Below are 68,788 nucleotides of genomic sequence, written 5' to 3'. Positions count from 1 at the left end.
GTGCCCTCGCCGGAGGAGGATAAAGAGAAACTGGCTCTTCCTTGGGAAGGAAGACAATACCCCTTTAACAGACTCCCACAGGGCTACAAACATTCACCCGCGATCGCTCATGCTGCGCTTGCTGAACTTTCACAGAGCGTCCCGCTTCCTCAGGATGTGGAACTCTGCCAAGAGATGATATTCTGACTGAAGGAACTTCTCCTGAGAGGGTGGTGTGTTGTGAAGCTCACTTATGACCTCACTGACAGTAAGGTGCTGGAGCTGCTTCTCCTCAGGAAGAAGGCAAACAGGGTTGAGAGGACCATGCTCATTTGCCAACAGCAGGGCACAGCTGGACCCTGTGCACCTGCTTTGCAGGAGGAAGAGATCCTGACTGGGAGGACAGATCAGCAGATCAGCTCACCGCAGTCTGCCTCAGGGAGATATTTTGGGGCGCTCTCCTTTCAGAGGCAAAGCCTGAAGGCAACTCAACTCATACCACACACCAGGTCTGCATGGCTTGGAGGCAATGCCTGCTGGCCCCAAGACAAAGGCTGTGAGGAGGAGAGCACTGCTCATGTGGGTCAACAGTTGGCTGAGGACTTGGTGTTGGTGATGGGGTTTGGGGCTCAGCCACCACGGGACCCTGTATGCAGATCAGTGTGTGCCTGGCAGAGATGGGATCCACTGCCCCAATGGGGCAAATGAATCTTTGACCTTGTAAGGGAGGCTTTGAAGTAAGGGTGAGAGGAGGAGGGCATCCAGCAGCGTGTGAGGGAGTGGCAGAGAGGATCGATGAGCAAAGCTCCGGGGTGATGTGACAGGAAGGGATTGAAAAATCAATAAAGGAGACCTTAATCAGGACACCTCCAGCACTTGTGTGTAACAAGGAAGCGCCTCCGTGTCACCGTGATGGAGAAGTCCCCAAAGCCTCTCCAGGAATCAATCCAGTTGGTGTGTTCAATCCAGTTGGTGTGCAGTCACAAGTGGTGTTCCCCAGGGCTCGGTGCTGGGGCCGGTACTCTTTAATATCTTTATCAATGATCTGGATGAGGGGATCGAATGCACCCTCAGTAAGTCCGCAGATGACACTAAGCTCGGCGAGCGTGTTGATCGGCTTGAGGGTAGGATGGCTCTACAGAGGGATCTGGACAGGCCGGACTGATGGGCCGAGGCCAATGGTATGAGGTTCAAAAAGGCCAAATGCCGGGTCCTGCACTCGGGTCACACCAACCCCAGGCAGTGCTACAGGCTTGGGGCAGTATGGCTGGAAAGCTGACTGGCAGAAAAGGGCCTGGGAGTCTTAAAAAGACATGTGGGTGTGGCGCTTAAGGACCTGATTCATTGGTGGACTTGGCAGTGTTAGGCAGTGTTGGGCGAAAAGGCTTCAAGTTATGCCAGGTGAGGGTTAGACTAGATATGAGGAAACATTTTTCACTGAAATGGTTATTAGACATTGGAATGCGCTGCCCAGGGAGGGGGTGGCTTCGCCATCCCTGGAGGTGTTTAAAAAAGGGGTAGACGTGGTACTTGGGGACATGATTTAGAAGTGGTTTTGTCAGGGTAGCTTAGTGGTTGGACTTGATGCTCTTCAAGGTCCCTTCCAACCTCAGCAATCCTATGGTTCTATGTGGTGGGACGGCTCCCAGGACTAGAGTGTGGCAAGGGAGGGTCTCACGGTGTGGGGGCTCAGGAGGGCAAAGAGCACCGGCACAGGAGCCTGTGGAGGAGCAGAGCCTGGGCTTTGTCCTCGGGAGCTTCCCCAGGACCTTGCTGGGTGAGCAGGGGCTGTGCTCTGCAGACCTTCCTCTCTCACGGGCAGACCTCCCCTGCAGGGATGGAGTGCCCACAGCGCAGGAAAGTCTTTCCAGGGGCTAGTGCCTCTGGCGTGGCGGGGGTGACTGCCTTGGGAGCAGCCCCTCTGTCCAGAAAGAACTCAAAACCCTCTACTCCTTCACCTTACTGCAACGGTTAGTGTCCCTGCTTCTTCTCATGCTGCAGGTGAACATTTCATTCCCTGCAGGGAAGAGGGACACCCCTTTGCCCATGGGTGTCGTGGGTTGACCCCGGAAGGCAGCTAAGCCCCACACCACTTGGGGGATGGAGGAGACAATGGGAAGGGTGAAAGTGAGACAACTCATAGCTCACGATAAAGACAGTTTAATAGATAAAGCCAAAGGTGCCTGTGCAAACAAAGCAAAAGAAGGGATTCATTCTCCACTTCCCATCGGCAGGCAGTCAGCCACCTGCAGGACAGCAGGGCTCCATCGTGCGTAGCGGTGACTTTGAAGACAAACGCCGTAACTCCAAACATCCCCCCTCCCTCCCGCTTTCCCCCGGTTTCCATTGCTGGGGCACAGGCTCATATGGTCCGGGATATCGCTTTGGTCAGTTGGGGTCAGCTGTCCCCGCCGTGTCCCCTCCCAACTCCTTGCCCACCCCCCACCTACTCCCTGGTGTTTGAGAAACAGAAAAGGTGCAGACATGCTTCGGTGACAACTAAAACAGGGGGGTGACACCAACAAATCCAAAACACACAACCACCCCGGCATCTAAGCAGAACATTAACTCTCTCCCAGCCAACACCAGTACAATGGGGGGGACACCTACCACGAACCCTCTGTACAGCAGCCACCTCCTGCTGTACCACCCCAGACACTCTCAGGAAGGGGCACTTGGGGATCTCTTGGGTCAAGAGAGACAAGAGGCAGCAGCATGCAGATGTGGTGAGCGAGCAGAGAGCACGCCCTCTGGGGACAACTTCCTCACCGCTTCAGAGGGAGAAGAGCCTCACGAAGGACCAGGGTGGGAAGAGCTACGGAGCAGAGGATGGCTTTCACCCACTGCTCCCTGGGTCACGGGCTCACTCCTTCTGGGTCCCTCTGCTCCGGACCGATGCCAAGCAAACCAGGTAGCGCCCACCACGGGGATTCCTGCTCTACTCACAACCTCCGCGCTCCTTCACGCTGCCGCAGTACGTGCCAGCCTAGGATATCAGCTAGTGGGCTTCAAGCTCTCTCGGGCGTGTTTCCCACAGCCCTGCTGAGGAGGTCTCTTGAAGAGGTGTGTTAGATCCCCAGGGACATGTTCTGAGCATGGCAAAATGCTCCCCGACCGCCCTCCGGGCATTATGGCCTTTCTGTGCCCCAGGCCACCCTGGCTGTAGACGTTCCCCGTGCCTTCAGGTCTACAGTGCAGTACAAGCGAACGTGGAGGTCACTTCCCTACTCTATAGCAAGCGTCTTGCAGGAAAGGCTTTCAAACTGTAACAGACTTCTACGTGGGTACTAAACACAGCGTCGTATTTGGCTACAACAGGAGTAAGAGTAAAGATATCAATCCTTGCATAAGGGGAAACACGAAATGTGTGACATTTGAAAATACACGGTCTCTGTTCATCCTCTTCCACTCGGCCTCCCACTCCTTCTGAGCTCTCTCATACTGCTCCCGCGCACCTGGTGACAGAGAAACAGAGGTGTTGCAAAGGCGGGAGCTGAGCCCCCAAGCTCCCAAGGACTACTCTTGTCCCCCCCACCAAGCTTGTCCCTCGACAGGCAGTGACATTTCTGCCCCCCAGAAGTTACTTTTCAGCTCCTTGTCCTTCTCTGCCAGGGAGATTTGGATGTTGATGATGATTTTTTCCAGAGCCTCTATGCGCGGGAGGAACTCCAGCAGGACAGCATAAGCCTGCAGGAGTACAGTAGAAGAGGAGTCGGGGGCAGAAAGAGCAGCAGGGGTGAAAAGGTTTCCTGGGGGAAGGGGATGGGACGTGGAGCCTCTCCCCTTGAAGGGGAGCTGCTCTTGTGCCTACCTTCACCCCCTTGCCAGGCAGCTCCCAATATTTCTCCAACAGTGCCTGCTGGTCTGCTTTGAACAGCTCATAACCCCCTGACACACTGTAGACACCAGCACTGATGTTTTTGTCTATGTCTTGGTAGAGGTTCCAGAGAGCAGCCTTGCAACTGAGACGGGACACCTCCTCGTTGGCCCTGCAGAACGTCGCCTTGATGGCCTCCACCTGGCTCTGTCCAGAAAGATGCAGAGCAAAGGCATCAGCCCAGGCTGAGCTGCGGCTGCTGCTCTCATTCTAGGCAAAAATCAAGCCCTGTTGCCAAAGAAATTGGGATCTCCATCTGTGGGGTAATCAGCTGGCAGGTGAGAGATGGGGAGGGCATTGTGCACCCATGGACATCTCTGCGCCAAGGTGCCCAGGAGCAGAGAGCATGCCAGGGACCACAGGCTTCACAAAACAGAGGGACAAGAATTAGTCAGCAGGAGAGGGGAAGCATGTCCCTGGGGGAATCAGGGTTGGGCTGGGGAGCACCTACTGTAAGATCTGCCTGGAAATGGCAGATGTCATCCTTGAATGCCTGTTTCTGGAACAGCTCCAGTGCCTCCCACTCGCACTGGCTGTGCAGATCCAGGAGCTCCTCAACGGTCTCCGTCGGCAGCTGCGCCCGCTGATCCATCAGATCCTGGTACAACTTCACAGCCTCTTCCACTGCCGCTGCATTTGCAATCTTGGCCAGGGCAAGCACCGCACTCTCCAGGCATGGCACTGACCCGCTCTGGATGGCCTCCACGTAGGCCTCTGCCAGTTTCCCCAGCACTGCCAAGGACGACCGAGGATGAGAGATCGGCAGCCCCAACACAACCCAGGCTCCCCTTCGGCCCCGGCTCCTGCCATATCCCTGCTGCCTCCCTGCCAGAGCCTGCCTCAACTTCTCTTCCAAACTCTTTCCCACCCGCCTCCAACACCCAGAACCTCCAAATCCAGAGGCAGGCACAGCAGCCAGCAGAATACCTCTCCCTTTCCCCACTGGCATCATTTCACTCTGCATTTGACCCCTCCCCAGACACAGTGCCAGGAGCTGCTGGCCACCCAATCCTCTGGACAGCTGTACTCACACGTCCCTGTTATGATGCTGCCACCGGGGATGGTCTTAGGTGAAGACTTCTCCCAGATGTGCCTGCAGAATTTCTCCACCTGCTGCTGGAATTCAGGATTGATCTCATGATCCTGAAGCTCCTCCAAGCGGACCAGGTCCCTCTTGTGGGCTGGCTGCTCAAAAACAAAGCACTTGCGATTTGGAAAGAACCTGCAGATGCATTCCCGGGGCTCATTGTAGCGCTGGATCTCTGGGCTGTTACCTGTGGGGTAAGGGGACACGGAGCAAGTTCACTGGGCTTGGGCTGCTCTTGACTTACCCTGAAATGCCGCTGAGTCTGGGGCTGGACGTCTCCAGCAGCACAGCACCATTCCCTTACCAGCCTTTAAATTCAGTGCCTTCTCCAAGTAGTCATCCTCAGAGATTTCCTTCCCATCCACCTCCATCTGCAGCGTGAAATCCCGGACAGTCCAGACAAACGTTGGGAAGAAGGAGACAAACTTTTCGGAATCCTTCCGTTTATCGTTACTCTGCTCGGGTGCTGCTTTCAACTTGACATGCTCGGACAGCTTCATCACATAGCTAGGGAGCTGGCTAAGGAAAGAGGGAGCTCTGCTCTGAAGGCAGGGGCATCGCCATCCTGCAAGCCCCCAGCACTTCCTGGGCAAGAGGGGAGACTCTGCGGGGACAGACAACTGCAGGGAACCACCGGAAGGAGGAGGGAGAAAAAGCCTCAGCCCTCAGCTCTACCACATGGCACTCCTGAGGACTCAAAGCACATCACTGGGCACCACCAGAAGGTTCTGCCACTGTTGGAGGAAGTAGCATTTGTCAAGCCCTTGCCCACCATACAGGCAGAGGAAGGCATCCCTGGTGCTGCTGTCCCACCAAGGATACTAAAGTTGCTCCATGGCCTGCTGGTCAATGGTGCCTCTGCTGTTGTAGATCAGGGTGCTGGAGAGCAGTAAGGTGAGCACAAAGATCCAGGTGTCGTTCTTGGTGTCGCCCTGGAACAAGAACCCATGGCTCTTGTTAACAACACTCCCAAAGTCTGAGCAGAACCCCAGAGCCCCAGACCCTGAGCACCCCTAACCAACATGCCATGGCAAGCCCAGTGTTTGGAGACATCCACCCCCATGCCACCCCCATATCTTTCTGCAGCCGCGTTATCCTCAACTCTTTACTCTCAGGGTGCCACCACACCTCTATCCAAGTGCTCCCTGAGCTCCTCGTTCCCGTTCTGCTGCTCTTTGCCAGAGAAGCAGAGGAATTTGGCACCTCGTCTACCCCAACCGCCTTCCCCGTGGCCGCCGGCTCTTCCCAGCACACAGGCTGAAGGCCTCCACCGGTGGTGGGAACACCTGCACTCTGGTCCCCGTGGCTGGGCCCTCAAGAGCTTCCCAAGTGCTGGGAATGCACAAAGGCAGCTTCCGCCTCTGCCACACCTTCTCCACGTCGCCCAGCCCTTCAGTGTCCAGCAGCACCAGAGTGTGTCCAGGCTGGCAGGGGTGAGGTACACACCACATCCAGACCCCTTTGGTGTGGGACTGCAGGCCGCAGCCCAGCGAGAAACCTGTGGGGAGGACGAACAGCTCTCCAGAGTGCTACATAGAGAGGGGGAAACCCAGGTACCTTGGCCAGCCGGGGCCGGGACCTCCCTCACCTTTCCTCTGACCAGCCAGCCTGTTCATGAGGTAGGACTTGCCAGTGCGGTACAGCCCTGTGATGCCCACCACCACCACAGGCTGGGTGATCTCCGACAGCACCTGCAGGGCCTCCTGATGCACCACCAGCCTCTTCGTCTGGCTGTTCTCTATGAGGCAGACAGGCTCCGGCATGTGCACTTCAGATGCCATTGCTGACGCAAACGCAGCCTGCGGAGGAGACGGCGAGACGGCATGCTTAACAAGGTGGGGGCACCCCACAGTCCAAACAGGGACAGTCCTTATCACCCTGCTTCATTTCTCCAAGCCAATCATGCTTTGCATCAAATTCCTTCCACCCCACCTCCTCTTTTGGCCCATCGCAAGCGATGCTGCCAAGACAACGACGACACTTAGGAGAGGTGCACAGCCCCTTCCCGTTGGCCACACAACAGGAATGGCTCAATTCCGCAAAGCCCACTGGGACCGTGGCAGTGCTCTGCATTGTGTCCTGAACCCCCCGTGGAAGTTTGCTGAGTGCCAAATTGTGCAGAAATGGGTGTGGGACAGAGCAATGGCCTCAGGCAGGGCTCTAGGGCAGAGGAATGGCTGCAGAGTCACAGCAGCACCAAGGGAAGGATAGGTTAGGGGATGAAAGTCAAGCTTCTGGGAGCTGCCTAGCAATGTCTCCATAAATTTCTCACACCCGACCCCGTCAAACCCCGTCTCACCCCCCGCTGTGCTTCTCACCGGGACATGAGTGCCTGCACAGTGTGCAGTTAATTTTCAGCAGTAAGAAGAGGCTTAGCTAAAACGCGAAGTTCCTGAACACAATTGGTCCTGTTTTACCTCAAAACGCACCCACCATGACAAGCCCCCGCACCTGTGGCTTCTGGATCTGGGAGCAAGAAAATTTACTCTATCCCAGCCAAAACCACCACAGAATAACAGAATCACAGAATAGTCACGGTTGGAAGGGACCTCTGGAGATTATCTAGTCCAACCCCCCTGCCAGAGCAGGGTCACCTACAACAGGTTGCACAGGACAGCGTCCAGGCGGGTTTTGAACGTCTCCAGAGTGGGAGACTCCACAACCTCTCTGGGCAGCCTGTTCCAGTGATCCACTACCCTCAAAGTGAACAACTTCCTCCTCATGTTAAGACGGAACTTCCTATGTTCAAGCTTGTGCCCATTACCCCTCGTCCTATTAATGGGCACCGCTGTGAAAAGACTCCTCCCGTACCTCTGGCATCCTCCCTTTAAGTATTTGAAAGCATTAATAAGATCCCCCCTCAGTCTTCTTTTCTCTAGACTAAAGAGACCCAAGTTCCTCAGCCTTTCCTCATATGAAAGATGTTCTAATCCCCTAATTATCTTCATAGCCCTTTGCTGGACCCTCTCCAGCAGATCCCTGTCTTTCGTGTACTGGGGAGCCCAGAACTGGACGCAGTACTCCAGATGCGGCCTCACCAGGGCAGAGTAGAGGGGGAGGATGACTTCCCTCCACCTGCTGGCCACACTTTTTTTGATGCACCCCAGGATGCCATTGGCCCTCTTGGCTGCCAGGGCACATTGCTGGCTCATGGTCATCCTGTTGTCCACCAGGACTCCCAGGTCCCTTTCCACAGAGCTGCTCTCCAGGAGGTCAGCCCCCAACCTGTACTGATGCATGGGGTTATTCCTCCCCAGATGCAGTGCACTACATTTACCCGTTTTGAATTTCATTAGGTTCCTCACTTCCTAAGCTTGCATGTGAGGATGATGTGGGAGACGGTGTCAAAAGCCTTGCCAAAGTCAAGGTAGACAACATCCACTGCCCTCCCCTCATCCACCCATCTAGTCACTTCATCATAGAATGCTATCAGATTAGTCAGACACAACTTCCCCTTAGTCCATCTAGCCCGCACTTCCTAAGCTTGCATGTGATAACCTTCTTTTCATCCAGGTGCTTTGAGATGATAAGAATGAACAAGAAGTCGGGAACGGTCACCGCCACGACAGCTGACCCCCAACCGACCATTTTGCTTTGTTTGCATACACAGCTTTTGCTTTGCCTATTAAAACATCCTTATCTCGACCTATGAGTTCTCTCCCTTCTGATTCTTTCCCCCATCCCACCCGGGGAGGGGCAGCCACCGGCTGCGTGGGGCTTAGTTGCTAGCTGGGGTTAAACCACGACAAGCCCCAACTATCACCAGCCCCTCCCGGGCTCCAGCAAACCCCACGCACAGACGTGGAGGCAGCACAAGGGCTCATCCCATGCCCAGACCCAGAAGCTGCCCCACATCCACCTCCCGCACCCCCCGCGACTCACTGTGGCAATGGCCAGCTCCACACACACTGCCCACTGCTGGGCTTTGAATCCTCTCTGAGGACCTCACAAGCACTGCCCTCTTCCAGGCAAAGCAAGGCGATCCCCAGGGGGGGACAAGAGGCTGCCCCTCATGTCACGGGCACTCCCCGCATAGTAGGGAGGAGAGGAAAGGTTCGGGCATAGCGCCCCAGCTTCGGCCAGTCCTAACGCGCGTGCAAAGCCACGGGGGGTTGAAAACCCACTCCCAGCCACCCATTCCTCTTGCTCCGTGCCAGAGCCCCAGCAGACCTTTGGATGTCCTCCTCCTCCCACCCGCTGGCGTCCCTGTCACTTGCTGGGGACCCCGTGGCTTCCCAGGGTCAGAAGGAGGCATTCCGCAGCCCCAGTGTGCAGGGCTGCTTGCCCGGGCTGGGGGGAGGCGTGAGGGGAAGGGACTCACTGCTCTCTTCGTCCCCTCTCCGGGACTGCCAGAGCTTTGCTGCAGCCTGGGTCCTGCCCTGACTTTTATCCTCTGCCCGTGGCCAGCGGCCCCTCTCCTGCTATTCCGGGAAATCAGTGAGTCATAGAGCGAAAGTGAAAGTCAGGCACTGGTAGGCAGGAGGAAAACCCCACCCAGAGAGACCGCCCATGGTTTGACGGCAGCCACAAGCTCAGCACAGGAACTCGGAGCAGACAAGGTAAAGACAGTTTAATAACTGAAGGACCAAGAATAAAAAACAAGCGACCCAAAAGCAAACCCTCACCACCTCCCAGCTGCCCAGACACGTTCAGAGCTTCATCGACTTTGGGAGATATCTACCCCCCTCTTCCTCTTTGATCCCACTTGATTGTTGACTAGCATGACATTGTCCAGTGTGGAAGAGGGGTGAGATGCTGGAACAGGTTGCCCAGAGGGGTTGTGGATGCCCCATGGAAGTGGTGGAGGACCCATCGTTGGAAGTGCTCAAGGTCAGGTTGGTTGGGGCTTTGAGCAACCTGATCTAGTGCCAGATGTCCCTGATGATGGCCAGGATGTTGGACTAGATGACAGCTTGTATCCGTCAAGTGGGTCCCTCACCTCCCCAGCCCTACTGCCCCAACCTGACCCCCACATGGCCTTATCTCCCCTTGGGGCACCAACCCATGGGCTTCCTCTTCTGCTCCACACACACCCCGCCCCGACGGCAGCTCTCTCACACACGCCCTGACAGTCCTGCCACGGCCCCTGCTGTTCTCCCACATGGGCATCCCCCACAAATACTGCTCCCCATGCCCCTCTTGGACATGCCACCCCCCAGGCCACGGCCTGCCAAGAAACACCCTGGTCAGCCCCTAAACCCCTGTGTCCCAACACGCACGCCACCGACCCCTGTGTTCCCCTCTTGCCGACACACACCGTGCTCCCCTCGCACTCATGTCCCTCACGCCGCCCTCTCAAGAGGTCATGCACCACTGACACACAGACATGTTCCTCAGCGCCCCTCCCCCCGCCCCGAGCAAGCCTCAGCCCCCATTCTCCCGTGGGCACCTTGTTCTCTCAGCAGCCCACCATGGACATGCCCTGCACCCCGTTTCCCTCACTGAGCGCTACCCCTGCCCTCTTCCCCTCCCCAGGGGATGCCATGGCCCCCTTGAAAATTACCCCCATCCCCCACAGACTCCCCCATTCCCCCTGTGCAGAAACACCAAATCGCTGTTCCCCTTCTGTCCCCGTCCTCCACATGCCCCCATGCCCGTTATCCCACACAGGGGCGTCAACCATCTCCCTAAAGTGTGGGCACCCCACATCCCTGTTGCCCCCCGCTCTGTCCTCCCAGGCCCAGATCCCATCCCTCTGACCCACCCCACGTGTCCCCTGGGCCATCTCGCTGCTCGCTGCAAACACCCAGCACTGACATGCTCATCCCACAGGCACCCCACACTCAGGGGTCCCCTCAGGTGCCTGGGGACCCTCGTCAACCCCCCTCATACCCCAGCCTGGACCCCAGGACCACCTCCTGGCTGGCTGGTCCAGCTTGAAGTTTGCTGGTGAGTGCCCACCGGGACTGAAGAAGACACAAATATTTACCCCTCCGGCCAGCAGCAGGGACTTGGGCTGTCACCCGTGGTCCCACTCCAGACACTGGCACTGAGCCCCTCACTCAACCCAATCCTTTTTGCCCCCTGCTCTCCCCTCCACTTGCCCACTGACCAGTTCCCCAAGTGTTTGACCGTCTCCCACACGATATCCTGGTCTCTAAATTGAAGAGACATGGATTCAACAAATGGACCACTCGGTGGATAAAGAACTGGCTGGACGGTCACACTCAGAGAGTTGCGGTCAATGGCTCGATGTCCAAGTGGAGAGCAGTGATGAGTGGCGATCCTCAGGGGTCGGTACTGGGACCTGTACTGTTCAACATCTTTGTCGGTGACACAGAGGGATGGGATGCCACCCAGAGGGACCTGGACAGGCTGCAGAGGTAGGCCCAAGCCAACGTCATGCAGTTCAACAAGGCCAAGTGCAAGGTCTTACATCTGGGTCGGGGCAATCCCAAGCACAAATTCAGGCTCAGCAGGGAATGGCTGGAGAGCAGCCCTGAGGAGAAGGACCTCGGGGTGCTGATTGACGAGAAGCTCAACATGAGCCAGCAGTGTGCGATCACAGCCCAGAAGGCCACCCATATCCTGGGCTGCATGAAAAGCAGTGTGGCCAGCCAGGTCAAAGGAGGTGATTCTTCCCCTCTACTCCACTCTGGTGAGACCCCACCTGGAGTACTGCCTCCAGCTCTGGAGTCCCTCCTCCAGCTCTGGAGTCCCCAACATAAGAAGGACATAGACCTGCTGGAGCATGTCCAGAGGAGAGCCACGAGGATGATCTGAGGTCTGGAGCACCTTTCCTATGAGGAGAGGCTGAGAGAGTTGGGGCTGTTCAGCCTGGAGAAGAGAAGGCTCCAGGGAGATCTTATTGCAGCCTTCCAGTCCCTGAAAGTGGCCTACAGGAGAGCTGGGGAAGGACTTTTTACTGGGGCATGTAGCGATAGGACGAGGGGGAATAGCTTCAAACTGCAAGAGGGCAGGTTGAGATTGAACATCAGGAAGAAGTTTTTCACTTTGAGGGTGGTGAGACACTGGCCCAGGTTGCCCAGAGAGGTTGTTGAGGGCCCTACCCTGGAGGTGTTCAAGGCCAGGCTGGATGTGGCCTTGGGCAACCTGGTCTAGTGGGAGGTGTCCCTGCCTATGGCAGGGGGTTGGAACTGATGATCATCAAGGTTCTTTCCAACCTAAACCATTCTATGATTCTATGATTCTAAGTTCTGAAGAAAATGTCCTCAGCAAAGTGACATTAAACAGCACTCCATTCCCCATCTCTGTCTTTGGGCCTTCTTGAAGGTGCAACCAACATTTGGTTTTTGTCAAAGGTCAGATGATTCCCTTCACCTCCACAGCCCTTCCAGGGTGGTACAGAATTGCTTCACGCTGACGTTGGCCTGCTCTCCCAGCACTCTTGCATGTAGCCCCTCCAGTACCGTGGTCTCTTCATGGAATCATAGAATGGTTTGGGTTGGAAGGGAGCTTTAAAGATCGTCCAGCCCAATCCTCTGCAATTGTCCAGGGACATCTTTCGCTAGATAGTGCTGCTCACATCCCTGTCCACCCAGATGAAGGGCACGGGGTGAGGGGGTGGGGGAGGGGTGGTTCACTTCCTTCCCATCCCGCTGGAGAAGGGGGAAAGGGAGTGAGTAAATGACTGAGTGGGCGTTTAGTCACTGGCCAGGTCAGCCCACCAACCCCCTGAAATGCCACTGGTGGGTTTGTGTGCGCAACTGACTCCCTCCATTGACTCTATGAGAGCTCAGTCAAGACACTCCCACAAAGACCCCTATTTGCTCTGCAGCCGAACTGAGGGAAAGGGAATCCCACCTCCTGTAGGTTGGTGGCATGAACTGGAGGGAGATGCATCACCTGAGAGCCTGCAAGCCTGCACCCAAAGTTAGACCTCTGCCTCGACTCATTTGCATCATGGCCTGAAATAAACAAACACCTCCTTTCGCTGCCCAGTATTTGGGGAGCACCCGGAGTTTTCAGAGGGAGTGCTTGTCACCTCTCTTAGTTGACCAAGCTCTGAAAGGACACGTTATACGTCTGGATGCCACCGTTCTCCCCACAGAATAAAGAGATGATGTCGGTGTTTACTTCAGCTTTCTTCCAAGAAGGTTCCCCAGGAGGGACCCTGCTGCTTTTTCAGTGCTGGAGACCAGGGAGATCTCAGGGGAGACTGTGGGGTAGAGCAGGTCACCCCTTCAGCTGCACTTGTGCTCCTGGGCTGGCACAAGCTCCTGGGACGGAGCGAGCTCATGGCAAGGCATGCACGGCCCCTGTAGAAAGACGGTTCAGTCCAGGAGCGGCTCCTCTGCAAAAAGCAGCAGGGCTGCAGGTGACAAGAGGGGATGGGCAACTGGAAGAGAAATAAAAGGCAGCCTGGAGAGGGAGCCGAGAGGGAGGGCTCATAGCGGGGGACACCTTCCCAGTCTGTGACGCAGTAAGTCTGGTTGCAGATCAGAGCTGCTGATGGTCCCAGAGAGCTCTTCCAAAGCCGCCCCATCTGACGGACATGGGATCTGTCAGGATGGTTCTCACAGCTTCTCCGGGGTGATGGAGAAGGGGGAACTAGCCACGGCACTGGGTAGGAAGGAGAAGGTCTGGGTGGAAGGAGCAAGCCCTGGCTGGGCAGGGTCATTACTCCATCTGGAGCGTGTTATGTGGGTCGAGGATGCTCACAGCTGTAGGTCACCACGAGGACATTTCAAAATGAGGTCGCCAGGAACCTGAAAGGTCTTTCCTGGTTCAGAGATGTTTTTATATTTTTGTTTGTGTGTTTGGTTTTTTGGTTTTATTTTTTTTTAATTTTTCTTGCATTGTAAATAGGGAGATGAAGCAGTTTTGGGGGTTTAGATTGGGGACTGAGACCCCTAAAATGTTACTCTGACAGATGAAGAGGTGTGTGAGGAACCTCAGGAAGTCCCTTCACCCTCCCCTGCTCCCCGCCCCCCTCCCCCACTCCAGCATACAGGCAGCACCATCATCTCCATGGCAGTTGACATCGTTCTCATGAAGGATCTTCTGAACTGCTCCTGAGCAGCTGCAAAGACAGAGATGCTCCAGAAGAGTGTCCAGCCCTGGGAGCTTTCTGGAGGGCAGAGCTGAGCACACAGAGGGTGGGGTGGGGTCTGTGAGCACTGACAGGCAAAAGGCACAGGTACAGAGAAAGAGCTCTGCTCCTCTGTTGTGGGAGATGGGATCCAGACGATTCCCTTCCAGCATCTCCAGTGCAGACGCCTGCCTCTAAGCACGCCCTCCTTGTCTCCTCTCCCACTCAACAGCGTCCTCTGCCCTCAAGGCCGTGGGGTCTAAGGCACGAGTCATCTCCTCTGCAGCCTGGTCTCCAGCAGAAGAGAGGTGCACCTCTCCCGCAACGTGCCCTTTTCCCGCTGCACAACAAAGGGGCTGAGAGCAACTGGCTGGCAATGTCACCATCGGGAAGGTGGAACGCACACCTAGGTAAGGGAAAGGCTTTCCTGAGAGCCCGCCTGGTGCTCTCTCTCCCTCCAAGCCTCCTGTGGTAGGAGGAGCACGGTGAGGATCCTGGTTTCTCCATCTCTCACTGCTGCTTTTGTCCCTGGTTTCATGAACGCTGGGGATAAAGGGCAGGGGGGATCCCCTGCAGTCCACCTTCTGGCCCTGAGGGTCCTTCCATGGAGACGCCTTTACGGCAGTGAGATGTCCAACCCCACTTCTAATGTCTGGAGCTGCGGCAATGCACTGTGTGAGGTTGGGGAATGAGCGCACTCTCTTTTAAGGGGATCCCACCTTCAGGACACCTGACTGTCCCCCGGCATGTCCTGGCAGGCTGTGGGCAGTGCTGCAAAACGGCACAGCTCTCCTGGAAAGTCCTCCTGGTAGGTGACAGTCCCTGGTTTGCACACCTGAGTCTGGAGCCTCTTCACATCCCCCCCTGCCACTCTCTCCCCAGCAGGGCTGAGAAAGAGACAGCTCTTGGGAGATCTGCCCCCCTGCAACTGCACTCCTCTGTTCTTAGCACAGTCCAGATTCATTTGCCGAGTGACCTCTGAGTGCAGTCGTCCTCCAGCTGAGAGAGGTGCAAGCACAGGGCAGCTGCGAGCAAGACCAACGAGTGCACCCGCTCTCTTGAGTCTGCACTAGGTTACGGGGAGCTTATTTGGTCTTGAGTGACTCACCAGGGTTTCCCCTGACAGCTAAGGAAAAGCCAAGAATTTCTACCATAGCAATGAACACAAGAGGCAGGCATCTGAGAAGTGAAGGAGTCTCTGCTTAGAGAGTCTCTACTCACCTGCTGCCCCTCATTCCCTGCAGAACAGGCAGTGAAACTGCTGAACCTTCACCTCGTGAAAAATGCATGCATTGGAGCTTGCATTTGTATACCAGCACTTCTTGGACTCTGTCATCCAGCCAGTGCTTGGAGGAACACTGCATGTGGTGCATTGATGTGAGGACAGGGATGAAGCCCTCTGCAACGGGCCATGTCACCTCTGCCTCCTGCCTTTCCTTGCCTCGACAGAGAGCTGCTAGTGACAGACTGAAATCTTTTAAAGAAGGAAGCGTATGAATCCTGTCCTCTTGCCTCCAAGAAGCAGCTGGGCATGATCCTTATTTCACCTCTCATGGTGGTCAATGGGAATATACCCGCTGGATAACAAAACAAAGTACTCCTCCATCAGCTCAGGGCGTCCGGTCCCTGGAACGGCAACCCAATGGCTTTTTGCCAGCTCTGGCTTAACACTGCTGCAGAGCAGCGTGATCTCCTTTGAACCCATGGGCAGAGGACCCTGATCCTCATGGCGCGCCTATTCAGCACAAACTGGAGGTCAAGCTGGAGACCTGCTGGAAGGTGCCCCAGAGAACTCGGAAGACAGTGTGGGAGTTTCTATGTCAAATGCAGTGGGTTTTGTTCAAACAAGTCTATCTGAGCTTGTCGTTTCCTCCTTGGACAGTCGCCCATCCCCAGAGGGACCAAATGTCCAACGGCAGCTCCATCACCCAGTTCCTCCTCCTGGCATTTGCAGAGAAGCGGGAGCTGCAGCTCTTGCACTTCTGGCTCTTCCTGGCCATCTACCTGGCTGCCCTCCTGGGCAACGGCCTCATCATCATGTCCGTAACCTGCGACCACCACCTCCACACCCCCATGTACTTCTTCCTGCTCAACCTCTCCATAATCGACCTGGGCTGCATCTCCACCACTGTCCCCAGATCCATGGCCAACTCCCTCTGGGACACCACCGTTATTTCCTACTATAGATGCGCTGCCCAGGTCTTTTGGTTTCTCTTCTTTGTTTCTTCAGAATATTATCTTCTGACTGTCATGGCCTATGACCGCTATGTAGCCATCTGCAAACCCCTGCACTACGGGACCCTCATGGACAGCCGAGCTTGCACCACAATGGCGGCAGCTGCCTGGGGCGGTGGTTTCCTCAACGCGGTGCTGCACACGGGAAACACATTTTCAATTCCATTCTGCCAAGGCAATGCTGTGGACCAGTTCTTCTGTGAAATCCCCCAGCTCCTCAAGCTCTCCTGCTCGCACTCCTATGTCAGGAAAGCTGGGTTTACTGTGGTTAGTCTTTGTGTAGCTTGTGGGTGTTTTGTGTTCCTTGTCCTGTCCTATGTGCAGATCTTTGTGGCCGTGCTGAGGATCCCCTCTGAGCAGGGACGCCACAAAGCCTTTTCCACGTGCCTGCCTCACCTGGCCGTGGTCTCCCTGTTTGCCAGCTCTGCCATGTTTGCCTACCTGAAGCCCCCCTCCATCTCGGCCCCAGCTCTGAATCTGCTGGTGGCTGTTGTGTACTCGGTGGTGCCTCCAGCAGTGAACCCCCTCATCTACAGCATGAGGAGCCAGGATCTCCAAAAGGCACTGAGGAGACTGATCTCCTGTCTGCCGCTGCAGCAGGAATAAGCTGTCTTTCTCTGCTCACAGCCCATTCCAAGTTTGTCTCAGGGCAGGCTTGGTGGTATGGGTCTTTTCTGCTGTGCTTCTCTTTGTAAACAAGTTTTTGGGATCACCATGCTTGTCCAGAGGCAAGAACCTGGTCTGTCTGACCCAGAAACCTTCTGTAAATGTGTGTAGCGCTGTGTCAGAGCTGGCCTTCCTAATAGCATCTCTCTAATAAAAGGGGTCTCCTCAGTCCAGTGCCTGAAGGCTGGGCTCTTCTTACTCTGCGTCACTGGCCAGGGGGCTGGAGAGCAGCGGCAGCAGTTGCTGAGGTGCCCCAGGACCAGGACGTCTGTGCTGGCCTGGGGAGAGGGGCTGGTCAGGCAGTCAAGGAAGAGGTTGTTATCCTAGGGGCAAAAGGGGTGAAACAGAGAGCGACTGGCCTCCGTTTCCTCATGCCATCGGTGGCCTCCAGGCTTGGGGCTGGTGGGGTGGGAAACACCCTCTCTCTTCTACCCCAGGAGCGGCTGTGCCCATGAGAGAGGCTCGGGCCTGGTGGGAGGGCTGCAGGCCTCCTTTCTAGGAAGGAAAACCTGGACTTGGCAACTGAAAACTAAGACGACCCCTTCTTTGCCTGTGTGGGCCAGTTCTCTAAGGAAGGCAGGTGGGAGTTCCAGGAGAGAAATGGCAGGGTCGGGGAGGGAAGGAGCAAGGCTGTCCCTACAGTCTCAGACCTCAAGGGAGAGCTTCACCTGCCAAACCCAAACTCCTCAGGAGGCCCGCCGGATCAGCATCAAGTGGGGAATGCTGCTGTCAGCTCTTCTCTACGCTGCAAAGTAGCGTATACACACGTGGAAATAAAAAGTCAGCAAGGAAGTGCCTTCAAGGCACCATGATGGAGAAATTGCAGAAACCCTCTGTGGGTGCTCAGCCTGCTGAAGTGCCTGGACACCAGCGCACAACACGGTTGCGTGGGGCATCAACACGGTGCGTCAGAGATCTGTGGGTGGTTGCAGGGCTACAGTCTTACTGGGATCACGGAGACATGGTGGGATGGCTCCCATGACTGGAGTGTGGCAACAGAGGGACAGAAGCTCTTTCCGAAGGACGGGCTGGGAAGATGAGGAGGGGGAGTTGCCCTTCATGTGAGAGAGCAGCTGAAGTGCCTACACGTCTGCCTGGGTATGCGTGAGGAGCCAACTGAGACCTTACAAGTGAGGATTCAAGGGAGGACTAGCTGATCTCCAGGCACCCTTTCCAACCCCAGCTATTTGGTGATTCTGTGAGGGTGTAATGCCTGGCAGTGCTTCTGAGAACTTTTGTGCCGACCCCTGTTGGGAACCAACAGGGGCCACTGTGGCTTGGGGGTCCTGGCAGGTGGTGCCAGTGGCTGTAGCCCCCAGGAGACCCCAAGCCCTGTGAGCAACACTGAGTCCTCTGCTGACCACTGGGAGCGGCTCTGGCTTCTGAAGGTTTCTGGCAGAGCTGGGGGTTGGGGTGCCCACCCTACGCTTCCAACTCATGGTGCCTCATGGGTTCCCCGAATCCTCACAGTGACTGGGGGAACAGCTGTGCCTGGCTGGTGTTTGAGGGTAATTTGGGGATGTCCTTGCAGTACGGCTCATGTTCACATCCTCCTCCCTGGACCAGCACGGCCCTGATGCCCCACATGCAGCCCCACAGCCCACCTGTGCAGGCACCACATGGTGCAGGGTGCATCGAGGGGTGGAGAAACATCTCCCTGGCATGGTCTGCACACCAGATCTTGGTGCCCAAGAGTCTGCAGACAGCCGCACTTTGGGGTCTGACAAGGTGTGGGACTGTGTGAGCCTGGGAAGGGGTGGCTCTTCCCCCAGTACAGATGGAGCTGGTCACATTTCAAAGATCAGCCCTCCCCTGGACTGGCCAGGACTGGGGTCGACTTTTGGGGGTAAGAGCCAGAACACGGGGTGGGGGAGGCTGTCCCAAGAACATGTGCTAGGTGTAGGGACTGTGTGAGTGGCAGCAGCAAACTCACAGGGCTGCCGGGTCATGCTTCCACCAGTGCAAGGCCTGACACAGCGTGCCAGCCTCCATCTCAATGTCACTCTTCCTGAGGGATGATGGCATAAAGGGATGGGGAGTGGGAGACAGCAGTCCTTCTTCAGCCATTTCACAGGCCTAGGGGAGCACCAGAACTTCTGGCTCTGCACTGTGATCATGCTTCAGGCAACACCCGGTCTGGAAACAGTTTTGAAGGAGATGAACATGGGCATTTTCTCCAATGCAAACTCTAGCCCAGGCCAGATCCCATCCCATCTCAAATCTCCCTCATGCTTCTGGTCATTCCTGGCCCTCTCCTTGTGCTCCTCACTGTCCCATGGCAGCTGGGTGGGGATCACTGCTACTAAACCCCCTTCCCTGGCGATCTGTGGATGTGGCAGATGCTTGAAGGGACTATGGTGCATTTGCAAGGAGAGCAGACGTCCCGTCATGACTGAGGGTGCCACGAACGTCTCTCCTGCCTCCCTTCCTTGTGCCTGCTGGGTCCCCGTTTCCTCCTCTGGGACAGCAGAGTCCTTGTTTCCCTGCAGATGCCTGGGTTTAGCATTTCTCCTTTGCGTGACTGCACCTTGGGCAATCTTTTACTTTGTGGGGCTCCAGGCACTGCCCACCCCAAGCACCCATTTTCTGTGGAGATCCCTGGGGTCTCCAGGCAGCCCCAGACTCCCCTCCTTAAGGACATCATCTGTGTGTCACACGTGCAACAGCCCTGGCTATGTCCCTCAGTGACTGAGGGGCCGCTCACCATATTCCCTGTCACCAGACTCCAACGGGTAAATGTTAACTCCAGCCCTCAGTCTCTGGAGGGCACCAACAGCACATTGAGGTCTTTGCTGCTGAATCCATGGAGCAACAGGCCCCTTTGGGGAACATTGCTCACGTGCGTTCTTGTCACCAGCTTTGGATGAAGAGCCCAGACTTCAGGCAGTGCACTGAGGAAATGCCATTTTATTACATAGAGGTTACGGGAGACGCAGCTGTGATGCAGCGTTAGAAAGATTTTTTCATACAAGAGCCAGGTGACACAGAGAAGGTTCATTCACCCTTAGCAGAGCAGTGAAGCCAAACATTTATGTTCTACAGATAATGACAATGATAAATAAAGCAGGCGCCTGCAATGTGATACCATGGGAGTCATTGGTGCAGTGAGAAGGGAAGTTCATAAGCACTGAAAAATATCCACGAAATCACTTTCCTCATAGTATCCTTGAGCTCCTGGTTCCTCATGCTGTAGATGAGGGGGTTCACTGTGGGAGGCACCACCGAGTAGAGAAGAGCCATCAGCAGATTCAGGGACTTGGAGGAGATGGAGGGGGGCTTCAGGTAGGTGAACGTGCCAGTGCTGACATACAGGGAGACCACGGCCAGGTGAGGGAGGCACGTGGAAAAGGCTTTGTGCTGTCCCTGCCTGGAGGGGATCCTCAGCACAATTGTGAAGATCTGCATATAGGACAGCACAATGAAAATAACACAGCCAAAAGCTAAAAGAGCACTAAATATGAGAACCCCAAATTGCCTGAGTAAGGAGCCTGAGCAGGAGAGGTTGAGGATCTCAGGTATTTCACAGAAGAACTGATCTATGGCATTGCCTTGGCAGAGAGGTAGTGAAAATGTATTGGCCGTGTGCAGCATGGCATAGAGGAAACCACTGCCCCAGGCGGCTGCTGCCATGTGGACACAAGCTCTGCTGCCCAGGAGGGTCCCGTAGTGCAGGGGTTTGCAGATGGCAACGTAGCGGTCATAGGCCATGACGGTGAGAAGAAAATACTCCACTGACATCAAAAAGAGAAAGAAAAAGACTTGGGCAGCACATCCCAAGAAAGAAATGTCCCTGGTGTCCCAGAGGGAATTGGCCATGGACTTGGGGAGAGTGGTGGAGATGGAGCCCAGGTCGAGGAGGGAGAGGTTGAGGAGGAAGAAGTACATGGGGGTGTGGAGACGGTGGTTGCAGGCTATGGCGGTGATGATGAGGCCGTTGCCCAGGAGGGATGCCATGTAAATGCCCAGAAAGAGCGAGAGGTGTAAGAGCTGCCACTCCCGTGTGTTTGCAAACTGCAGTAGGAAGAACTCAGTGATGGAGCTGCCATTGGACATTTGGTATTGGACTTTCGCTGCCTGAGGGCATCAGGGCCTGCTAAAGAGGAAAAAAAAACGTGAGAAGTTTTGAGAGACTTTTTAAAGAAAAAACCCCAAAATCTTCAGATGAAATTGGAGCAATGGTATGTAGTTTCCATGAAGACATGTCCAGGGAAGGTCCCCCCGAGTCAGTGTCAAAAGAAAAGCTGACCTGTACCCCCACCGCAACCACAGAGAGCAAGAGCACCATGTACATGTGGAGAAACAAGGAAGAATATCCCAATGCTCCCACCAGAGGAAGCAAAGTGAGAAAGAGAGATGGGCATCAGACGAAGCCTTCTCCTTACCCACCTCCGCTCACCACCTCACAGGCAGTGACCCTTCAGGGCAGGTGCTTTCAGACTGTGTCGTTGTGTACCACATTGCATGACTGGAGCTGTCCCTGCCTGAAGTTTCTTGTCTGTCCCCACATCTGCTCCCTGTCTGTGCTCACAGAGCCCATCCCGTGCGCTGTGTGCTCAGCTCTGCCCTGCAGACACCTGGTAGCTGGGCACTGCCCAGGGGCACCTCTGTGTGTGCAGGGCCTGAGGTGCAGCTCAGAAAGGTCCTAATGAGAGCTGGGGTCTCAGTGCCTTCTCCAGAAGAGAGAAATGAATCCTGTCGCCCACTGCCCACCCAGCCAACCAAGAGGAGAAACCTCAAAGAACAAACAGCTCCCCTTTAATGGAAGTGCTGCCTTGCTGTCCTTCTTCTAAAGCACCCTCTGCCAAAGTCCTGGGCGTGATGTGGAGCTGTGAGCAGCCCTGACCCACGTAGCGCCATCCCAACAGCAGAAAGACCCTGCCCTGCCCGGGGTCGCTCCTTCACCCACAGCTTCTCCCCGCAGCACTGGGGGAGCTCCCCGGGCAGGCAGAGTGCTGACCCTGGCAGGCAGCAGATTCCCTGCCCCGGCACACAGCCCCCGGGGGTGCAGGGACCCTGCTCGGAAGGACAGCCCTGGGATGGCCCTGGCTGCACACGGGCATTCACAGCCCTGCAGCCATCCTTGGAAGAAGGCAGCTGTGATGCCCTGTCCCTCTGAGGGTGCAGCAGGGAAGCCTGCTCTGCAGCATGTCCTTCTAGCCATGAAAGAAACCCGGAGAGCCATCCTGCCAGATCCTGTCTGCTCTGGGATGTGCCAGCTCGAGGAGACCCCCCCTCCAGGACACTCATGTACGTTGCCGTGCAGGCAGAGACTTACTGTGTTAAGGGCTGTGGAGACGCCTCCTCCAGTGAGCTCTCACCATCCTCCCGTTTCACACTGCCCGTAACATCTCTCCTGCATCCATCCTCTCCGCTCGCTGCCTGCAGGCAGTGCTGCGCTGTGCAGAGGAGCTGCTCCTGGGCAGAGCTGTCTCTCTGCAGCACTGCCCACTTGCCAGGAGCTCCCTCCACCCCAGCAGCCCAGCCCAGCTCAGCAGCAGAGGACCGGCCCACGGTGTCGCTTTCTCGGTCCCCTCTGGGCTCTCTCCAGGCGTCCCTGGGGCTCCAGCGCTGACAGAGCCTGAGAGGCAGCATCATCATCCCCGGAGAAGGTACTTGGGAGTCAACAAAATAATCACCAATGATCCCTCTCTAAACTGTGGAGAAGGACTGGTTCCTGCAGCAGAAATTGTCCCACAGAGCGTGGTTGTCTGCGAGAGGTGTCAATGTTCCCCCCTGGCCACGGCCGTTCCTGTCCCATAAGATAAAGGACACCGAGACAGGGACAGGGAGGGGTTGGCTTCCCCTGTGCCGGGCAGGGTTTCAGCTGAGGCACTGCAGGCATCTCCTCCCCAGCTGGAAGGAGCAGGACTCAGCTCCCCCCACGCACCCCACCCAGCCACAGGAGCTGGGATTCTTCTTGCTTCAGCTCAGGGCTGCACAACAGCCTTGCCTGCAGGTGAGCCCCTGCTCTGAGCCCCTGCTCTTGATTCTGTGGGCACTCAGGTGCTCACCCACAGACCCTTGGGGGTGACTGAGTGGCCAGGGGTGGCCCATGACATGGGCCAGCGTTTGCAAGCTCTAATGGCAATTCTGATGGAGAATTCTAACATCCTTCCTGACCATCAGCTGAGGTCCAGAGGTCCTGAATGCACCTTGTCACATAAATCTCTGGAGCATGGTGAGCTCGTGAGCTGACCAAACACACGAGTGCATCAGAAGGATGTACGGGTCTCTCTCTATCCCCTGCATTCACTAGAGCCCCAGGCACTGCAATGCTAAGACACATCCACATGCCTGCGCTGAAGACACTTTATTTATTGTCATTTATTTAGTGGCATTAAAAAAATCCTTCAGGGGCAGGCCAGGTGCCCTCAGTGCGAAACACAACTCCACTCAGCAGACAAACCCAGCACAAGACCTCCAGGAGAGCCGTGCCCCGTTGAAGCTGTGTTGGGGCAGACACCCCAGGGCCTCCAAAAGCGGTCCGGTGCCTGTGTGTCATCGCCCAAACACCAACACCATGGCACAGACACAAGGTCCATCCCTTGGTGGTGCTGTAGGACTGGGAGGCAGGTGAGACCAGGGTGCCCAGCCCTGTACTTGTGTTCTCCACCCTTGACCCTTCTCCTCTCTCTGAACCTCTGCTCACCTGCTGGGTGATATGGAGAAGGGAAGATGATGACGATGATGTCCTGAGTGTGGATGGACCAAAAGCTGTCCACCCCCAAACACTTTCTCTGCAGCACCCTGTCCTTCCAGGACTTTGTCTTGAGGGCCCCACAGCCTGCAGAGTTTCTGCAGAGTCACCAAATGCCTCTCTGGACTAGGTGTCCTTGCCCAGCCTTGTTCCTCTGGCCTTGGAGACTGCAGGGCAGGCTGTGGGCGCCTCATTGCCTTCTTACACTACCCTTTGCCAAACACCCCAGCATGTGAAGCAGGGTGGGCTCCTGGGTCCCTGTTACCATGGTTGTCTTCAACGAATCTCTTCTCAGCCCCGGTGCCAGGGCTGAGATGCTGCAGCCCAAACGTGAATGGCCAGGAGGAGCTGGAGCCTCACAGCACTGGGACGGTTTTGATTGAAAGGAGGTGTGGTGGGATAGTTTGCTCAGCTGGGGAGCGATAGAGGCTCTGCAGGAGAGAGTGGCAGGGAAGGGGAGGATGGGGGGTGCCCCCAGTGAAGGGGCAGCTCAGATGTATGCAGCTCTTCCGGGATGGTTAGCTTCTGTTGCTGAGGTCTAGAGGAGCCAGGAAGGGTGACATCATGTTGGCAGTCATGAACCGGTCAATGAAGGCGAAGAAGCGGACAAGTCTTCTGTCAGCGACCTAAGGAAGGCTGCAGGTCAATGAGCCCGTTCCTGTAGGGGGCTGTGATTGTCCTGGCATTCACAGACCAGGTAAAACAAGGTGCCAACAGTCTGGAGCATCTTGGGACTATGTCTTACCACAGCTGCCAGGTGGGCCACCAGGGGCCCTGGATGGTCAGATGCATCTGGAACTGGCGAACAATGAAGTCCTGCTCAGGAATGTGACAATCAGGATGAAGACGTCCTCACTCACACACAAAAACATAGACACACATTGGAACTGGGAATAAAGAGAGTAGAAATGATTTAGGGGCAAATCTGCCTGAGAGGTGCTGCCATTAAACGATAATGATAAGCTAGAAAGGAGAGAAAAGTACTGTTCTAAAACCTTTATCTCAGAATATAACACTGAGAAATTATAATTATCTGGTCAAGGAAAAATGAATGAACGGAATAACATTAAAGACATAATTTTACCATCATGGAGAGGAAGAAGAAATTATTGTAGAGCATGTTATTCTTACTGCTTTTAGTGAAAGTAGAAATAATGGCAAGCTGAGCCTGGCTGGCAGCTAAGCCCCCACCCATCTGCTCGCTCACTCCCCCTGAGCAGGATGGGGGAGAGTATCGAAAGAGCAAAGTGGGAAAAAGTCATCCATTCACTTTCCTTAGAGTGGATTGGGTTGGAAGGGACCTTAACCTGGAACATCTACCCTTCATTTTCTGTCCCTGACCAACAGACCTCCCCTCCCATGGCATTTCTGGCAGCAGTGCCGTCTCATTCCCTGCCCACTGCAGACCATCCACCTGCAATACAAGTGTGGGCACCAAAGGAACTCCTCCTGGAGACTTGCCCAAGCACTTAGACCTCTAAGAGCACAGCGGTGCCTCGGGGAGATCCTGCCCTCACCAAGAGCCACTTCCTCTACTGGTGTTTGTAGGATGCACGAAGGGTGACTGGAGAAACATGGTCATGACATGAGGACGAGCTGGAAAGCCCTGAGAGCTTTTTAACTTCTCAGTTCGTGACTAGGTAGTGACTGAAAGTGTGTAGGGGTGCAAGAGAGGGCAGAGGGAACTTGACAAGAAGCATAGTGATGGTTGACGGCTTCAGCAATCCTTCCAACCATGCATAAGCCCAGAAAGAGACAGCCATTGATGTCTGTGGGTGGTGAGGAGTAGGTCTGTGCTGGGAATGTGGCTGAAGGCCCCTGCACAAGGGAGAGGTTTCCATCATTGTGCGTGCCTCAAGCTGGGAGAGGGGAATGCCCACTGCTGGGGGTGGCTATGCAGTGCTCAACATGCCTCACGAGCTGACCTGCCTCTCTTCCTCTCCTTCACTCCGCACCCTTGCATGGACCTCGGGAAGCCTTTCGCTTCTCTAGAGGCTGCTTCATTCTTTCAGGATCTGCAGGTCAGGAATTCGGCACCAGATGGGTCTTTAACGCGCAAAATGCCTGAACAATCCAAGTGGCCCTGCATGATTCTCCTGAATTCCTCAAGCCTTGTGTGCCTGATTTGAGAGATTCCAGGAGTGTTGCCAAACTGAGAAGATTTCACTAAGAAGTAACAATACAACGAGATTTCTTCTTTCACCAGTTTCCTTTACTTGTCTGCTTACAGAACAAGTGATATCAGCCTTCCCCAACTCCTATGGATCCGGAGTGTCTCCTGATGAAGGCCGAGTATGTGGGAAAAGAAAGATCCGTTTTGTACAACACTGTGTGGGCAAACTCTGTCCCCCCACCTCCCAAACACCCTGCCATTTCCGTCATCAGCCACCTGACGATCATGCTTTTTCCAATCTAAGCTTTTTCCACCAAAGTCCGTGGCTGCATATTTCAGCTCATTTGCACCAGTTCCCACCAGCTGTGCACAGTCCCGGGAGGATGTTTCTTACCTGCCAAGAGAAAACAGAATGGGAAAGAAAGGCACAGTTCAATCACAAATGAAACCCATTCGCCAGCTGCATCTCAAGGCGAGGTTGCCTCCCCTGAAGTCCACTTTCCAGACTGGGTACCTTCAGTGGAGAACCTTCACTGAGATACATAGGAAAGGAGAGGTGGGAACGTAATTAAGGATTTGGCTAAAGGGACCCTCAGGCAGAGTGCAGAAAGTTGAGATGGGTCAGTTTAAGCCGCACATGTGGAAAGCTGTGGCTGAGTAGTGAGAGTCGATGCAGAGGAAGACCAGTATTTCTTCTGCTCAACAAATTTTCCGGGCTAGAAGTTTCCCTGTGGGCACCATGTCACCCCCATTACTTGTGGGGATTTACAGCTGTGGGGCTTTATTTATCAGAGACCCCATCCCTGGGTCAGTGACCTGAGACACCGCAGCTGTGAGCTGCAACTGCCCTGGGCAGAACTTGTCCTGGGACCAAACCTCTCTCTCCCTGCTTGGTAATGGCACTAAGCAGCCATCTGTCAGACAGATGTGGGCCTCAAAGGAGCTGCACCCACCCGAGCCTTGCACAAGGACCTGGATGGACCAAGGAGGACAGATGTGCCTGAGGGAGGCGTCCCCTCGCATAGAAGTCTTTCTTAAATTGGTATTTGGGGACCCAAAAATGGTCTCTGCATCAACAGATTGGGAAGTTTCTGGAAGGGTGGAGGGAAATCCCTGCTGGGAAACGTGGCTGCTGCCTGGTGCAGGTCCAGGGAATCACTGTCCAGGGATGCACATGGTTATCAGGAAGCTGTCCCGAACCACGTACTAACCGCGAGAGCAAGGAGTACTTTTCACCCAGGGATCCAAACGTTTCTTTTTTGCTCTTCCCAGGAAGTTCTCAATCCAGAACATTGGCTTTCCTCATTACTCTCAAGCAGTGCCTCTGCTCATAGTGAGATGCTCTGCTCCCTTCATCACCTTCCTGGCCCTTTGTTGGACTCTCTCCAGGATGCCTGTGCCTCTTCTGTACTGAGGAGCCCAGAAATGGACTCCAGCTGTGGCCTCACCAGTGCTGAATAAAGGGGAAGGCTCACTTCCTTCCACCTGCGGGTGATGCTTTGACCAATGCAGACCAGGGCACCATTCTACTCCTTTCCTGCAAGGGCATACTGCTGGTTCACCTTCAACTTGGTGTCCAACAGGACACCCAGGGCCTTTTCTGCCAAGCTGCTTTCGAGCTGGGAGGCAGGTACAAACAAGGGATTCCTGTGCATTGCCGCCATTGTGCAGGTATGATTGTGGGAAAGGCAAAGCTCCCCTGGAGTCGGTTGCAAGGGCTGTCAAGGGTGAAACAAAGAGCTTTGATTGCTTGTTAGAGACCAAGGCTGAGCAAGGGAAATGCAGGGCTGCTGCTGAAGGGGAGGGAGATTTCACACCAGCAGACAGAGGGGCAGCTGAGGGACTCAAATGGCCTTTGTCTTTCCTGGAAAGGTCTCCAGGGCTCTGTGCTCAAAGAGAGGGCTGAAGGAGGAGAGCCCATCCTGGCAGGAACCTCATGGAACGCCTCAAGGACAAATGCCAGTTTCTGCCCCTGCAGGGGACAAACCCTGGCAATGGCACATGGTGGAGGCGGCCTGGCTGGTGAGCAGCTCTGTGGAGAAGGTCTTGGTGGTCAGTGATCTGGAGAGGAGGCAGCCATGTGCCCCAAAGCAAGGGAGGCCACCAGTGTCCTGGGCTGTCTGACCAGAAGCATGGCCAGGAGAGCGAGGAAAGGGACTGTGCAGGTAACTGCATCCAGATTTCTCATCCCCAGTACAGGTAGAATGTTGGTGGTAAGCTGGAGTGTGTTTAGCAAAGGGTGCTCAAGATGGTCAGGGCCTGGAGCACTTGACTTATGAGAAAAGTCTGAGGGAGCGGGGCTTGTCCAGCCTGGAGAAGGGAAGGCCGAGGGGCACCTCAGTGCAGCCTACCAGTACCTACGAGGAGGTTACGGAGAATACAGAGCCAGGCTCTCCACCGGGGTGCATGTTGAGAGGGCAAAAAGCAGTGAGCGTAAGGTGATAGAGAAGAGCTTCAGCCTGGAGAAAAGAAAACACTTTTTCTCCATGGACTCAGTGCACCGTTGGAACAGGTCACCCAGAGAGGCTGTGCCGTCTGTGTCCCTGGGGGGTTTCAAACTACGACTGGATCAAGCCTTGAAGAACATGGTCTGACCCTCTTTGTGAACTCTTTTGACTGTTCTTTGTGAACTCTTTGACTCCTCCTCCTCCTCCTCCTCGCTCTTCACTGCAACTGCAGCCTGGGAGGCACTGCCTCAGACCTCTGTGTGTTACTCCCGAAACTCATTGCAGTCAGCTTGAACCACCTCCACGTGCCTTGTCTGGCTGCGCACGGAGATGTTGGGAGAAAACCTGGGCTTTCCCGGGCTGGGATTTCTCCACCCCTGCAGTCTGCTTCTCTGCCCCTTCACTTTCTTTCCTACTTGAAGTTGAGACATGTGTGTTTTGGGAATGAGGGGAATGGACCCCAGACAGGACTCCTCAATACAGGCCTTGTATTCATGGTGAGGACCCCCTGCCCAGCCTCCACCTGCAGCTCCCGAGGGGCTCTAATCTTCTCTCCAACACCTGCCCGTCCCAGACAAACACCTCAGGTCCAGTTGGGCCTCCAAGAAAGGCACTGGATGTTTATGGTCAGCCCACTGAGGTCTGCCTGGAAAGGTGCACATTTTTTTTCAACATGATTCATCAGTCAAAAAAACTGAGTACTTTTAATGAAATCACCATGTTTTCCCACCATGTCAGAAAGGGAATGTCCCGGAAGTGCATTATTCATAGGAGAAGTATTGATCTTCCCCTCTACTTGCATGGCAGCTACTCTGTCTACTCCACTGTGAGTTTCTTCTCCCTCACCTTTCATGTGTTCCCACCTCTCCTGATTAAGTGACCTCCCCTGAGGGCATCTTTTCAGCAGTCTATCTCGACACATACCCTTCCCATGGCTCTCCAGGTTTCTCCCTCCCCTGGCTCGTTGGTCACTCAGATGCCTCCAAACTCTGTGGTTGCTGCTTTGAGCTTCAGGGAATTAGAAAATTGCCCCATCTCTGAGAAATGTAATGAACTCTTGACACATATCCTTAATTATGTTTCTATCTATCCTTTCCTAACTCTATCTAAAACAGTTCTTGTGCAGATATCCCTTGTGGAAGGTGGCCCTCGTGAGGTGCAGCTTGGATATGGCGTGTGGAAAAGGAGAGTGTTTTGAAGGTTATCGAATTGCATCATGTGTGGCTTTTGTTTTTTGTGAATGAGGAGAAGTGCTCCTGTGGCAGTTCTCTGAGGAAAGCAGGAGGGAATTGGTGGCAAGGTGCTGTAACATCCAGCTGCAGCCTTCAGTGGAGAAGTCTGCTGTAAGGAGAAGTGATGCAAGGCCCAGGGGTCCGATGAGAGAAATGGAGGGGTTGGGGAGGTGAGGAGCAAGGATGTTTATCGAGTGTCTGGCGTCAAGGGACTGCTTCTCCTACCTGCCCATATCAGCTTAGGTGACCCTCTGGGTCAATACCAGTTCTATAATGCTGTTATCACTGAAAAGGAAAAAAAAAAAATTACTTTATAAAGTATATCTACTTTTTCATTAAGTAGTCATTGAAAACTTCCCCTTTAACTACCCTCCGAAAACTTCTCCAATTAGCTTCTGAAGACTTGAAGAACATTATAGGAAGAGACCAGGCACACGAGGGCTCTCTGCCTTGGAATGAGCCCCATGGTGGTTTTGGTGCTGAGTCCATGGACCTGCAGTGTTGAGAGGAGATTGCACAATCTGCTCAAGGAGTCAGAAGGAAACGCTGAAGTTTCCTGGAGTATTAATGAGCCCCACTGAGGGCCAATTCCAAGACAACCTCCCCACGGACACGTTAGAGCAGAAAATTGGAGGCAGTGATGACAGGCAGGCACAGGCCAAGCAGCGGTGGCTCTGGTGCTGAGTAAAGCCTTGGTGTGTTTTATCACGCCAAATGCCAAGCCCTGACCCCAGCCCCTCAGAAGAGAGATCCTGTCCATCCCACACGGCTCAGGGCTCTTCCTGGGATGTGTGGGGTGTGATGCCAGGATGCCAAGGACAACAGTTCAACACCTCCCAGCCTCCCCACAGTGTGCAAGGTGGCAACATGGCCTCAGTGCCATGAACCCTGGAGAAATAATTGCAGCATCCTTTCTAGCCCCCGGAGTGGCGTCAGCTAAAGCGCTTGCTACGCTTAAGAAGCTTGAGTGTTGGCTGGCCAAGCGATCTAATGCTACATCTTCAGCTTTAAGTAGTTTACTACTAGATGTAGACTCAGTTAGACATGCCAGACTGCAGAATCGAGCTGCAATAGATTTTTTGTTGCTGGCTCAAGGTCATGGCTGTCAAGATTTTGATGGGCTGTGCTGCATGAACTTATCAGACCATTCTCAATCTATTCATGTACGCCTACAAGAGTTAATGAAACGAACGAAAAAGTTAAAGAAAGAGGAAGGGTTCTTCTCTTTTGATCACCTTTTGCAAAACTGGGGACTCTCGGGATGGCTGGTTTCAATGGTCAAAGCAGGATTAATAATATTGTTGATAGTTGTAGTTGTGCTAGTGATGGTGCCATGTCTCATCTCCCTGCTGCAAAGGGCCCTGCAGCAGGTGATGGGGGCGGCATTTGTAGCACAAATACAAAAAGGGGGAATTGTGGGAAACTTTGGCTGGTCCGAGGGATCAGAATGCGAGCTTAAAATTGACCTTGAGCAGATATGCGTGTACCCTTGAAGAGACTGGGGAGTCCTGAGAAGAGCCAAGTAAAAAGAAAAGGGTTGGCAAACATCCTGGCTTTGACCAGAGCATGAACAGCGCGTGATCAACAATTGTATTAGGTGGCTGGCGTGTGATGTGAGAGCGTATTGGGCAAAAGTAGAATGGTAGAATATATGCATAGATAAGCACACGGGTAAAAGAATATAAAAAAGCACTGCTTGTTAAATAAAGAAATTGGATTGCTGCAACTTGATGTTCAGTATCGTGTCCGTCCCAAAAATGACACCAAACTTGTTCTCACCCCGGCATGTCCCTACATTTACTGACATCTCTCCATCCTCACTGGCTGTTCCTTCAAACACAAAATCATCCGTTCGGGAGGGGCAAAAGAGGAAAAAAGAAAATACAAGGTGAAGGCAAGGAAAAGGTCATGGCTGATCCTGGGCCGCATTAGACAGTGTTGCCCGCAGGTGGTGGGAGGTGATCCTTCCTCCTCATTCAGGGATGCCGAGAAGCTGGGTATGCGACCCAGACAGCAAAATGTTAAAGTCCCCAAGGGTAAAGGGAGGAAGTGGTATTTGCCATACCACGAAAATTTGTTTATGTTCTCCGGAAGAGAAGCACATGTCATCTACTGGCTTAGCAGTTAAAAAGCACAATGAAAATATTTAGGGGTTTGATGTGCTGATTGGATGAAACTGGTGCCTGGCAGACTGTGGCGCGTGGTCCTTCGGGACAAGCACCGAGACCAACCCCGGTAGGAATTGGGAGGCTACAGTGCGTGCACTCTGCACAGCCCAGAAATCAGCAGTGTACTGCAGGATCCGATTGCTGCTGCAGCAGGAAATGGAATTTCGCATGTCATAAAAGACTCAGGAAAAAGGCACATTATTGCCCCACCCCCTGTACAATTCACCCCTCTGGCCAGTCTGAAACCGGGTGGGAGATGGCACCTGAGAGTTGATTATCAGCATAATAATATGTTATCGTGTATTGCTGTGCCGACACATCTCCGCTAATGGCTGCGTCCCCGCTAGTGCAGCTCTAACAGCCACGCTCCAGGCAGCCGCACACCCCTGGATGGCCGTGCTCCATGTCGGAGATATGTTCTTTACGGTGCCCTCGCCGGAGGAGGATAAAGAGAAACTGGCTCTTCCTTGGGAAGGAAGACAATACCCCTTTGACAGACTCCCACAGGGCTACAAACATTCACCCGCGATCGCTCATGCTGCGCTTGCTGAACTTTCACAGAGCGTTCTGCTTCCTCAGGATGTGGAACTCTGCCAAGAGATGATATTCTGACTGAAGGAACTTCTCCTGAGAGGGTGGTGTGTTGTGAAGCTCACTTATGACCTCACTGACAGTAAAGCCACAGCTTTTGTTTGAACAGTAGGCAATGCTTGTGTACCCACCATACACCCAATCAGTGCACTGCGATTAAATTGTACTCTGTCTGTCAGAACATAGAGTGTGGGCCTGAGAAAATGGGAACTAATGGCCGACCATTGCTGTTAATGCATGTGTTGTATGGCAACAGCAAGGATTTCTTGGGGAAATAACAGCATTAAGGCCCAAGACATCCGTCTTGACACCGAACAAAATGTTTGTCATTTTGAAATACATCCTGATGAAACCCCTGAAACTGTCCTTGTGCACGTTGGAAATGGATGTGCTTGTGCAAGAACCCTTTGTGATTCTGTAGTTACAGACGCCACCACTGTAGGTATACCCAGTCCCTGAAATATCTGTCTTGGTCGTTTTGCTGTAGTTCAAGGCTGGGTGTCCCAACAGAAGACATGGACCTGCTGGAGGGGATCCAGAGGAGGCCACAAAGATGCTGCGAGGGCTGGAGCCCCTCTGCTGGGAGGACAGGCTGGGAGAGTTGGGGGTGTTCAGCGTGGAGAAGAGAAGGCTCCGGGGAGACCTCAGAGCCCCTTCCAGTGCCTAAAGGGTCTCCAGGAGAGCTGGGGAGGGCCTCTGGGTCAGGGAGGGGAGCCATGGGACGAGGGGGAAGGGTTTGACACTGAAAGAGAGGGGCTTTAGGTGAGATATTAGAAAGAAATTCTTGCCTGTGAGGGTGGTGAGACACTTTGAGCAAACTGGGCTGGTGGAAGGTGCGGGGATTGGAACTAGATGGTCTTTAAGGTGCCTTCCAACCCAAACCATTCTACCATTCTATGATTCCTTGTCCAAACTAGCAGTAGTCTGGTTCAGGCTCCAAAGGATGTAGAGGTCTAAGTCTTAACCCGGCCAAGAACAAAGTAAGCTGTGGGTACAAGGCCTATCATGCATACTTTTCCCATCGCAAGTCATTTGACTACAAGCCCCCTCTTTAGGCATGGACTCAGAGAATCACTGAAGTTGGGAAAGACCCTTAAGACCATCGAGTCCAACCGTTAACCTGGCCCTGGCAATCCCCCCACTAAACCATGTCCCCAAGTGCCACGTCTACTCGTCTTTTAAACACCCTCAGGCTATTTCCTCTTGTCCTATCGCTTGTCACTTGGGAGAAGACACCAACCCCCACCTCACCAACACCTCCTTGCAGGCAGTTGTAGAGAAGGCCTCCTTTTCTCCAGGCTAAACAACCCCAGTTCCCTCAGCCACTCCTCACAAGATGTGTTCTCCGGACCCTTCACCAGCCCTTCTCTGGACACACTCCAGCACCTCAATGACTTTCTTGTTATAAGGGGCCCAAAACTGAATACAGGATTTGAGGTGGGGCCTCACCACTGCCGAGTACAGGGGCACAATCAGTGCCCCAGTCCCAATGGCAACACTATTCCTGACCCAAGCCAGGGTGCTACTGGCGTTCTTGGCCACTGCGCACAGTTCTGGCTCATATTCAGCCGGCTGTTTACCTACACCCCCAGGCCCTTTGCTGCTGGGCAGCTTTCCAGCCACTCTGCCCCATGCCTGTAGCACTGCCTGGGGTTGGTGTGACCCAAGGGGAGGACCTGGCATGACAGCTTGAGTGATCCTTTTTTGATCTCTTCCTGCTGAGCAGCTGCCTGCATGGCCATGCTCTTCCCTGGAGCTGGGACACCTCTCAAGGTTGCTCCTTGTGGCAGAAACCTCTCACCAACTGCAGATCCTTGGTAAGGGACCGGTGTTGCTCATAATCTTGCATTATAGCACACCAAGGTTTTGTATTGCAAACTTTGATTCTGAATTGGTAGTTTTGAATCATTATGTCCTTCGTGCAGTAGGTAATCGAGGGAACCTTGCCACTGAAGTCATTCTTTATAACATCATATTTCAACAAAACCATTTTTGCTGATACCTTTAGTAGTGGTTCTTTAAGATGTCTTAATCTGCTGTCCACCACAAATTGGCATCATGGACAGGACGTTAAATCTGATCTGATCAGGGTGACCAAGTAGGTCAGGGGAGTGATGCTTATAAAGCACAAGAAGAGGCTGAGAGACGTGGGTTTGCTCAGACTTAAGGAGCAAAAGGGAGACTTCGATGCCATCTTCACTCAGTGGGAGGTGACGAGAAGGAGCACGTGGAGCAGCGTGGCTGTAGAGACATGCACAGAGCCCTTACACTTCTCTGTGTGATCCAGAGCAAACTTTGCTGTTCTTAGTGAGATTCATCTCACCTGTCTCTGGCAACCACAGCACTGATGTCCCTGCCCACTGGCCCACCTCTGCTGCCTTTGCAGGTGCTGGAGCTGCTTCTCCTCAGGAAGAAGGCAAACAGGGTTGAGAGGACCATGCTCATTTGGCAACAGCGGGGCACAGCTGGACCCTGTGCACCTGCTTTGCAGGAGGAAGAGATCCTGACTGGGAGGACAATCAGCAGATCAGCTCACCGCAGTCTGCCTCAGGGAGACATTTTGGGGCGCTCTCCTTTCAGAGGCAAAGCCTGAAGGCAACTCAACTCATACCACACACCAGGTCTGCATGGCTTGGAGGCAATGCCTGCTGGCCCCAGGGCCAAGGCTGTGAGGAGGAGAGCACTGCTCATGTGGGTCAACAGTTGGCTGAGGACTTGGTGTTGGTGATGGGGTTAGGGGCTCACCCACCACGGGACCCTGTATGCAGATCAGTGTGTGCCTGGCAGAGATGGGATCCACCGCCCCAATAGGGCAAATGAATCTTTGACCTTGTAAGGGAGGCTTTGAAGTAAGGGTGAGAGGGAGAGGGCATCCAGCAGCGTGTGAGTGAGTGGCAGAGAGGGTCGATGAGCAAAGCTCCAGGGTGATGTGACAGGAAGGGATTGAAAAAACAATAAAGGAGACCTTAATCAGGTCACCTCCAACACTTGTGTGTAACAAGGAAGCGCCTCCGTGTCACCGTGATGGAGAAATCCCCAAAGCCTCTCCAGGAACTCAGCATGCTGGGGTGCCTCTCTACAGTCTCTGCACATTAATGCACGTGGCACGGGGAATTAACGTGAGGAGGGAGAGATCTGTGTGCAGTTGCCGGGCTACGATCTGGTTGGGAAGGAAAGATGGCCATGCCCAGAGGGTGGTGGTGAATGGAGTTCAATCCAGTTGTTGTGCAGTCATAAGTGGTGTTCTCCAGGGCTCAGTGCTGGGGCCGGTTCTCTTTACTATCTTCATCAATGACCCGGAGGAGGGGATCGAATGCACCCTCAGTAAGTTCGCAGATGACACTAAGCTCGGCGGGCGTGTTGATCTGCTTGAGGGTAGGATGGGTCTACAGAGGGATCTGGACAGGCCGGACCGATGGGCCGAGGCCAATGGTATGAGGTTCAAGAAGGCCAAGTGCCGGGTCCTGCACTCGGGTCACACCAACCCCAGGCAGTGCTACAGGCTTGGGGCAGTATGGCTGGAACGCTGCCGGGGAGAAGAGGGCCTGGGGGTCTTTAAAAGGTGTGTAGGTGTGGCGCTTAAGGACCTGATTCATTGGTGGACTTGGCAGTGTTAGGCAGTGTTGGGCGAAAAGGATTCAAGTTATGCCAGGTGAGGGTTAGACTAGATATGAGGAAAAATTTTTCACTGAAATGGTTATTAGACATTGGAAGGGGCTGCCCAGGGAGGGGGTGGATTCGCCATCCCTGGAGGTGTTTAAAAGAGGGGTAGACGTGGTACTTGGGGATATGGTTTAGAAGCGGTTTTGCCAGGGTAGCTTAGTGGTTGGACTTGATGCTCTTCAAGGTCCCTTCCAACCTCAGCAATCCTATGGTTCTATGTGGTGGGACGGCTCCCAGGACTAGAGTGTGGCAAGGGAGGGTCTCACGGTGTGGGGGCTCAGGAGGGCAAAGAGCACCGGCACAGGAGCCTGTGGAGGAGCAGAGCCTGGGCTTTGTCCTCGGGAGCTTTCCCAGGACCTTGCTGGGTGAGCAGGGGCTGTGCTCTGCAGACCTTCCTCTCTCACGGGCAGACGTCCCCTGCAGGGATGGAGTGCCCACAGCGCAGGAAAGTCTTTCCAGGGGCTAGTGTCTCTGGCGTGGCGGGGGTGACTGCCTTTGGAGCAGCCCCTCTGTCCAGAAAGAACTCAAAACCCTCTACTCCTTCACCTTACTGCAACGGTTAGTGTCCCTGCTTCTTCTCATGCTGCAGGTGAACATTTCATTGCCTGCAGGGAAGAGGGACACCCCTTTGCCCATGGGTGTCGTGGGTTGACCCCGGAAGGCAGCTAAGCCCCACACCACTTGGGGGATGGAGGAGACAATGGGAAGGGTGAAAGTGAGACAACTCATAGCTCACGATAAAGACAGTTTAATAGATAAAGCCAAAGGTGCCTGTGCAAACAAAGCAAAAGAAGGGATTCATTCTCCACTTCCCATCGGCAGGCAGTCAGCCACCTGCAGGAAAGCAGGGCTCCATCGTGCGTAGCGGTGGCTTTGAAGACAAACGCCATAACTCCAAACATCCCCCCTCCCTCCCGCTTTGCCCCGGTTTCCATTGCTGGGGCACAGGCTCATATGGTCCGGGATATCGCTTTGGTCAGTTGGGGTCAGCTGTCCCCGCTGTGTCCCCTCCCAACTCCTTGCCCACCCCCCGCCTACTCCCTGGTGGATGAGAAACAGAAAAGGTGCAGACACGCTTCGGTGACAGCTAAAACAGGGGGGTGACACCAACAAATCCAAAACACACAACCACCCCGGCATCTAAGGAGAACATTAACTCTCTCCCAGCCAACCCCAGTACGATGTGGGGGACACCTCCCACGAACCCTCTGTACAACAGCCATCTCCTGCTATACCACCTCAGACACCCTCGGGAAGGGGCACTTGGGGATCTCTTGGGCTCAAGAGAGACAAGAGGCAGCAGCATGCAGCTGGGGTGAGCGAGCAGAGAGCACGACAGCCCTCTGGGGACAACTTCCTCACCGCTTCAGAGGGAGAAGAGCCTCACGAAGGACCAGGGTGGGAAGAGCTACAGAGCAGAGGATGGCTTTCACTCACTGCTCCCTGGGTCACGGGCTCACTCCTTCTGGGTTCCTCTGCCCAGGACTGATGCCAAGCAAACCAGGTAGCGCCCACCACGGGGATTCCTGCTCTACTCACAACCTCCGCGCTCTTTCACGCTGCCGCAGTACGTGCCAGCCTAGGATATCAGCTAGTGGGCTTCAAGCTCTCTCGGGCGTGTTTCCCACAGCCCTGCTGAGGAGGTCTCTCGAAGAGGTGTGTTAGATCCCCAGGGACATGTTCTGAGCATGGCAAAATGCTCCCCGACCGCCCTCCTGGCATTATGGCCTTTCTGTGCCCCAGGCCACCCTGGCTGTAGACGTTCCCCGTGCCTTCAGGTCTACAGTGCAGTACAAGCGAACGTGGAGGTCACTTCCCTACTCTACAGCAAGCGTCTTGCAGGAAAGGCTATCAAACTTTAACAGACTTCTACGTGGGGACTAAACACACCGTCGTATTTGGCTACAACAGGAGTAAGAGTAAAGATATCAATCCTTGCATAAGGGGAAACACGAAATGTGTGACATTTGAAAATACACGGTCTCTGTTCATCCTCTTCCACTCGTCCTCCCACTCCTTCTGAGCTCTCTCATACTGCTCCCGCTCACCTGGTGACAGAGAAACAGAGGTGTTGCAAAGGCGGGAGCTGAGCCCCCAAGCTCCCAAGGACTACTCTTGTCCCCCCCACCAAGCTTGGCCCTCGACAGGCAGTGACATTTCTGCCCCCCAGATTTTACTTTTCAGCTCCTTGTCCTTCTCTGCCAGGGAGATTTGGGTGTTGATGATGATTTTTTCCAGAGCCTCTATGCGCGGGAGGAACTCCAGCAGGACAGCATAAGCCTGCAGGAGTACAGTAGAAGAGGAGTCGGGGGCAGAAAGAGCAGCAGGGGGGAAATGGTTTCCTGGGGGAAGGGGATGGGACGTGGAGCCTCTCCCCTTGAAGGGGAGCTGCTCTTGTGCCTACCTTCACCCCCTTGCCAGGCAGCTCCCAATATTTCTCCAACAGTGCCTTCTGGTCTCCTTTGAACAGCTCATAACCCCCTGACACACTGTAGACACCAGCACTGATGTTTTTGTCTATGTCTTGGTAGAGGTTCCAGAGAGCAGCCTTGCAATTGCGACGGGACACCTCCTCGTTGGCCCTGCAGAACGTCGCCTTGATGGCCTCCACCTGGCGCTGTCCAGAAAGATGCAGAGCAAAGGCATCAGCCCAGGCTGAGCTGCGGCTGCTGCTCTCATTCTAGGCAAAAATCAAGCCCTGTTGCCAAAGAAATTGGGATCTCCATCTGTGGGGTAATCAGCTGGCAGGTGAGAGATGGGGAGGGCATTGTGCACCCATGGACATCTCTGCGCCAAGGTGCCCAGGAGCAGAGAGCATGCCAGGGACCACAGGCTTCACAAAACAGAGGGACAAGAATTAGTCAGCAGGAGAGGGGAAGCATGTCCCTGGGGGAATCCCAGCTGGGCTGGGGAGCACCTACTGTAAGATCTGCCTGGAAATGGCAGATGTCATCCTCGAATGCCTGTTTCTGGAACAGCTCCAGTGCCTCCCACTCGCACTGGCTGTGCAGATCCAGGAGCTCCTCAACGGTCTCCGTCGGCAGCTGCGCCCGCTGATGCATCAGATCATGGTACAACTTCACAGCCTCTTCCACTGCCGCTGCATTTGCAATCTTGGCCAGGGCAAGCATTGCACTCTCCAGGCATGGCACTGCCCCGCTCTGGATGGCCTCCACGTAGGCCTCTGCCAGTTTCCCCAGCACTGCCAAGGAGGACCGAGGATGAGAGATCGGCAGCCCCAACACAACCCAGGCTCCCCTTCGGCCCCGGCTCCTGCCATATCCCTGCTGCCTCCCTGCCAGAGCCTGCCTCAACTTCTCTTCCAAACTCTTTCCCACCCGCCTCCAACACCCAGAACCTCCAAATCCAGAGGCAGGCACAGCAGCCAGCAGAATACCTCTCCCTTTCCCCACCGGCATCATTTCACTATGCATTTGACCCCTCCCCAGACACAGTGCCAGGAGCTGCTGGCCACCCAATCCTCTGGACAGCCGTACTCACACGTCCCTGTTATGATGCTGCCACCGGGGATGGTCTTAGGTGAAGACTTCTCCCAGATGTGCCTGCAGAATTTCTCCGCCTGCTGCTGGAATTCAGGATTGATCTCATGATCCTGAAGCTCCTCCAAGTGGACCAGGTCCCTCTTGTGGGCTGGCTGCTCAAAAACAAAGCACTTGCGATTTGGAAAGAACCTGCAGATGCATTCCCGGGGCTCATTGTAGCGCTGGATCTCTGGGCTGTTACCTGTGGGGTAAGGGGACACGGAGCAAGTTCACCGGGCTTGGGCTGCTCTTGACTTACCCTGAAATGCCGCTGAGTCTGGGGCTGGACGTCTCCAGCAGCACAGCACCATTCCCTTACCAGCCTTCAAATTCAGTGCCTTCTCCAAGTAGTCATCCTCAGAGATTTCCTTCCCATCCACCTCCATCTGCAGCGTGAAATCCCGGACAGTCCAGACAAACGTTGGGAAGAAGGAGACAAACTTTTCAGAATCCTTCCCTTTATTGTTACTCTGCTCGAGTGCTGCTTTCAACTTGACATGCTCGGACAGCTTCATCACATAGCTAGGGAGCTGGCTAAGGAAAGAGGGAGCTCTGCTCTGAAGGCAGGGGCATCGCCATCCTGCAAGCGCCCAGCACTTCATGGGCAAGAGGGGAGACTCTGCGGGGACAGACAACTGCAGGGAACCACCGGAAGGAGAAGGGAGAAAAAGCCTCAGCCCTCAGCTCTACCACATGGCACTCCTGAGGACTCAAAGCACATCACTGGGCACCACCAGAAGGTTCTGCCACTGTTGGAGGAAGTAGCATTTGTCAAGCCCTTTCCCACCATACAGGCAGAGGAGGGCATCCCTGGTGCTGCTGTCCCACCAAGGATACTAAAGTTGCTCCATGGCCTGCTGGTCAATGGTGCCTCTGCTGTTGTAGATCAGGGTGCTGGAGAGCAGTACGGTGAGCACAAAGATCCAGGTGTCGTTCTTGGTGTCGCCCTGGAACAAGAACCCATGCCTCTTGTTAACAACACTCCCAAAGTCTGAGCAGAACCCCAGAGCCCCAGACCCTGAGCACCCCTAACCAACATGCCATGGCAAGCCCAGTGTTTGGAGACATCCACCCCCATGCCACCCCCATATCTTTCTGCAGCCGCGTTATCCTCAACTCTTTACTCTCAGGGTGCCACCACACCTCTATCCAAGTGCTCCCTGAGCTCCTCGTTCCCGTTCTGCTGCTCTTTGCCAGAGAAGCAGAGGAATTTGGCACCTCGTCTACCCCAACCGCCTTCCCCGTGGCCGCCGGCTCTTCCCAGCACACAGGCTGAAGGCCTCCACCGGTGGTGGGAACACCTGCACTCTGGTCCCCGTGGCTGGGCCCTCAAGAGCTTCCCCAAGTGCTGGGAATGCACAAAGGCAGCTTCCGCCTCTGCCACACCTTCTCCACGTCGCCCAGCCCTTCAGTGTCCAGCAGCACCAGAGTGTGTCCAGGCTGGCAGGGGTGAGGTACACACCACATCCAGACCCCTTTGGTGTGGGACTGCAGGCCGCAGCCCAGCGAGAAACCTGTGGGGAGGACGTACGGCTCTCCAGAGTGCTACATAGAGAGGGGGAAACCCAGGTACCTTGGCCAGCCGGGGCCGGGACCTCCCTCACCTTTCCTCTGACCAGCCAGCCTGTTCATGAGGTAGGACTTGCCAGTGCGGTACAGCCCTGTGATGCCCACCACCACCACAGGCTGGGTGATCTCCGACAGCACCTGCAGGGCCTCCTGATGCACCACCAGCCTCTTCGTCTGGCTGTTCTCTATGAGGCAGACAGGCTCCGGCATGTGCACTTCAGATGCCATTGCTGACGCAAACGCAGCCTGCGGAGGAGACGGCGAGACGGCATGCTTAACAAGGTGGGGGCACCCCACAGTCCAAACAGGGACAGTCCTTATCACCCTGCTTCATTTCTCCAAGCCAATCATGCTTTGCATCAAATTCCTTCCACCACACCTCCTCTTTTGGCCCATCGCAAGCGATGCTGCCAAGACAACGACGACACTTAGGAGAGGTGCACAGCCCCTTCCCGTTGGCCACACAACAGGAATGGCTCAATTCCGCAAAGCCCACTGGGACCGTGGGAGTGTTCTGCATTGTGTCCTGAACCCCCCGTGGAAGTTTGCTGAGTGCCGAATTGTGCAGAAATGGGTGTGGGACAGAGCAATGGCCTCAGGCAGGGCTCTAGGGCAGAGGAATGGCTGCAGAGTCACAGCAGCACCAAGGGAAGGATAGGTTAGGGGATGAAAGTCAAGCTTCTGGGAGCTGCCTAGCAATGTCTCCATAAATTTCTCACACCCGACCCCGTTAAACCTCGTCTCACCCCCCGCTGTGCTTCTCACAGGGACATGAGTTTCTGCACAATGTGCAGTTAATTTTCAGCAGTAAGAAGAGGCTTAGCTAAAACGTGAAGTTCCTGAACACAATTGGTCCTGTTTTACCTCAAAACGCAACCACCATGACAAGCCCCCGCACCTGTGGCTTCTGGATCTGGGAGCAAGAAAATTTACTCTATCCCAGCCAAAACCAGCACAGAATCACAGAATCACAGAATCACAGAATCGTCAGGGTTGGAAGGGACCTCTGGAGATTATCTAGTCCTACCCCCCTGCCAGAGCAGGGTCACCTACAACAGGTTGCACAGGACAGCGTCCAGGCGGGTTTTGAACGTCTCCAGAGTGGGAGACTCCACAACCTCTCTGGGCAGCCTGTTCCAGTGATCCACTACCCTCAAAGTGAACAACTTCCTCCTCATGTTAAGACGGAACTTCCTATGTTCAAGCTTGTGCCCATTACCCCTCGTCCTATCAATGGGAACCGCTGAGAAAAGACTCCTCCCATCCCTCTGGCATCCTCCCTTTAAGTATTTGAAAGCATTAATAAGATCCCCCCTCAGTCTTCTTTTCTCTTGACTAAAGAGACCCAAGTTCCTCAGCCTTTCCTCATATGAAAGATGTTCTAATCCCCTAATTATCTTCATAGCCCTTTGCTGGAGCCTCTCCAGCAGATCCCTGTCTTTCGTGTACTGGGGAGCCCAGAACTGGACGCAGTACTCCAGATGCGGCCTCACCAGGGCAGAGTAGAGGGGGAGGATGACTTCCCTCCACCTGCTGGCCACACTCTTTTTGATGCACCCCAGGATGCCATTGGCCCTCTTGGCCGCCAGGGCACATTGCTGGCTCATGGTCATCCTGTTGTCCACCAGGACTCCCAGGTCCCTTTCCAAAGAGCTGCTCTCCAGGAGGTCAGCCCCCAACCTGTACTGATGCATGGGGTTATTCCTCCCCAGATGCAGTACCCTACATTTACCCTTGTTGAATTTCATTAGGTTCCTCCCTGCCCAACTCTCCAGCCTCTCCAGGTCACGCTGCAAAGCCGCACAGCCTTCTGGCGGGTCAGCCACTCCTCCCAGTTTAGTGTCATCAGCAAACTTGCTGATAGTACACTCTATCCCTTCATCCAGATCATCGATGAATACATTGAACAGGACTGGACCCAGTACTGACCATTGAGGGACACCACTTGCTACTGACCTCCAACTAGACTCTGCACCACTAACCACAACCCTCTGAGCTCTATCTGTCAGCCAGTTCTCAATCCACCCCACTGTCCATTCATCTAGCCCGCACTTCCTAAGCTTGCATGTGATAACCTTCTTTACATCCAGGTGCTTTGAGATGATAAGAATGAACAAGAAGTCGGGAACGGTCACCGCCACGACAGCTGACCCCCAACCGACCATTTTGCTTTGTTTGCACACACAGCTTTTGCTTTGCCTATTAAAACATCTTGATCTCGACCTATGAGTTCTCTCCCTTCTGATTCTCTGCCCCATCCCACCCGGGGAGGGGCAGCCACCGGCTGTGTGGGGCTTAGTTGCTAGCTGGGGTTAAACCACGACAAGCCCCAGCTATCACCAGCCCCTCCCGGGCTCCAGCAAACCCCACGCACAGACGTGGAGGCAGCACAAGGGCTCAGCCCATGCCCAGTCCCAGAAGCTGCCCCACGGCAACCTCCCGCACCCCCCGCGACTCACTGTGGCAATGGCCAGCTCCACACACACTGCCCACTGCTGGGCTTTGAATCCTCTCTGAGGACCTCACAAGCACTGCCCTCTTCCAGGCAAAGCAAGGCGATCCCCAGGGGGGGACAAGAGGCTGCCCCTCATGTCAAGGGCACTCCCCGCATAGTAGGGAGGAGAGGAAAGGTTCGGGCATAGCGCCCCAGCTTCGGCCAGTCCTAACGCGCGTGCAAAGCCACAGGGGGGTGAACACCCGCTCCCAGCCACCCATTCCTCTTGCTCAGTGCCAGAGCCTACGGAGACGTTTGGGCCACCTCCTCCTCCCACCCACTTGGGTCCCTGTCACTTGCTGGGGACCCCGTGGCTTCCCGGGTCAGAAGGAGGCATTCCGCAGCCCCAGTGTGCAGGGCTGCTTGCCCGGGCTGGGGGGAGGCGTGAGGGGAAGGGACTCACCGCTGCCTTCGTCCCCTGTCCAAGGCTGCAACAGCTTTGCTGCAGCCTGGGTCCTGCCCTGACTTTTATCCTCTGCACTTGGCCAGCGGCCCCTCCTATGCTATTCCGGGAAATCAGAGTGAGTCATAGAGCAGAAGTGAAAGTCAGGCACTGGTAGGCAGGAGGAAAACCCCACCCAGAGAGACCGCCCATGGTTTGACAGGGCCCACAAGCTCAGCACAGGAACTCGGAGCAGACAATGTAAAGACAGTTTAATAACTGAAGGACCAAGAACAAAAAACAAGCGACCCAAAAGCAAACCCTCACCACCTCCCAACCGCATGTTATCCCACACCGGGGCGTGAACCATTCCCCTAATGTCTGCGCACCCCACATCGCTTTTCCCCCCGGCTTGTGGCGGAGTGAAAGACACGAACTCCGATATGCAGGATTGAAATCAGCTTTATTAAGCAAGCGTGCTCTTTTTATACTTTTCTACCAAGACCAGTAATTTTCTACTTTGCTTGTTTACACCATCGCATACTCTAAAAGATCATGTTCCCCCCGTAAAGGGAATCACTCTTCCCTGTGAGCAGCTCTCCTTATCTAGGGAGTAGCTTCACACAACTTCATCATCTGCCACAACAGTGCTGCAGCTGCTTATTCCTCCCTATTCGTTCTACCACACTTAACCCTTCTTTTGCCTCAGTCCCCACTTCTCCCCCTTTTTCCTTTTGTTGAACAATTAGCACTGTGTTGATTGAGTTTTTCAACATTCTCTGCAAATATTGTAAAAGGCACAGTAAAAAGCACGGTTCTGCAAAGCAGCATGTCCAACCGAGTCTACATCCATTAATAAGCTAGACAGAGACAGCGACGTGGCATTGCTCTGTTTGGGAAGCCAGCACTCAAATTTATTCAACGTGGCTAAAGCTTGCGAAGCAGCATAGAGGCCGTAATTATCTCCCCTTTACTCCAAAACCCCACGTTATCATTGCATTCGCTCTGAAAGGCGTGGGCCGATCGTTTGGGGCGTCGATGATGTTTTGTAAAATTCAGAATCGTTGATGTATTTGGGGTCAACTGCGTAAGTCTTCCCGGACTACAGGGCCCTCCCCTTATATGTGAGGGTACACCTCCCCAAGCTCGATCGCCACAGATAAAGAGCCCCCGCAGGAGCTGTAAAGGCACATTGCTGGAGCGGGAGACCTTACTACTGCTCTAGCTGCACCAGGCCGTGTTATTTCTATACATTGACAGAGAAGAATTAACATTCGGTGCTCGTATACTTAAAATTGTTTCCAGTATACTGAAAAATTAGACAGCTATCCATTTTGATTGAGCCTAGGAGTTCATTCTCCTGTGGCTCATGGGGTAGGGGTGGCAAGTGAGGAGCCCACCCATCCCAGTTATCAGCCAAAGCCGATGAGTTTCCAAAATGCCTTGCTTGTTCATGGCTTGGCCAGTTGTCTGCTGGGACACCAACGAGACATGTGGAAAAGGGGTTTCCTGGGGTAGGCAGCGAAAGGCGCAGGGTGTCCTGGATGGTCTTGTTTGCCAAAGTTACGCAGATGTTTTCCTTGGGTGCCGGTGGGATCCACAGCAAATCTCCTGGTTCTGCTGTCATCATGATGACGAGGATGACTGCAGCGACGGTCGGACCCATCTCGCCAAAACGCATCTTGGTGCAGTATCTGTGGAGACACAAGCATATCCTCGACCCCAAGTTATCTGTGGGTACGGACCTTCCCATTGGTTATTCATCATATTTTTGATCATCAGCTGTGCTTTCGCCTGTGGAGAGAGTGCTTGCAGTCCCTCTGAGAGAGTAAAGTGTTTTATCACGGCCAGCTCACCGTTCGTCCATCGATTTAAAAAATTCAAGACATATAATGCTTTTGCTAAACGTTCTGGCGGTGTGCCTAGGGCCACCCCCCTTTTTGTTTTTGCAACATGGCTTTGAGCATGCCATGGGCCCGTTCCATGATGGCTTGGCCAGTAGGAGAATGGGAGATACCCGTAACGTGGGAAACCACCCACACCTGGAAAAAGCGTGCCGTCTGACGGGCCGTATAGGCAGGACCGTTATCAGTCTGAACATGTCGCGGGACACCAATGCCACAAAGGCGGCCTTTAGATGCCGAACTACATCTCTAGCTCGCTCAGCTGTATGACAGGAGGCAAAAATACATGTCGAAAATGTGTCAACCGACACGTGCACGTATTTCAACCTGCTGAGATCTGGAACACAGGCAGTGTCTGTCTGCCAAAGTTCTGGAGCCGACAGACCTCAGGGATTAATGCCAATGGGGACACCGGCGTCACTTGCTGGCAGTCTGGACAGGAGGCAGCAATGGCTTGAGCCTGTTCCTTGGATATAGAAAACGGACAAGCTAATGCCTGAGCATTTTGATGAAAAACTTCATGTGACAAACAAGCTTGCTCAAATGTGTGTGGGACCACAACTGGGCCTGCCACCAGATCCGCCTGTGCATTGCCTCCGACCATGGGGCCTGGAAGTTTAGTAGGGGACCGCACATGCATGATAAAATATTTGCCCGGCCACCAATTCAATAAAAGCAACAATTGCCTCATAAGAGTAAACAAGTGAGGATTGGCGACCTCCTTTAAAAAGGCAGATTCCATTCTGCTGGCCAGGCCAGCAACATAGGCTGAGTCGGTGACAACGCTAAGATCTGTTGACCATTGGCAAAAGGCACAGACTACTGCCAGCAATTCGACTATTTGAGGGGAGCTGTGGAGCACTTGGACATCCTGCTGCCAGGGAGCCTCAGCGTCCGATCACCAAATGATGTAAAATCCGACCGGAGGTGGAGGCCCCATTGTGACAAGCAATCTCTGCCCCATAGAGTGACTCAGCTAGCGAGGATGAATGGCTTTACAGTTGCCACTCACCTCTCCGGGCCTGTACTCAGAATGTTGTGCTGACTCTGCAATGGGAGAGCTGCCCCCCCTGATACGAGAAACGGAGGCAGCCGCCCTGGGGGGTGGCCACAAGGGAGGCCAAGCTGTTGTAGAGGTGCTGGTAACATCCGCACCCGTATCAATAATTCCTTCCAGAGTTATCTCATTTTGACGGGTGGAGTGCCGGAGGCTACAACGGTAGGAGGGGCGTCTCGTGGAGACCTTCTGGGCCCACATGATCTGCACGGGCCCCGTCGAACTGAAACGATCTCTGTGAGAATCTTCCAGGCATCACGGCACCTGGCTCTGAAATGGCAGAAACTGTGCAATACGTGAGCCTTCAGGAATCTGACACGGAGGAGCAGGAGTCCATACCGCAATTTGAATCTCCCCGGTAAAGTCCACATGGATAACGCCAGGCAATGCAAACAGTCCCTGGCACATCGCCGAGGAGCGACTGAGAAGGAGGGTGCTCAGTCCATTGCCCAACGGTCCCTTAACCCCCGTAGGGATCAGGGTAGCGGTTGTATCAAAAAGCGTTACTGTGACTGCGGAGGCCATGTCCTTTCTGGCGCTTCCGCTGGTTCGGGCATAATGGCTGGGGCTGACAGGGGCAGGGGAGGGTGGCTTGTGTCATCATGTGCCCCCTCTGCGCGCTGCCCTGGCTGTTTCCCCGACCCGATGGCTGAAGCGGTCTGCTGTCTTGTCAAACCTGGAGTGACACTGGTTGGCGAAGTGACTCCCCTTTTTACATCACGGACCGAGTCCCATCTATCATGGGGATCGGGGGGAAACAAATCTGGCTCCTGCTCAGGATCGACTGGCCTGGGATCGAAAGGGTCGCCTGCAGGCGATTCCTGATCTCCCACAGCCCCCACCACCATGTCGGCTGACACCAAATCCAATGGAGCTGAGGTGGTCTTAGACTGTTCTCCGGGCTTTTGAGTATGCTGTTTCAAGGTCTCAAACAACGTCCACCATGCAGAGAGCCACCCTGCTGCTGTTTTGTCAGACCGGATTGCCGAGTCCCACAGTTTGACCCCTATCTGGTCCCAGGTTTTGGGATGGTAGATAGAACTGGAATCGATCCCCGGGCAGTTTGACCGAGCCCACATTAACAGCACTTTGAGATCTTAGAGGGTAGGGTTTTGCCGTGTTGTTTCAATATTTTCTGCATTATATTCACTGTGGTTCTCTGCTCCTGGGAAATATCATTCCCCATAGTCCCCGGCTGCTTACCTCCGTCAAGCGGTAGGTAATTAATCATGCACAATGCCGCTTCCTTTCAGCGATGCAAGTTCAGCCGCTTCCTCTCATTGTTTCAAGTTCAGCCACTTCCTTTCAGCGATGCAAGTTCAGGTGCTTCCTTTCAGCGATGCAAGTTCAGGCGCTTCCTTTCAGCACTCCAAGTTCAGCCACTTCCTTTCAGCAATCCAAGTTCAGCTGGGCTCTGCCACCGGTCTGCGGGATGCTGCTATTATAGCCCTGGGTGAAGTGAAACTTCAAGTCCCTGTTCAGGCGTCATTTTTGGCAGATTGAAAGACACGGACTCCGATATCCAGGATCGAAATCAGCTTTATTTAGCAAGCGTGCTCTTTATATACTTTTCTACCAAGGCCAGTAAGTTTCTACTTTACTTGTTTACACCACCGCGTGCTCTAAAAGATCACGTTCCCCCCGAAAAGGGAATCTCTCTTCCCCGTGAGCAGCACCTCCTTATCTAGGGAGTAGCTTCACACAACTTCATCATCTGCCACAACAGTGCTGCAGCTGCTTATTCCTCCCTATTCGTTCTACCACACTTAACCCTTCTTTTGCCTCAGTGCCCACACCTGCTCTCCCCTCCCAGGCCCTGATCCCATCCCTCTGACCCACCCCACGCGTCCCCTGGGCCATCTCAGTGCTCGCTGCAAACACCCAGCACTGACATGCTCATCCCACAGGCACCCCACACTTGGGGGTCCCCTCAGGTCCCCTGGGGACCCTCATCAATCCCTCATACCCCAGCCTGACCCCAGGACCCCCTCCTGGCTGACTGGTCCAGCTCAAAGTTTGCTGGTGAGTGCCCACCGGGACTGAGGAAGACACAGATATTTACCCCTCCGGCCAGCAGCAGGGACTCGGGCTCTCACCCGTGGTCCCACTCCAGACACTGGCACTGAGCCCCTCACTCACCCCAATCCCTTTTGCCCCCCGCTCTCCCCTCCACGTGCCCACTGACCAGTTCCCCACACACAAGCGTGCCCTCCCGTGCCCTGACAGTGGTTAGGGACTGCCTGGCCAGGTTGCAGCTCTGCAGAAAGGTCAATTTCATTGTATTTCATTGTACCCCATGAAATTTGGCCAACCTCTAGACAGGCATGATGTGGGGGAAGCACTGGCGGGTGTGGCCATTGCGTAATAGCAATGAAATGAAAATGGGATCGATCCACCTTCTCCAACTATCACTGCTTCCAGCTGCCTTCAGGTATCATAGAAAGGTTTAGGTTGGAAAGGACTGTGAAGATCATTGAGTGCTAATCCCCCTGCCATAGGCAGGGACACCTCCCTCTAGACCAGGTTGCCCAAGGCTACGTCCAGCCTGGCCTTGAACACCTCCAGGGATGGGGCCTCAACAACCTCTCTGGGCAACCTGGGCCAGTGCCTCACCACCCTCAAAGTGAAAAACTTCTTCCTACTGTTCAATCCTCCGGTTTAAAGTCATTCCCCTCGTCCTATCGCTACATACCCCAGTAAAAAGTCCTTCCCCAGCTCTCCTGTAGGCCCCCTTTAGGTACTGGAAGGCCACAATAAGATCTCCCCAGAGCCTGCTCTTCTCCAGGCTGAACAGTCCCATTCTTTCAGCCTCTCCTCATAGGAGAGGTGCTCCAGCCCTCGGATCATCCTCGTGGCTCTCCTCTGGACACACTCCAGCAGGTCCATGTCCTTCTTTTGTTGGGGACTCGAGAGCGGGATGCAGTACTCCAGATGGGGTCTCACCAGAGTGTAGTAGAGGGGCAGGATCACCTCCTTTGACCTGGCTGGTCACACTGCTTTTGATGCAGCCCACCTCTGCAGCCTGTCCAGTTCCCTCTGGGTGGCATCCCTCCCCTCCAGCGTGTCTACCTCGCCAAACAGCTTGCTATCATCAGCAAACTTGCTGAGTGAGCACTCGACCCCACTGTCCGTGTCACCGACAAAGATGTACAGGTCCCAGTACTGACCCCTGAGGAACACCACTCGTCACTGCTCTCCACTTGGACATCGAGACGTTGACCGCAACACTTTGAATGCGACCATCCAGCCAATTCTTTATCCACCAAGAGGTCCATTTTTTGAATCTGTTTCTCTTCAATTTAGAGACCGGGATATCATGTAGGACAGTGTCAAACGCTTTGCACAAGTCCAAGTAGATGACATCAATTGATCTTCCCTTGTCCACTGCCGCTGTACGCCCTTTGTAGAAGGCCACCAAATTTGTCAGGCATGACTTGCCCTTGGTGAAGCCATGCTGGCTGTCACCAGTCACCTCCTTGTTTTCTATGTGCCTCAGCAGAGTTGCCAGGAGGATCTGCTCCATGATCTTGCCAGACACAGAGGTGAGACTGACTGGCCTGTAGTTCCCTGGGTCTTCCTTATTTCCCTTTGTGAAAATAGGGGTTACATTTCCCCTTTTCCAGTCAGTAGGAACCTCGCCAGACTGCCACGACTTCTCAAATATGATGGCTGGTGGCTTAGCGCCTTGATCTGCCAGTTCCCTCAGGACCCGTGCATGTGTCTCATCAGGTCCCACGGACTTGTGCACCTTCAGATTCCTCAGGTGGTCTCGCACTGGATCTTCACCTACAGTGGGCGGTTCTCCATTTTCCCAATCCTCGTCTTTGCATTCTGCGTCACGGGCACTGCGGCTGCAGTCCTTGCCAGTGAAGACTGAGGCAAAAAAGTCATTGAGTTCCTCAGCTGTGTCTCTGTCCCGGGTAACCAGTTCTTGCGTTTCCTTCCGGAGAGGGCCCACACTTTCCCTACTCTTTCTTTTCTCACTGACATACTTAAAGAAGGATTTTTTGTTTGTCTTAATGTCCCAGGCCAGATTTAGTTCTGTCTGGGCTTTAGCTTGTCTGACCCGATCCCTGCCTGCTCAAACCAGTCCTCTGGATACCTCCCAGGCTACCCGCCCCTGTTCCCACTCCCTATAGGCCTCCCTTTTGCTTTTGGTCATGTCCAGGAGCTCCTTGTTCATCCATGCAGGCCTCCTGGCTTTTCTGCCTGCCTTCCTCTTTGTAGGGATGCAGGTAAATGTTTAAGGCAGTGTGGGGTGGGAGGGTGCAGAGAGCTCACTGGGGGGGAGATCTTCACAGCCTTCTACGTAGTAAGTCTTTGGATGCAGAGCAATGGAGGTGTGGGTGCTGGAGGAATCTCCAAAAGCCAGGGCCATCCCATGGCTGTCCTTGCCAGCAGGGTCCCTGAACACCGTGGGAGGGAGAATTCAGAAACCCCCCTGCTGTTCCCTCCAATGCAGACCCCCTTGCTCTGAGCAAGCCCCCTTGCCTCTCTCCCACCCAGCCAAGCCTCTGCCCTCAGGGCTGTGGGGTCCAAAGCACGAACCAGCTCCTCTGCAGCCAGAGCTCCAGCAGAGCCATGGGGCAGCTCTCCAGCATCTCCCCTGAAGAGCACACAGGCTGAGAGCAGCTGCCCAGCAGACCTCCACGATGCAAATCTGCCCCATAGAAACTTTGTTTTTTTCTGAAAAAGAGACCTTGAGAAGAGGTGAGAGGTTTAGTGGTCTGCAGTGGATCCCTCTGCTCTTGGCCGTGTCTGGTGGCTTTTGAGAGTAGGCCATGCGATCTAAAACCCCCATCAAAGATCTGGCTCCTGCCCCTACCGTTCCCATGAACCCATGGCTGCAGAGCAGGGTTGACTCCTGGGCAGCAAACCAGCAGATGCTCTGCTCCTCAGGGCACACGCAGCCAGCACCAACCAGAGCTCCAGCCATGGAGGTGAAGAAGGTCTCCTGCAAAAGGAAAAGGGAGTTGAGTGTAGCAGGGAGAGCATCCGTGAGAAGTTCCTTTGATTTTGCTCAGAGAACTCTCCCCTAATTTGTCACTGTCTTTCCCTCCACGGAAAGTGCCCCTTGCCCTGAGGCAGCACATGTCCAACAGCAGCTCCATCACCCACTTTTTCCCCCTGGAGTTTGCAGCCAAGCGGGAGCTGCAGCTCTTGCACTTCTGGCTCTTCCTGGGCATCGACCCGGCTGCCCTCCCGGGCAACAGCCGCATCATCAGAGCCATAGCCTGTGACCACCACCTCCACACCCCCATGTAATTCTTCCTCCTCAACCTCTCCCTCCTCAGCCTAGGCTCCATCTCCACTGCTGTCCCCAAATCTGTGGCCAATTCCCTGTGGGACACCAGGGCCATTTCCTATGCAGGATGTGCTGCCCAAGTGTTTCTGTTTGTCTTCTTCTTGTCAGCAGAGTTGTCTCTTCTCACCATCATGGCCTATGACCGCTACGTTGCCATCTGCCAACCCCTGCACTAGGGGACCCTCCTGGGCAGCAGAGCTTGTGTCCACATGGCAGCAGCTGCCTGGGGCAGTGGTGTCCTCCATGCTGTGCTGCACACGGCCAATCCATTTTCACTACCCCTCTGCCAAGACAATGCCATAAACCAGTTCTTCTGTGAAATCCCCCAGATCCTCCAGCTCTCCTGCTCACACTCCTCTCTCAGGGTAGGCTGCCTTCTTGTGGTTAATGTCTCCCTGGGGTTTGGGTGTTTTATTTTCATTGTCCTGTCCTATGTGCAGGTCTTCATGGCTGTGCTGAGGTTCCCTTCTGAGCAGGGACGGCACAAAGCCTTTTCCACGTGCCTCCCTCACCTGGCCGTGATCTCCCTGTATGTCAGCACTGGCATGTTCACCTACCTGGAGCCCCCCTCCACCTCCTCCCACTCACTGGATCTGCTCATGGCTGTTCTGTACTCGGTGGTGCCCCCAGCAGTGAACCCCCTCATCTACAGCATGAGGAACCAGGAGCTCCAAGACACACTGAAGAAGCTGAGTCAATCACTTTTCCTTCAGCAGCAATAAGCTGCTCAGGTCTCTTTACCAGCGATCTCCAGTCCATCTCAGGAAACACCTCGCCTTTGGGCATTTGGTCTGTGATCATCATGTTTGGCCAGGAGTATCTGCATGCACTCCACTTCTCCAGCGTCATGAGCCCAGTCTGTCTGAGGCAGAGGCCTTTGTACATGTCTGTGGCATGATGGTACAGCTGGTCTTCTGTGTCACATCTCTCTAATAAAAGGGGATTTCCTCAGTTCCAGTGTCTGGAGGTTGGACTCTTCTTCCCCAGCTGAAGTGGAGAACCGTCTGAAGAGGTTGCCCCTCCAAGGCCATGCTGCTGTGCTTGGGTTCTGCATGGGCTCGGGGGTGGAGGGCATGGGGCGATGTGTTGGGGAAGGCCTGGGCTGAGCTTTCACCTGTGGGTGACCTCTGGCCCAGGAGTTGGTGAATGCTCAGAAGGGCTCTGCCTTGGACTGTCTCCGCATGGGTTTTGGGCACCACAGCCTGCTCACTCTGCAGAGCAGCACCACCCTCTCAGGGCTCTGTGGGGAGCACGGGGAGGGCCAGGAGTGTCCAGCCAGGTCAGCACAGGCACATTGCCATGGGGAAAGGTTCTCTGGGGAAGGGACGTCCCTGGAGAAGAGCAAAGGAGCAACTCTGTGAGGGGAAGAAATGACCAGGAGAAAGGTATTTCTGCATGCAGCAGCTCGGGGCAGGCTGGTCTTTCGCTGGCGAGATGGGAAGAGGCGAGAAGTGGCTGGGCCGGGCTGGAAAGTGCCCGGCAGAGGAAAAGACCAAAGTTGGCTGAGCTGTGTGACCACGCAGGGTGAGGACTCAGCCCAGGTGGGTTGTGGTGCAGAGCCAGGGCTCCTTGAAGGGAGCTGAGACGTGCAGGCACAGGAGAGAGGAGCCTGGTCTGGAACAATAGTTGCAGCTCTGTTGCTTGGCCACCTCCGGGACAGGGTGGTGAGGGGGCCACGAAGCAGCATCCAGAGAGGGGCAGCAAAGACAGGCACAAACAAGGGATTCCTGTGCATTGCCGCCATTGTGCAGGTATGATTGTGGGGAAGGCAAAGCTCCCCTGGAGTCGGTTGCAAGGGCTGTCAAGGGCGAAACAAAGAGCTTTTATTGCTTGTTAGAGACCAAGGCTGAGCAAGGGAAATGCAGGGCTGCTGCTGAAGGGGAGGGAGATTTCACACCAGCAGACAGAGGGGCAGCTGAGGGACTCAAATGGCCTTTGTCTTTCCTGGAAAGGTCTCCAGGGCTCTGTGCTCAAAGAGAGGGCTGAAGGAGGAGGAGAGCCCATCTTGGCAGGAACCTCATGGAACGCCTCAAGGACAAATGCCAGTTTCTGCCCCTGCAGGGGACAAACCCTGGCAACGACAAAGGGTGGGGGCGACCTGGGTGGGGAGCAGCTCTGTGGAGAAGGATTTGGTGGTCAGTGATCTGGAGAGGAGCCAGCGGTGTGCCTTAAAGGAAGGGAGGCCACCAGTGTCCTGGTCTGTCTGACCAGGAGCATGGCCAGGAGAGCGAGGAAAGGGACTGTGCAGGTAACTGCATCCAGTTTCACATCCCCAGTACAGGTAGAATGTTGGTGGTAAGCTGGAGTGGGTTTAGCAAAGGTTGCCCAAGATGGTGGGCTGGAGCACTTGACTTATGAGAAGAGTCTGAGGGAGCGGGGCTTGTCCAGCCTGGAGAAGGGAAGGCCGAGGGGCACCTCAGTGCAGCCTACCAGTACCTACGAGGAGGTTACGGAGAATACAGAGCCAGGCTCTCCACTGGGGTGCATGTTGAGAGGGCAAAAAGCAGTGAGCGTAAGGTGATAGAGAAGAGCTTCAGGACGGAGAAAAGAAAACACTTTTTCTCCATGAACTCAGTGCACCGTTGGAACAGGTCACCCAGAGAGGCTGTGCCGTCTGTGTCCCTGGGGGGTTTCAAACTACGACTGGATCAAGCCTTGAAGAACCCGGTCTGACCCTCTTTCTGACCTGTTTGACTGCAGACCTCCCGAGGTCCCTTCCAACCTGAGCTGTCTTATGATCCTATGACCTCTGGCTGTGTTCCTGATGCTTATGGGTCGTGAATCCTCCTGTGCCCTATGTGGCCATGCAGTGCAAGGCATGGGAACTCCTCCTCCTCCTCCTCCTCGCTCTTCACTGCAACTGCAGCCTGGGAGGCACTGCCTCAGACCTCTGTGTCGTACTCTTGAAACTCATTGCAGTCAGCTTGAACCACCTCCACGTGCCTTGTCTGGCTGCGCACGGAGATGTAGGGAGAAAACCTGGGCTTTCCCGGGCTGGGATTTCTCCACCCCTGCAGTCTGCTTCTCTGCCCCTTCACTTTCTTTCCTACTTGAAGTTGAGACATGTGTGTTTTGGGAATGAGGGGAATGGACCCCAGACAGGACTCCTCAATACAGGCCTTGTATTCATGGTGAGGACCCCCTGCCCAGCCTCCACCTGCAGCTCCAGAGGGGCTCTAATCTCCTCTGCAATACCTGCCCATCCCAGGCAAACACCTCAGGTCCAGTCGGGCCTCCAAGAAAGGCACTGGATGTTTATGGCCAGGCCACTGAGGTCTGCCTGGAAAGGTGCGCATTTTTTTTCAACATTATTAATCAGTCAAAACAACTGAGTACTTTTAATGAAATCACCATGTTTTCCCACCATGTCAGAAAGGGAATGTCCCGGAAGTGCATTATTCATAGGAGAAGTATTGATCTTCCCCTCTACTTGCATGGCAGCTACTCTGTCTACTCCACTGTGAGTTTCTTCTCCCTCACCTTTCATGTGTTCCCACCTCTCCTGATTAAGTGACCTCGCCTGAGGGCATCTTTTCAGCAGTCTATCTCGACACATACCCTTCCCATGGCTGTCCAGGTTTCTCCCTCCCCTGGCTCGTTGGTCACTCAGATGCCTCCAAACTATGTGGTTGCTGCTTTGAGCTTCAGGGAATTAGAAAATTGCCCCATCTCTGAGAAATGTAATGAACTCTTGACACATATCCTTAATTATGTTTCTATCTATCCTTTCCTAACTCTATCTAAACCAGTTCTTGTGCAGATATCCCTTGTGGAAGGTGGCCCTCGTGAGGTGCAGCTTGGATATGGCGTGTGGAAAAGGAGAGTGTTTTGAAGGTTATCGAATTGCATCATGTGTGGCTTTTGTTTTTTGTGAATGAGGAGAAGTGCTCCTGTGGCAGTTCTCTGAGGAAAGCAGGAGGGAATTGGTGGCAAGGTGCTGTAACATCCAGCTGCAGCCTTCAGTGGAGAAGTCTGCTGTAAGGAGAAGTGATGCAAGGCCCAGGGGTCTGATGAGAGAAATGGAGGGGTTGGGGAGGTGAGGAGCAAGGATGTCCATCGAGTGTCTGGCGTCAAGGGACTGCTTCTCCTACCTGCCCATATCAGCTTAGGTGACCCTCTGGGTCAATACCAGTTTTAGAATGCTGTTTTCACTTCTTCAGCAAACTGAAAAGGAAAAAAGAATTGACTTTAAAACATATAAATACTTCATTAAGTAGTCATTGAAAACTTCCCCTTTAACTACCCTCCTGAAACCTCTCCAATTAGCTTCTGAAGACTTGAAGAACATTATGGGAAGAGACAAGGCACACGAGGGCTCTCTGCCTTGGAATGAGCCCCATGGTGGTTTTGGTGCTGAGTCCATGGACCTGCAGTGTTGAGAGGAGATTGCACAATCTGCTCAAGGAGTCAGAAGGAAACACTGAAGTTTCTTGGAGTATTAATGAGCCCCACTGAGGGCCAATTCCAAGACAGACTCCCCACAGAGTCATTAGAGCAGAAAATTGGAGGCAGTGATGACAGGCAGGCACAGGCCAAGCAGCGGTGGCTCTGGTGCTGAGTAAAGCCTTGGTGTGTTTTATCACGCCAAATGCCAAGCCCTGACCCCGGCCCCTCAGAAGAGAGATCACACACGGCTCAGGGCTCTTCCTGGGACGTGTGGGGTGTGATGCCAAGTGAAGGACAACAGTACAACACCTCCCAGCCTCCCCACAGTGTGCAAGGTGGCAACGTGGCCTCAGTGCCATGAGGTCAGTGTATCTCCTCATCAGCCTTGGTGGCAGAGACATCCGCCATAGCCAAGGGGACAACGACCTCAGTTCTCTCAAGGCCTCTTTGCCTTGCCAGCACCCTTGCCCATCTCCACCATAGGCTGTCCTACACTGTCCCAAGCCCGCACCTCTTTCTCTGCAGGCTGTGGACATCCAGCACATATCCCCACCTTTTCCTCACCCCGGCATGTCCCTTCCTTTACTGACATCTCTCCATCCTCACTGGCTGTTCCTTCAAACACAAAATCATCCGCTAACCCAGACTGCCTCTGAGCGAAATGTTGTGCCAAAACACCACTCTCCTTCAAGTGACATTTCTGTCTCCTCACATCCACCTGGACTTCCAGAACTGCAGTTTCTTGGGGTTTTCCTCTCTCATGCTCTTTCCTTCCACCAAAAAGCATGACATCATCTCTGAAAGTAACCATCAAGATTTCTCAGGCCACTACTGTATTTTCCTGAGCCTCCACTTCACCAGGCCAATGAGGTCCCCACCTCTCAGCTTTCCCACACATGGCCTTTAACCCCATCTTGGCAGACGTCTTATGGGCCCGCTCCAGTTCCTCCCCACTCCTCCAGAAAAGGCATGCCCACATGAGGCCACACTATTCCAGATGTGGCCCCACACGTGCTGAGTGCGGGCTGGGGGTTGATAACTCCCCTGGCCATGGTGGCCACACTGCTCCCAGTGCAGACCAGTGTGCACATGCCCATAGCTAGGGTTAGCACCACTGCCCTGTAATGCCCGGGCCCTTCTCCTCCAGGTTGCTGATCATCCAGTCCCGGTAGAAGCCTGCCTTGCTTTAAGAGGGGTTGTTTTGCTCCCTAATGTAGAAGGTCAGACCATCCTTCTGCTTCCTTGAAAACTTCTTGAAGTCTCAGTTGGCCAAATCCCTGAGTTTCTCAAGGTCTACTTGGAGTGAAGCTGCGTTGTGCCAACTGTTAGTGTCAGCGTGCTGGTGGCCCACTGATCTGTGGCATCCCTAAGAAGGTCACAGCATGAGGAAATTATAGGGCAGGGCAGATAAGAAATGAAAAAAGGAGATACTAGTTAAGTGACATTGCATGCCGAGGTAGGTACTACCATGGTGACCATCCCAGAAACACCAAATGTGGGACAAACCAAGGCAAAGCAGGCCCAGTGAGGGAAGGTTTAACAGGGGAGGGCTGTTTGTATGGGAGGGCCTGGGGGTGATCAAAGGGAAGAGCTCTGGAGGGGCAAAAGAGGGAAAAAGAAAATACAAGGTGAAGGCAAGGAAAAGGTCATGGCTGATCCTGGGCCGCATTAGACAAAGTGTTGCCCGCAGGTGGTGGGCGGTGATCCTTCCTCTTCATTCAGCACTGGTCAGGTCACACCTGGCCTACTGGTCCAGTCCTGGGCTCCTCAGTGCAAGAGAGTCTGGGACATACTAGAGAGACTCTAACAGAGGCCCAAGAAGATGATGATGCGACTGCAAGAGGTTGCCCAAGGGAGGTTGTGGAGCCTTGTGACGGATGCACAATCGACGAACAATTCATATCAGCAAATGCTAAAGACGATAGAGGAAAAGGAATTTTGTGTAGGATGTCAGGCACCTGCCTAGAAGCTGCCTGTCAGGGCAGGAAAGATAATAAAAGAGAGGAGCGAGATCAAAGAAATAGAAGGCAGGAAGGCAGTGAGCTATTGCTGTCCTTCAACGATGATCTGCCATCCGTTCCCTAAGCGAGCTCTGCCCTGCTGTCAGGAGAGCCGTCTGCATACAAGCTATGCACACACAAGGAGGATCCTGTGATACCCCGATATCCGCCACAGTAGATTATGCAAAATTAAAGCCACTGAAGGAAGGAGGCACTTAGGTTCTGATTCCAGCTGGTCCTTGATGACAGCTGGTGAGGTTTCTAATAGATACGGGAGCACAAATGGCAGTGCTAACACAAAGGGATGCCGAGAAGCTGGGTATGAGACCCAGACAGCAAAGAATTAAAGTCCCCAGGGTAAACGGAGGAAGTGTTATTTGCCAAAGCAGGAGAATCTGTTTATGTTCTCCGGAAAGGAAGCACATATCATCTACCGGCTTTGCAGTTAAAAAGCACAATGACTGGACGAAACTGGTGCCTGGCAGACTGTGGCGTGTGGTCCTTCGGGACAAGCACCGAGACCAACCCCGGTAGGAATTGGGAGGCTACAGTGCGTGCACTCTGCACAGCCCAGAAATCACCAGTGTACTGCAGGATCCGATTGCTGCTGCAGCAGGAAATGGAATTTTGCACGTCATAACAGACTCAGAAAAAAGGCACATTATTGTCCCACCCCTGTACAATTCACTCCTCTGGCCAGTCTGAAAACCGGGTGGGAGATGGCACCTGAGAGTTATCAACATAATAATATGTTATCGTGTATTGCTGTGCCGACACATCTCCGCTAATGGCTGCGTACCCGCTAGTGCAGCTCTAACAGCCACGCTCCAGGCAGCCGCACACCCCTGGATGGCCGTGCTCCATGTCGGAGATATGTTCTTTACGGTGCCCTCGCCGGAGGAGGATAAAGAGAAACTGGCTCTTCCTTGGGAAGGAAGACAATACCCCTTTAACAGACTCCCACAGGGCTACAAACATTCACCCGCGATCGCTCATGCTGCGCTTGCTGAACTTTCACAGAGCGTTCCGCTTCCTCAGGATGTGGAACTCTGCCAAGAGATTATATTCTTGGAGGAACTACTCCCGAGAGGGTGGGGGAGTGGCTGCAGCACTGTGGCAGGCACTCCGTAAAGCAGAAGTTGCGTTTCCAGATGAAAAATGCCAGGCAGCAAGTAGAGAAGTAAAGATTTTAGGTACTTCAGAGAGTTCAGGCGGTGCAGCAATTTCCCCGGTCACCTCTTCTGTGAAACAGAACAACTGCAGATGCCCCATTCTAGGAAAGAATGACAACAGCTTACGGGTCCTTCAGGTACTGGAGGAAACAAACCCGTACCTGGATTTTCTATCATTGCTTGCCCGCTGTACTCACTTTTATGAAAGGAAAATCCATGGAAATGGAAGGCAGAACATGAAGAGGCAGTCAAAGCCCTCACACAGGAGTTAAAAACCTACCGGTCACTGGGGCCTGTGCACCCCTGAGACCCTGTTATAGCAGAGAGGGCTCTGCAGTACATGGTACTTAAGGGAATCTCTTTCAGACTGGCAAGGTGGCCAAAAAGGCCTTTAGTGTTCAGGTTGACTGCATTTAAAGAGACAGAACAGAGGTGTTTGGAGTGGGAAAAGGGCCTTTTGTCTTTAGTCCAAGCGGTTAAACAAGGAGAGCCACACTGGGGTCATCCGTTTGGAAAAACCCTGCCGAGACTCATAATGTGTCCCCGCTCTGGGACTGATACGGGGAAAGATACCAGTACACCTCCCCTGGAGATGGGGTTAACCATTGGAGGATTGCTCATCCTTCTCTCAGGAGTGACAATGGCTATTATTTATGCTCATCAATGTGGTAAGTATAGTGCAGTCCACAGCATACGTTTTTCCCAGTTTCCAAGTTATACCATCTACCATAGCAGCACCTCTAAGGGAAGGCGACGAGGGCACATTGCTCAGTGAGATGGAAGTGCCCAGTGCTCAGAGGGTGGTGGTGAATGGAGTCCAATCCAGTTGGTGTGCAGTCACAAGTGGTGTTCTCCAGGGCTCAGTGCTGGGGGTGGTTCTCTTTATTATCTTTATCAATGACCCGGACGAGGGGATCAAATGCACCCTCAGTAAGTTCGCAGATGATACTAAGCTAGGTGGTCGTGTTGATCTGCTTGAGGGTAGGATGGCTCTACAAAGGAAACTGGACAGGCTGGACCGATGGGCCGAGGCCAATGGTATGAGGTTCAAGAAGGCCAAGTGCCGGGTCCTTCACTCGGGTCACACCAACCCCAGGCAGTGCTACAGGCTTGGGCAGTATTGCTGGAACGCTGCCTGGCAGAAAAGGGCCTGGGGGTCTTTAAAAGACGTGTAGGTGTGTCCCTTAAAGACCTGATTCAGTGGTGGAAATTGCAGTTTTAGGTAGTATTACATGAAACGGGTTCAAGTTATGCCAGGTGAGGGTTAGACTAGATATGAGGAAAAATTTTTCACTTAAATGGTTGTTAGACATTGGAATGGGCTGCCCAGGGAGGGGGTGGATTCGCCATCCCTGGAGGTGTTTAAAAAAGGGGTAGACGTGGTACTTGGGGACATGGTTTAGAAGCGGTTTTGCCAGGGTAGCTTAGTGGTTGGACTTGATGCTCTTCAAGGTCCCTTCCAACCTCAGCAATCCTATGGTTCTATGTGGTGGGGCGGCTCCCAGGACTAGAGTGTGGCAAGGGAGGGTCTCACGGTGTGGGGGCTCAGGAGGGCAAAGAGCACCGGCACAGGAGCCTGTGGAGGAGCAGAGCCTGGGCTTTGTCCTCGGGAGCTTCCCCAGGACCTTGCTGGGTGAGCAGGGGCTGTGCTCTGCAGACCTTCCTCTCTCACGGGCAGACCTCCCCTGCAGGGATGGAGTGCCCACAGCGCAGGGCTCCATCGTGCGTAGCGGTGGCTTTGAAGACAAACGCCGTAACTCCAAACATCCCCCCTCCCTCCCGCTTTGCCCCAGTTTCCGTTGCTGGGGCACAGGCTCATATGGTCCGGGATATCGCTTTGGTCAGTTGGGGTCAGCTGTCCCCGCCGTGTCCCCTCCCAACTCCTTGCCCACCCCCGGCCTACTCCCTGGTGGATGAGAAACAGAAAAGGTGCAGACACGCTTCGGTGACAGCTAAAACAGGGGGGTGACACCAACAAATCCAAAACACACAACCACCCCGGCATCTAAGGAGAACATTAACTCTCTCCCAGCCAACCCCAGTACAATAGGGGGGACACCTCCCATGAACCCTCTGTACAGCAGCCACCTCCTGCTGTACCACCCCAGACACCCTCGGGAAGGGGCACTTGGGGATCTCTTGGGTTCAAGATAGTCAAGAGGCAGCAGCATGCAGATGGGGTGAGCGAGCAGAGAGCACGACAGCCCTCTCGGGACAACTTCCTCACCGCTTCAGAGGGAGAAGAGCCTCCTGAAGGACCAGGGTGGGAAGAGCTACGGAGCAGAGGATGGCTTTCACCCACTGCTCCCTGGGTCACGGGCTCACTCCTTCTGGGTCCCTCTGCCCAGGACCGATGCCAAGCAAACCAGGTAGCGCCCACCACGGGGATTCCTGCTCTGCTCACAACCTCACAACGTTCCCCATGCCTTCAGATGGAGGGAGAGAGCAGGTGCTCTGGGAGGGAAGAGGACAACAGCTTCTCCTGGAGGAGACACGCATGAAAGCACTATCTACAGTGCAGTACAAGCGAACACTGAGGTCACTTCTCTACTCTACAGCAAGCGTCTTGCAGGAAAGGCTTTCAAACTTTAACAGAATGTTACATGGGCACAATACACACCTCTCTTACTTTGTGACTACAGTCTTGGTAAATATTTCAATGCTTTCATAAGGGAAAACACCATAAGCGTGGCATTTGAGAATATACGCTCTCTATTCATCGCCTTCCACCGGTCCTCCCACTCCTTCTGAGCTCTCTCATACTGCTCCTGTGCACCTGTGGACAGATGAACAGAGGTGTTGCAAAGGCGGGAGCTGAGCCCCCAGGCTCCCAAGGACTACTCTTGTCCCCCCCACCAAGCTTGGCCCTCGACAGGCAGTGACATTTCTGCCCCCCAGAAGTTACTTTTCAGTTCCCTGTCCTTCTCTGCCAGGGAGAGTTGGGTGTTGACGATGATTTTTTCCAGAGCCTCTATGCGCGGGAGGAACTCCAGCAGGACAGCATCAGCCTGCAAGAGCACAGATAGAAGAGGAGTCGAAGGGAGAAACAGCAGTTGGGGGAAATGGTTTCCTGGGGGAAGGGCATGCGACGTGGAGCCTCTCCCCTTGAAGGGGAGCTGCTCTTGTGCCTACCTTCACCCCCTTGCCAGGCAGCTCCCAATATTTCTCCAATAGTGCCTGCTGGTCTCGTTTGAACAGCTCATAACCCCCTGACACACTGTACACACCAGCACTGATGTTTTTGTCTATGTCTTGGTAGAGGTTCCAGAGAGCAGCCTCGCAATTGCGACGGGACACCTCCTCGTTGGCCTTGCAGAACGTCACCTTGATGGCCTCCACCTGGCGCTGTCCAGAAAGATGCAGAGCAAAGGCATCAGCCCAGGCTGAGCTGCGGCCACCTCTCTCATCCTAGGCAAAAATCAAGCCCTGTTGCCACGGCAATTGGAATCTCCATCTGTGGAGTGATCAGCTGGCAGGTGGGAGATGGGGAGGGCACTGTGCACCCACGGACATCTCTGCACCGAGTTGCACGGGAGAAGAGGGCATGCCAGGGACAAGAATTAGTCAGCAGGAGAGAGAAAACATGTCCCTGGGGGAATCCCAGCTGGGCTGGGGAGCACCTACTGTAAGATCTGCCTGGAAATGGCAGATGTCATCCCCGAATGCCTGTTTCTGGAACAGCTCCAGTGCCTCCCGCTCACACTGGCTGTGCAGATCCAGGAGCTCCTCAACGGTCTCCGTCGGCAGCTGCGCCCGCTCATCCATCAGATCGTGGTACAACTTCACAGCCTCTTCCACTGCCGCTGCATTTGCAATCTTGGCCAGGGCGAGCACCGCACTCTCCAGGCATGGCACTGCCCCGCTCTGGATGGCCTCCACGTAGGCCTCTGCCAGTTTCCCCAGCACTGCCAAGGACGACCGAGGATGAGAGATCGGCAGCCCCAACACAACCCAGGCTCCCCTTCGGCCCCGGCTCCTGCCATATCCCTGCTGCCTCCCTGCCAGAGCCTGCCTCAACTTCTCTTCCAAACTCTTTCCCACCCGCCTCCAACACCCAGAACCTCCAAATCCAGAGGCAGGCACAGCAGCCAGCAGAAAACCTCTCCCTTTCCCCACCGGCATCATTTCACTATGCATTTGACCCCTCCCCAGACACAGTGCCAGGAGCAGCTGGCCACCCAACCCTCTGGACAGCCGTACTCACATGTTCCTGTTACGATGCCGCCACCGGGGATGGTCTTAGGTGAAGACTTCTCCCAGATGTGCCTGCAGAATTTCTCCGCCTGCTGCTGGAATTCAGGATTGATCTCATGATCCTGAAGCTCCTCCAAGCGGACCAGGTCCCTCTTGTGGGCTGGCTGCTCAAAAACAAAGCACTTGCGATTTGGAAAGAGCTGGCAGAGGCATTCCCGGGGCTCATTGTAGCGCTGGATCTCTGGGCTGTTACCTGTGGGGTAAGGGGACACGGAGCAAGTTCACCGGGCTTGGGCTGCTCTTGACTTACCCTGAAATGCCGCTGAGTGTGGGGCTGGACGTCTCCAGCAGCACAGCACCATTCCCTTACCAGCCTTTAAATTCAGTGCCATCTCCAAGTAGTCATCCTCAGAGATTTCCTTCCCATCCACCTCCATCTGCAGCGTGAAATCCCGGACAGTCCAGACAAATGTCGGGAAGAAGGAGACAAACTTTTCGGAATCCTTCCGTTTATCGTTACTCTGCTCGAGTGCTGCTTTCAACTTGACATGCTCAGACAGCTTCATCACATAGCTAGGGAGCTGGCTAAGGAAAGAGGGAGCTCTGCTCTGAAGGCAGGGGCATCGCCATCCTGCAAGCCCCCAGCACTTCCTGGGCAAGAGGGGAGACTCTGCAGGGACAGACAACTGCAGGGAACCACCGGAAGGAGGAGGGAGAAAAAGCCTCAGCCCTCAGCTCCACCACATGGCACTCCTGAGGACTCAAAGCACATCACTGGGCACCACCAGAAGGTTCTGCCACTGTTGGAGGAAGTAACATTTGTCAAGCCCTTGCCCACCACACAGGCAGAGGAGGGCATCCCTGGTGCTGCTGTCCCACCAAGGATACTGCAGTTGCTCCATGGCCTGCTGGTCAATGGTGCCTCTGCTGTTGTAGATCAGGGTGCTGGAGAGCAGTACGGTGAGCACAAAGATCCAGGTGTCGTTCTTGGTGTCGCCCTGGAAGAACAACCCATGCCTCTTGTTAACAACACTCTCAAAGTCTGAGCAGAACCCCAGAGCCCCAGACCCTGAGCACCCCTAACCAACACGCCATGGCAAGCCCACTCTTTGGAGACATCCACCCCCATGCCACCCCCATATCTTTCTGCAGCCGCGTTATCCTCAACTCTTTACTCCCAGGGTGCCACCACACCTCTATCCAAGTGCTCCCTGAGCTCCCCATTCCCGTTCTGCTGCTCTTTGCCAGAGAAGCAGATGAATTTGGCACTTTCTCTACCCCAACCGCCTTCCCCATGGCCGCCGGCTCTTCCCAGCACACAGGCTGAAGGCCTCCACCGGTGGTGGGAACACCTGCACTCTGGTCCCCGTGGCTGGGCCCTCAAGAGCTTCCCCAAGTGCTGGGAATGCACAAAGGCAGCTTCTGCCTCTGCCACACCTTCTCCACGTCGCCCAGCCCTTCAGTGTCCAGCAGCACCAGAGTGTGTCCAGGCTGGCAGGGGTGAGGTACACACCACATCCAGATCCCTTTGGTGTGGGACTGCAGGCCGCAGCCCAGGGAGAAACCTGTGGGGAGGAGGCATGGCTCTCCAGAGTGCTACATAGAGAGGGGGAAACCCAGGTACCTTGGCCAGCCAGGGCCGGGACCTCCCTCACCTTTCCTCTGACCAGCCAGCCTGTTCATGAGGTAGGACTTGCCAGTGCGGTACAGCCCCGTGATGCCCACCACCACCACAGGCTGGGTGATCTCCAACAGCACCTGCAGGGCCTCCTGATGCACCACCAGCCTCTTCGTCTGGCTGTTCTCTATGAGGCAGACAGGCTCCGGCATGTGCACTTCAGATGCCATTGCTGACGCAAACGCAGCCTGCGGAGGAGACGGCGAGACGGCATGCTTAACAAGGTGGGGGCACCCCACAGTCCAAACAGGGACAGTCCTTATCACCCTGCTTCATTTCTCCAAGCCAATCATGCTTTGCATCAAATTCCTTCCACCACACCTCCTCTTTTGGCCCATCGCAAGCGATGCTGCCAAGACAACGACGACACTTGGAAGAGGTGCACAGCCCCTTCCCGTTGGCCACACAACAGGAATGGCTCAATTCCGCAAAGCCCACTGGGACCGTGGCAGTGCTCTGCATTGTGTCCTGAACCCCCCGTGGAAGTTTGCTGAGTGCCGAATTGTGCAGAAATGGGTGTGGGACAGAGCAATGGCCTCAGGCAGGGCTCTAGGGCAGAGGAATGGCTGCAGAGTCACAGCAGCACCAAGGGAAGGATAGGTTAGGGGGTGAAATTCAAGCTTCTGGGAGCTGCCTAGCAATGTCTCCATAAATTTCTCACACCCGACCCCGTCAAACCCCGTCTCTCCCCCCACTGTGCCTCTCACTGGGACATGAGTTTCTGAACTATATGCAGTTAATTTTCAGTATAAGAAGAGGCTTAGCTAAAACGTGAAGTTCCTGAACAGAATTGGTCTTGTTTTACCTCAAAACACAACAACCATGACAAGCCCCCACACCTGTGGCTTCCCGGGGTCAGAAGGAGGCATTCCGCAGCCCCAGTGTGCAGGGCTGCTTGCCCGGGCTGGGGGGAGGCGTGAGGGGAAGGGACTCACCGCTGTCTTCGTCCCCTCTCCGGGGCTGCAAGAGCTTTGCTGCAGCCTGGGTCCTGCCCTGACTTTTATCCTCTGCCCGTGGCCAGCAGCCCCTCTCCCGTTGTTCTGGGAAATCAGGGAGTCCGAGGGAGGAAATTGAAACTCAGGATCTGGGAGCATGAAAATTAACACTATCCCAGCCAAAACCAGCACAGAATGAACAAGAAGTTGGGAAGGGACACAGCCACCACAGCTGACCCCCAACCGACCATTTTGCTTTGTTTGCACACACTTTGCTTTTGCTTTGTCTATTAAAACATTATGATCTCGACCTATGAGTTCTCTCCCTTCTGATTCTCTGCCCCATCCCACCCAGGGAGGGGCAGCCACTGGCTGCGTGGTGCTTAGTTGCTAGCTGGGGTTAAACCACGACAAGCCCCAGCCATCACCAGCCCCTCCCGGGCTCCAGTAAATCCCATGAACAGACGTGGAGGCAGCACAATGGCTCAGCCCATGCCCAGACCCAGAAGCTGCCCCACGGCAACCTCCCGCACCCCCCGCGACTCACTGTGGCAATGGCCAGCTCCACGCACACTGCCCACTGCTGGGCTTTGAATCCTCTCTGAGGACCTCACAAGCACTGCCCTCTTCCAGGCACAGCAAGGCGATCCCCAGGGGGGGACAAGAGGCTGCCCCTCATGTCAAGGGCACTCCCCGCATAGTAGGGAGGAGAGAAAAGGTTCGGGCATAGCGCCCCAGCTTCGGCCAGTCCTAACGCGCGTGCAAAGCCACAGGGGGGTGAACACCCGCTCCCAGCCACCCATTCCTCTTGCTCAGTGCCAGAGCCTACGGAGACGTTTGGGCCACCTCCTCCTCCCACCCGCTTGGGTCCCTGTCACTTGCTGGGGACCCCGTGGCTTCCCGGGGTCAGAAGGAGGCATTCCGCAGCCCCAGTGTGCAGGGCTGCTTGCCCGGGCTGGGGGGAGGCGTGAGGGGAAGGGACTCACCGCTGCCTTCGTCCCCTGTCCGGGGCTGCAAGAGCTTTGCTGCAGCCTGGGTCCTGCCCTGACTTTTATCCTCTGCACTTGGCCAGCGGCCCCTCTCCTGCTATTCCGGGAAATCAGAGAGTCATAGAGCGAAAGTGAAAATCAGGCACTGGTAGGCAGGAGGAAAACCCCACCCAGAGAGACCGCCCATGGTTTGACAGGGCCCACAAGCTCAGCACAGGAACTGGGAGCAGACAATGTAAAGACAGTTTAATAACTGAAGGACCAAGAACAAAAAACAAGCAACCCAAAAGCAAACCCTCACCACCTCCCAACCGCATGTTATTCCACACCGGGGCATGAACTATTCCCCTAATGTCTGCGCACCCCACATCGCTTTTCCCCCCGGCTTGTGGTGGAGTGAAAGACACGAGCTCCGATATGCAGGATTGAAATCAGCTTTATTAAGCAAGCGTGCTCTTTATATAGTTCTCTTCCAAGACCAGTAATTTTCTACTTTACTTGTTTACACCATCGCATACTCTAAAAGATCACGTTCCCCCTGAAAAGGGAATCTCTCTTCCCTGTGAGCAGCTCTCCTTATCTAGGGAGTACCATCACACAACTTCATCATTTGCCAAAACAGTGCTGCAGCTGCTTATTCCTCCCTATTCGTTCTACCACACTTAACCCTTCTTTTGCCTCAGTCCCCACATCTCCCCCTTTTTTTCTTTTGTTGAACAATTAGCACTGTGTTGATTGACTTTTTCAACATTCTCTGCATATATTGTAAAAGGCACAGTAAAAAGCACGGTTCTGCAAAGCAGCATGTCCAACCGAGTCTACATCCATTAATAAGCTAGACAGAGACAGCGACGTGGCATTGCTCTGTTTGGTAAGCCAGCACTCAAATTTATTCAACGTGGCTAAAGCTTGTGAAGCAGCATCTCCTGCTGCAAGCATAAAGGACGTAATTATCTCCCCTTTACTCCAAAACCCCACGTTATCGTTGCATTCGCTCTGAAAGGCGTGGGCCGATCGTTTGGGGCGTCGATGATGTTTTGTAAAATTCAGAATCGTTGATGTATTTGGGGTCAACTGCGTAAGTCTTCCCGGACTACAGGGCCCTCCCCTTATATGTGAGGGTACACCTCCCCAAGCTCGATCGCCACAGATAAAGAGCCCCCGCAGGAGCTGTAAAGGCACATTGCTGGAGCGGGAGACCTTACTACTGCTCTAGCTGCACCAGGCCGTGTTATTTCTATACATAGACAGAGAAGAATTAACATTCGGTGCTCGTATACTTAAAATTGTTTCCAGTATACTGAAAAATTAGACAGCTATCCATTTTGATTGAGCCTAGGAGTTCATTCTCCTGTGGCTCATGGGGTAGGGGTGGCAAGTGAGGAGCCCACCCATCCCAGTTATCAGCCAAAGCCGATGAGTTTCCAAAATGCC

General features: G+C 54.3%; 6 protein-coding genes and 1 long non-coding RNA gene across 7 annotated transcripts; 1 reads left to right on the top strand and 6 right to left on the bottom strand.

Annotated features, from left to right (window-relative positions):
• Positions 1-2,123: 2,123 nt before the first annotated feature.
• On the bottom strand, positions 2,124-3,667 carry LOC309682566. Its single transcript, XR_014270131.1, has 2 exons — positions 3,564-3,667; positions 2,124-3,434 (listed from the first exon to the last, which is right to left on the bottom strand). It is a non-coding gene; the product is annotated as an uncharacterized lncRNA (long non-coding RNA).
• A 123-nt stretch (positions 3,668-3,790) lies between these two features.
• On the bottom strand, positions 3,791-6,752 carry LOC309682581 (guanylate-binding protein 1-like; the record flags this gene model as incomplete). Its single annotated transcript, XM_082496694.1, has 7 exons — positions 6,532-6,752; positions 6,314-6,441; positions 5,766-5,875; positions 5,248-5,450; positions 4,888-5,130; positions 4,308-4,588; positions 3,791-4,003 (listed from the first exon to the last, which is right to left on the bottom strand). Coding segments are annotated over exons 1-7 (1,371 nt in total), but the record flags the coding sequence as incomplete, so codon positions are not given.
• A 9,088-nt stretch (positions 6,753-15,840) lies between these two features.
• Positions 15,841-16,804, top strand: LOC309682531 (olfactory receptor 14A16-like; the record flags this gene model as incomplete). Its single annotated transcript, XM_082496630.1, has 1 exon — positions 15,841-16,804. The coding sequence occupies one exon, from the start codon at positions 15,841-15,843 to the stop codon at positions 16,774-16,776; it is 936 nt and encodes a 311-aa protein (XP_082352756.1). The 3' UTR covers positions 16,777-16,804.
• Positions 16,805-19,929: 3,125 nt separating this feature from the next.
• LOC309682580 (olfactory receptor 14A16-like) lies at positions 19,930-20,989 on the bottom strand (the record flags this gene model as incomplete). The annotated part of the gene is made up of 1 exon (XM_082496693.1): positions 19,930-20,989. Exon 1 carries the CDS (start codon positions 20,887-20,889, stop codon positions 19,930-19,932), a length of 960 nt encoding a protein of 319 aa, XP_082352819.1. The 5' UTR covers positions 20,890-20,989.
• A 3,062-nt stretch (positions 20,990-24,051) lies between these two features.
• LOC309682579 (guanylate-binding protein 1-like) lies at positions 24,052-39,516 on the bottom strand (the record flags this gene model as incomplete). Its single annotated transcript, XM_082496692.1, has 5 exons — positions 24,052-24,159; positions 37,725-37,795; positions 38,301-38,427; positions 38,669-38,949; positions 39,249-39,516. Coding segments are annotated over 5 exons (855 nt in total), but the record flags the coding sequence as incomplete, so codon positions are not given.
• On the bottom strand, positions 39,400-40,765 carry LOC309682578 (guanylate-binding protein 2-like). Its single transcript, XM_082496691.1, has 3 exons — positions 40,676-40,765; positions 40,135-40,236; positions 39,400-39,819 (listed from the first exon to the last, which is right to left on the bottom strand). The coding sequence occupies exons 1-3, from the start codon at positions 40,754-40,756 to the stop codon at positions 39,520-39,522; spliced, it is 483 nt and encodes a 160-aa protein (XP_082352817.1). The 5' UTR covers positions 40,757-40,765; the 3' UTR covers positions 39,400-39,519.
• Positions 40,766-61,371: 20,606 nt separating this feature from the next.
• Positions 61,372-65,628, bottom strand: LOC309682513 (guanylate-binding protein 1-like). Its single transcript, XM_082496606.1, has 9 exons — positions 65,408-65,628; positions 65,190-65,317; positions 64,641-64,750; positions 64,038-64,325; positions 63,763-63,998; positions 63,183-63,469; positions 62,691-62,903; positions 62,464-62,566; positions 61,372-62,334 (listed from the first exon to the last, which is right to left on the bottom strand). Exons 1-9 carry the CDS (start codon positions 65,598-65,600, stop codon positions 62,195-62,197), a joined length of 1,698 nt encoding a protein of 565 aa, XP_082352732.1. The 5' UTR covers positions 65,601-65,628; the 3' UTR covers positions 61,372-62,194.
• Positions 65,629-68,788: the final 3,160 nt, after the last annotated feature.

The sequence above is a fragment of the Vanellus vanellus genome (genome assembly GCF_965231255.1).
Source record: "Vanellus vanellus genome assembly, chromosome: 30".
NCBI lineage: Eukaryota > Metazoa > Chordata > Aves > Charadriiformes > Charadriidae > Vanellus > Vanellus vanellus.
The sequence above is the reverse complement of the archived record's forward strand: the minus strand, read 5'-3'. Positions and strand labels throughout refer to the sequence as shown.

Bases quoted from the DNA above. Each gene is read 5' to 3' on its own strand.
- LOC309682578 (XM_082496691.1), bottom strand. From the start codon at position 40,756: ATGTGGTGTGTACCTCACCCCTGCCAGCCTGGACACACTCTGGTGCTG. The intron at 40,237-40,675 runs GTGTGGCAGAGG...TTCTTGTTCCAG, and splicing joins GGCTGGGCGACGTGGAGAAG to GGCGACACCAAGAACGACAC. The intron at 39,820-40,134 runs CAACTTTAGTAT...TTCCTTAGCCAG, and splicing joins TTGACCAGCAGGCCATGGAG to CTCCCTAGCTATGTGATGAA.
- LOC309682513 (XM_082496606.1), bottom strand. From the start codon at position 65,600: ATGGCATCTGAAGTGCACATGCCGGAGCCTGTCTGCCTCATAGAGAAC. The intron at 64,751-65,189 runs GTGTGGCAGAGG...TTGTTCTTCCAG, and splicing joins GGCTGGGCGACGTGGAGAAG to GGCGACACCAAGAACGACAC. The intron at 64,326-64,640 runs GTATCCTTGGTG...CCAGCTCCCTAG, and splicing joins CAGGCCATGGAGCAACTGCA to CTATGTGATGAAGCTGTCTG.